A 72,089-nucleotide genomic window follows, 5' to 3' on the forward strand; every position below is an offset into this window, starting at 1 on the left:
GCCGCAGCATCTGAAAGCATTAAAACTATTTTATTCACTGGTATCGGGTTGGGTAAAAAGAGGTTTGTTAAACTATCTTGTATAAATAGACTTATTGTTAAATTGTTTGTTTTTTTTCCAATTCTTTAACGGCAACTAAATAAGGTTTTCTCGTAAAATTTTCGTTCAAAATTCCAATCATTAAATTATCTATATACCTGCCACATACATCTGTCGTTTCATCCACGATAATATACAAAAAATTACCCTCTAACTCCCGCTTAATTTTTGAAATACATTCCACGTAACATTTTTCCACACTATGTTTTCTCAATGTACTCTCGTCCGGTAAGGATTTATTAAGAGGAAACAGTAGCGATCAACAGGTAGCGAAAACGCGTTCCAAGATTGCGGCTGTAATTTTGAATATTTTTTGGAGATATTTGGTACGCGTATTCGTAATATAATAAAGAATGGCGGTACAGAGTCCAATTTGAAAAATATATTAATATGTGGAAATTACTCTGTAATTAAATACAATATTAAAAAAAACGAGCCTGTACCGCCATTAAGAAGAACAAAAAAATACACTTTCTTCAAATAAACTTTTTTATCCGATGCCTAGATTTTGTGTCATTTTGGAACTACTAAATTTTTTTATTTAATTAGTAGTTCCAAAATGACACAAAATCTAGGCATCGGATAAAAAAGTTTATTTGAAGAAAGTGTATTTTTTTGTTCTTCTTAATGGCGGTACAGGCTCGTTTTTTTAATATTGTATTTAATTACAGAGTAATTTCCACATATTAATATATTTTTCAAATTGGGCTCTGTACCGCCATTCTTTATTATATTACGAATACGTGTGCCAAATATCTCGAAAAAATATTCAAAATTACAGCCGCAATCTTGGAACGCGTTTTGGCTACCTGTTAATCGCTACTGTTTCCTCTTAAGATATTTTTCGAAAAAGCATTTAAAACTAGGGTTATTAACTTTATATAGAGGAATGTTGGATGCAATCATCATCTGGCATAAATCAAATTTAAATGCGTCTTCCTCCTTTTTTTTTGAACTGCTTAAACTATCCCGCAGGGATATTTGGGCTAACTTAGAGGAATTTAATTTTTCCCAATTTCGTTTATGAAGTGGGGTTCCACAATGCTGGTCAATAAAGTACTTTTTTCTACTTGAAATCTGAGAATTAAAAAAAAATAATTAGAATTCTAAAACCGCTTTAGAATTTAGTTATGTTGTGGGACGAGAAAAAAAGAGAAGAAATAAAACTTACCGATTTGCCGCATGGTTTACAAAATGCTCCATCTCCTTCTAGAGAAAGTTTCGAATAAGGGATCCATAGCCTTAATTTAGATGTCATCTTTTCACACAAATGTCTAAAACGTTTTAAAACGTGTTCTTTGCTTTTCGGTATACGAAACAAAACTAAACTATTATAGGATATAGCAATTTGTGACTAAACTCTGATACAGTAACCGACTATACAACTGATAATAAACTAATAAAGCTTAGGGATTTCCAAATAGTTAACCCTCAAGTCTCGATCAGGTACATTTTCCTAGAAATCTCTTATATAAACAAACCATTGATATTTTATTATTGAACCAAAATTTTATTATAGAATGGTTTAGTAATAGAATAATATCATGGGTAGTACCATGAAATTTTAAAAAAGGCACGAATAGGCGGAATTTACGAAAAAAGGCAAAAAGCGCAAAAAACAATTATAATAGGCAAAATAGGCAAAAAAGCCATTTTGCCTATAATCCGATCTTTACTTATCAGCTGCAAAAAAATATTTTTCTACGAGCGTGCAAAAATGTCTACTTACGCGCACGCGTTTTAGTTTAGAAACTTTTACTTTTCCGCACGCGTTTTACTTTTCCGCACTGCATTAAGATATTTTAATATGGCCTTAAAATAAATATAATACATGCAATAAACTAATATTTAGATATAATTTACTATTTTGTTTCAAACGTATCTTATTGGGTTCCTGTTTTAATGAAATTAACGCGACAATTCGATGAAATAAAATTATTTTGACATAATATTCGAAAGTCAAATCAGTAGAAACTAGCAGTGGTTTTGAATCGTCGTCATGGAAACCAAGATCGTCATCATGCTAACCAATTATGCTGAAAGTTTGGTTTTGACAACCTTGTCAAAGAATTAATTTGTGTATGTAGTTTCCTATTAATTAAAATAATTGATTAAAATTTGGTCATTTTTTAAAAACTCGAAGAAAAAATTAATATTGTTCCTAACTCTTGCAGAAGGTCTCTTTTCCGCACTCGACTGCTTGCCGGACTCCCGCTTCGCGTCGTTCGGCAAACTTCAGTCGCGTGCGGAAAAGTATGACTTTCTGCACTTGTTAGGAAAATAACTATTTTCTACGGCCGAGCGGCCGTGCTAAAAGAGCCACTTTTCCGCACGCATTTTGTTTCCTAAAGTTGCACTTTCCCACACACCGTGCGTGAAAGTAAATTTTCCCGCACGGCGTGCGGGAAAGTAAAATACGTTGTAATATGGCATTATAATATATTATAATACATGCAATATACTAATATTTAGACATTATTTACTAATTTATTTCAAATTTATCTTATTGTGTTCATGTTTTAATGAAATTAGCGCGATAATTAGATGAAATAAAATGATTTTGACATGATATTTAGAAGTCAGATCAGTAGACAATTACAATGGTTTTGAATCGTCATCATGGAAACCAATATCGTCGTCGTGGTAACCCATCGTATTGAAAGTTTGGTTTTGACAAGCTTGTCAAGGACTTAATATATGTATTTTCACTCCTAAACAAAAATTGATATAACTCTATTTTTGTGGCTTTTTTCCAATCGTACGGCGCGGCGCTAGAAAAAATATTGTTCCTAACTAGAGAACGGAATATATGCAAAGTGCATATAGAGGCATATGTTGCATATTTTCAGACAACAAACACAACATTGCATATTTAAGCTAAACACGATTTATTTTGCATATTTTAAAAACAAATTATATAAAAGTTTAAAATTTTCCTCTCTTAGTTGGAATTTTATAACTTCGATATGAACGAGCTCGTTATTTATCTATCTATCGCTCATCTGGACTTTCCCATTACTACCTGAATTTAACAGTTATGGGTGTTCCCAGAAAAATATTATTTTATTAGAGTAGCAAGTCGTAGGTACCTACCTGCTTTTAAGGGTATAACAATTATTTTGTCAGTTTCCGGCCAACATTTGTTTAAAGTAAATGTTGTATCATATTTAGTGTTTTTGAAGTGATTGGTATATATTAAATTTAAATATGTCTACCATTCAAAAAAGTGCTTGGATAAAGTGATTTCCCGAGTTGAAGCTAAGTAGAGACAAAGTATTTTGCAAGGCCTGTTCCAAAATCGTGTAAGTTACATTCATTTTCACATTTCATTCTTTAAATGAGGAACTGACAAACAAAAGCATCATGTTCCACAAAAGAAATTTTTCTGGAAAGAGTGTTTTCATTCGACAAATTCGCTTTTACTTCTATAAAGACGGACAGAGAGAAGCATCAAAATACAAAAATCCATCAAATTGTAGACAATTCCGCTTTTGTTCTTCAGCTTAAGTAACGTACTTTGTTCTTTAAGTAACGTACAAATTGCTAAAGAACTTATGTTCATAAAAGTTAATTTTAGTTTTTTACCAGATCTAATAAAATCATTAGAACAAAGGAATTTACAATTAAGTTATTCGGTTAATCTTGTTAACAATTTTTCTGCTCAATGTCAAAAAATTCCCGGAAATACAGGGATTACAATTAGAAATAAAATAAAAAATGTTTTAGAAAAAAATCAGGGCTTCGATTGTTTGAGGAAAGTTGTACGTATTTTTGAAGGCAACTTTTCTGAAGATCTTACGACATAATATATTGTTTTATTTTTGAGTATTTTTAATATGCATTTGCATATTTAGACAAATTTAGAAAAAATACTTCCATATTTGTAGTAAAAGTAATGCATATATATGCGCATATTTTGGTAATGTTGTGTTGCATATATTCCGCTCTCTATTCCTAACTCATGCGGAAAGTGTCTTCCCAGCACTCGACTGCTTGCCCTAACTCCGCTATCGCGTCGTTTGGGTCAGTGGCAGTCTCGTGCGTGAAAATATCACTTTCCGCACTAGTTAGGAAAATAAACATATTAGGAAACTGCTAAATAAATTGTAAAATAAATGTTTGGGAATAATTATTATCCTGATTGGACTGTTTAAATACGATTTTAACATAAGAAAACTATTTCGTTTTTTACATGTAAAAGTTTTCTATTCATTTTAAAAGCGTAGGCGCAAAATTTCGGGCATATGCTTTTTAAATTCATTATTTTTTTTCGAATCCTGAGAAAACTAAGAAGTATTTTTGAAAAACTTAAACGCAGAATCAGAGGTTACATTATTACCTAGAGCCGAAAATCTGTGAAAACTTCTATAATGTTTATTCTAATAAGTTACAGGGGCGAAAAAAAAAACAAAAAATTGAGTGTGATGTGTAATTTCAAATATGTAATTCAAAGAAAACTTTTTGTTTATTCTAAGGGAATTTCGGCCCTCGATAATATTGTAATTTTTCATACTGCGTTGCAATTTTTCAAAAATATTTATTCGGTTTTTCTGGATTTGAAAAAATGAATTCATTTACATCGACATCTGGTGTTTTGCATTAGCCTTATATTTAAGTAGTAAAAGTACTTTTAGAGACTACGTTTTTAAAACTTTGTATAAGAAAATATAAATAAAGATTCTTTGCATGACCTTTTTCAACTTTTTAACTTGTATAATCAGTTTCCAAAATGTTTACCAAATGAAAGGATAAGACAAATCATGGACAGAATAATTACCATATTTCTGGTGAAAATAGTGGAAATCCATCACTGCGTGGAAGAAACAGAAATGCAGAAAGAACGTACCGTCCCATTAACATCTTCACAGATAGCCAGGCAGTTCTTTAGGCACTCAATTTTGTAAAGGCCAATTATAAGCTAGCATTTAATTATGTGAGTTCTCTAAATAACCTATAAGATCATAGGAACGTTACGTTAGCCTGGGTACCACGGCAGAGAATCTTAAGAGCAATAAAAAAGAAAATAGCCAAACAAAGTTCATCAATACCATTTGGTGGACCGAAACTCTTCTGGAACATTTTAAAAGCCGTAACGAGAACTCATATAAGAAAGTGGGTAGTTCATAAATCTCTGGAGTGGTGGAGGAATTCAGCAGGACGAAGACAGGCGAAAGAGTTAAAAAAGAGCATTACAGAATATTCGCCAAAATTTACGGAAGACTTAATAAGCAAAGACAGGAAACTAGTTAAGACCATAGTAGGTCTACTACCGAGTAGTAACACAATATGTTGAAATTGTTGTTCTGTGCCATTTGTTTAGATTGCTCCTAGCTACATATCCAGCGTATTCTCATTTCAATTTTAATAATTTTTGTACCACATCGGTGACTTTGTTTATCTCTCTTATCCCTGTGTTTGTTTTCCTGTCCTTAATTGATATAGTGATATGACTATTAATTATCCTTAAGTGATATTTTAATCACCTAATACAACCAGTTGCTGATTTCAAATTTTCTGGAAGGGGTGAATCAGTAATATTAAAGAAGATCTTGTAGATCACATTTATAGAGGACATATACATAAAGGGTGTTGATATTAGTTTGACCCCCAAGATAAAAATATTGTGAGAAAGGTAATTATGCAAACGGTCACGGAATTGGGATAAAGGCAGGGAGAATGATGATAAAGTAATCGTATTGCTTTTAAAAGCCAAGCATTGGTCCCATCTAATTATTCAGTTACTGTGCTTTTAGTGACCCTACGTGACAGTTACAATATTAGTTTAATTCTAAAGTATAAAAGTATTTGTTATGTCATTAGGGAGCTTTCAAGTATTACGTAACGCGATTTTTGAAGATTTTTGACCCGCCTCTATTCTACCTAACGCACTCTAATGTGCGTCTAACTATTGCGTAACGCAATTTTTGAAGATTTTTGACCCCCCTCCCCTGCGTTACGTAATACTTGAACGATCCCTTATACTCTGGGCTAATTAACAAAATACAAGGAAAAGTTATTTACCAGCAATTTTATTGCTGGAATCGAATCTTATAATTGTATATCTTAATAATATAGGTATGAACTTAACAAAATGGCGCCTGAAAATCGTGTTTTTTTTTAATTTTTGCTGTATAACTTTAAATATTTTAACTTTACACCAAAAACACTCAAATAAAATTTCACCGCAATTAAATTCTGCATAAAGACGTGTTTTCCCGATTTACTTCTACGAAAATCTTATCTGAAAACTAAATCTTATCTACTTATCTAAAATTTTAGTTGAAAATTAAAGATTTTTTTGGAAAAACCGGCATTTTTCAGGGAAAATTTTCGTCGAAGTAAATCAGGAAAAACACGTCTCTATGCAGAATTTAATTACGGTTAATTTTTATTTGGGTGTTTTTGGCGTAAAGTTAAAATTTTTAAAGTTATACAGCAGAAATTGAAAAAAGCACGATTTTCGGGCTCCATTCTGTTTATCAAAATGTGGCACACTATCTGCGGACTTTGCATACCTATAATTATTATTAATATATACAATCATAAGATTCGATTCCAGCAATAAAATTGCTGGTAAATAACTTTTCCCAAAAATGGCCTGTTCTCCGATAATCTTCCCAGAATATTAGATATTTTTACTTAAATAATATTTCACTTAATTATGTTTAAAATTGATCTTTTATTCTCGTTCCTTTCACCAAAGTCAACATTTTTTTATTAGGATTATAGTGTTTTTGCTTATATTTCTGCTACATTTTATAGCTAATATATTTTTAAAATTTATATCCTTTCGTAGAAGCACGACGTAATTTTGTTTTAAATTTCCCACTAGGAATCTCGTATATGGATAAGCGCGGTTTTCTGAACCGTCTTGTTGTAGAGGTCAGGTAACCCTGTTGCCTTTAAAGATAAGCCAATGAAAAATAGCTCACATACCCTGCTTGCGAATGTTCTATAAACGAGCTGTATTAAAAGTTATAGATCCCATGTTGTCATATATCACATTTACACTTCTAAACTTTTTGTTGACGCGAGAAACGACGGCGACGACGGCTAAGTGGACGCCCCGGGGACGACACCATTTTTCTATTATGAAGGGGACATCCAACAGGGTTCGTTATCCTAATATATGGATATAAAAAACCTGCTGAATAACTGCAATAAATACTTATGCATCTTTTAGATTTACATTAAAAAATTTAGGGAGATATTTCTGAACTTTTAGTAGAAAAGTTAAGGTGACTATGGACAATGTATAAAAAATGTATTATTGAATTAATATCTCAAATATATATCAAAATACATACATCACTAGACAATATCATTTGTTTAAGATTTATACAGCAGAACTATACCACATCACCATTGCTACTTTTACATTTACTATTGTATGACATACTGACGAACTTGTCTGTCTATTATTTAAATATAAATTATAAATTAAAAATAAAAATAGGGGTACGCCGCCAATTATAACAAAAAATCTCACGTTGTCGTGCCAGTTAAGGCCAGTATACATGAAGCCAGTGAGATAACAAGTAAAGTGGGCAGGTTATTTGCCACAAATTACATGCCTTTTCTTTTGTAAATGTTTACCTGAGTCACATTTTACTTTCTTTGGCTTAAAATATGACTCAAGTACCTAAACGTTTACAACAGGCAAGTATTTTGTGGTACTGCCCACTTTACCTGCTTGCTTACTAGCTTTATGTATACCAGCCTTTCTGAATAACTAAGTTGTGAATAGTTATAACTAGGGAGCGTATTTATATGCGATCAATTTTGATGAAATATGCGCATATATATGCAGTAAACAATTACGAAATATGCGCAAGATATGCACAAAAATTCAAAAAATGCGCATGTCGAGAAACCACAAATTTTCTTTTCTATTCTATTCTAGGGGGTTCTTTTAAAGGAAGGGGGGACAATCTTATTTATTATCTGTCAAATAAAATCGTTATTTTTTATATATGTAATTTATCCATATTTTTTTTATAAAAACTGATACCAATAGTTACCTATTTAAAATAAAACAACAGTATTACTATTATATCTTCGATTATAATTCACTACAATGTGTTTTTCCAATTTTTTTACGAGGAAAAATTTTCTTTGGTCAGATAAAATATTTTTATAACTAGAAAAAACTCCTTTCAACATCAACAGAAATAATTGGGCGTATTTAAAATAACTTGTTAAAGCCGAAAATTCTGCACCAAAATCAATTTCAAAATTTCCATTAAAAATTTCGCATATTATGTCCTCCAAAGTTTTAAAGCCGTTTAAAGACGGGATCTGATCTAAAGCATGAATATTTCAATTTCCGTTAGAAAATCGTAAAACTATGGTTAAAGTAGTTGTAAATTCTCTTAACAATAGGAGATTTAAAAGAATCACCAGAACTATAGCTATCAAATTGGGATACAAGTTGTACTAAATATTATAAAAGTAAATAAAATTCGGATTTCCCGGTAAACCATTCTTCATCATTTTAACATCCTACAATCATTTTATAACGGTGTACTATAAGCACTATAGGTACTATGTGTAAAAATCGGGTATTTTCTAAGAAAAAACGAAAAGGCAGTGAATGAGCCGTCTCTCTTCAGGTAGTTCTCGAATTAATAGATAGGTGCGGGGAAATATTTTGTGTCGAATTAAAATTAAAATTAAAATTTTTTTTTGACTTAAATGTTTTTAAATAGGCACAAAATGTGCATGTTTCTTTAAAAAAATGCAAAATTTAGTAAAGTTCTCAAATATGCGAAATATGCATGCAATATGCATTTAGCATAACATCCGCTCCCTAGTTATAACACAAAAGGTGGTGGGTAAGACTTGGGTGCTAGTAGCAACAAAATAAGTAACTAAAAATACAGAGATAAGTCTGTCAGGGTAGTGTGCTCTTGGCATTACTCGTCAATATCTACATTTAAGCAGTATTTAAATAAGGCCTCTCAGATTCAATAAGAGATTATCTATCAATGCAGACATTTTGAATAATTCTTACCTTTCGCACGTAATACAGTAATACCTAATATTGTATCTTCTTCTTTTAACTACTGTATCTTCTTCATTATTTTATTAACTGATGATTTAAATAGAATAGTTGTTGTTGTGGAGAACCACTGCACAGATTCTTTAACCTTCCGATGACCAACCTTTTTTTGTTACACGGATGACCAAGGGGGGAAAAATGACCCCAGGTCAAAAATGTCAAAAATGACAAGTAAAAAAATGAAGTTTTTTTTTTTTATTTTTTTTTTATGGGATGGACTTTATGTCATTCAGCCAGTCACAACATGAGTATTAGTGTCATGTGTAGTGTGTATGTTGAGTAAGTGTCTTGTTACTTTGCAAAGTCGACGTCATTAGCGTAAAACTACTTGGAATTACACATAATATACGGTATTTTACTAAACATCAACTTCAAAATATATTTTTTATTCGTAAAATATAGGGAATTTTTTTTATTTCAAAATATGAGGATATCTAGAATGATATTAAAGTCAAATAAAAAAATAATGAGTTAAAAATTGAAAATACTTTTGAATTTATTAAAGAAAATATACGCTGGGGTCACAATTACGCTGGGGTCACAGGATGTTCTTCGTCTTCCCACACTTCGCTTTCCTCGGTTTGCCTTGCATAATAAGTTGTGATAATGAGCAGTTTGCCCTTTCATTACATATCCCAAGTACTCAAGATTTCGTCTTTTGATAGTTAGTATTATTTCCGTTTGATTTCCTATCCTTCTAGTTACTTCCATATTTGACATTTTTTGAAACCATGATATTCGTAAGATTCTTCTGTAACACCAAAATTCAAAGGCGAACAACTTATTCAAAAGGACTTGTTTCAATATCCGCGCTTCCAAGCCATAAAGAAGAGTAGATAAGTGTATGTACATCAGCAGATGCAAATATTCATTTAATATAGGGCAAGAACTGCGTCTAAGGATGCTTCTGTATTATATTTGCTCTACTTTACTTTATGTCCTAGAAGCGTGAACGCTAAAACAAGTGCATATACAAATCAGTTGGCCGCCTTTGAATTATGGTTTTAGAGAATGCCAAATGTAAAAGTAGCACGAAGTGACCAACAGAAGGTAAAGTGACCGTAAATGACAGTGGAATACAGGGAATTAGAGTGGAATATGTAAAATAGATGACTAGTAAATCAAACGAACAAAACTAATAAATCAAAAACATATAACTAAGAAAATTAAATCACTTAATCCAAGCAAAGATTTTCACGCCAGGAAATTGTATGGAATAGTATTCAGGGTGTTATGACATATTGAATGATGAATTTACTAAACTTTCCCGTGCAATACATAAATAGTACTGTAAACAATATTATATTAACTTGTACCTATTCAACCCAAATTATTCATCATAATCATCGTCAACCCGTTACCGTCCACTACTGGACATAGGTCTCCCTCAGTTCTGTACATATGTCAAAGTTTTGTTCGGCTTGAATCCAGTTACCACTAGAGCTTCACGATACGATACAATATCGATATTTTTGTATTGATATTGAGTATTGTATTGGTTATGCCAATGAAGTATCGTATCGAGTATTGATATCGGCAATACCTTCTTATAAAAATATCGTATTGATATTGATTTCGATACGAGATCGATACAATACTCGATAAAATATCGACATAAAAAGGATTATGAATCTGAGCTGTGTAGGCTCTTTATGCCTACTTTTGCATGCTTGGCAAATGGGCATTATTCTAAAAATATTACAGATCTTCCTTATAACTTATAGATTCTTATAAAAATTGAATATGGCTGAATGCTTCTTTGAAACGACTCATACTTACTAATTATGTATCTATTGTTTAAAAACCACTTTTAAAAAGATAGGGAAATCCTGGAGATTCGGAATAAGTCGCAATTCATTATTTTTGTTGAAAATTATTTTTGCGTCATCATCACTTACTTCCATAATATTGCCACAAATGCCACATGATATAAACAGTGTAATTATAACAGTCATTTAGTCACCCTCAAGAGCTTCAATTTCAAGCACTCAAGTGTAAAATATTATAACAGCTGATGCTTGGGTTGCAGATCACTTATCATAATGCCTATTCCACGAAATATAATTAAACAACTGTGGCGTTTTATTTTTTTTCTTGATATCGATATTTTCAATAATATCGAGGCAATCGTATCGACAATACAAGAGTATTGTATTGATTCCAGGTAATGAGTATCGTATCGACATTAATATTGCTAAGGTGTGTATTGTATCGGTATCGTATTGATTTTCGATACGATATCAATACAATATCGATATTTTTATCGAATATCGTGAAACTCTAGTTACCACGCATCCAGTGCAAGCTTCATATCGTCAGTCCATTGGTTGGTAAGAGTCATCTGTTTTTGTCGTCGAAATTAATATCTTTGACAGAAAAGGGTGAAAAATAGTTACACAAAATAAATTATCTGAAATCTCTTGAAAATTTTATGACAATTTCAAGTTTGGTACTCTTCATGAACTACAACTACATTCTGAAAAGTACAATAGTGATGTATCTTGAAGAAATACTAAGTTCGCTTAAAATTTGTTTAAGTAATGTTAACTTTAATCATCCAAACTAATATAGATTCTATATATTTTCATCAGAATATTAATTTATTAACTAATAAGAACTTGATAGAGCTAAGGAAAAAAAGGGCATATGCAAAATTAATTACTACCAGATCTAAAAAAGAGTCTTGGAAAAAATACGTTCAAAGTATTAACAGGAATACTAACATGTCATCCGCATGGAAAAAAGTAAAGAAAATAGCTGGCGTCAATACACAAAATGGAATAAAATACCTAGAACGAAATGGAAACCTAATTATTGAAAACAAAAAAATTGTAGAAGAATTAGCTGAAACATACAGACAAGAGTCTACAAATGAAAATTACAACAATATTTTTTTACGTTATCGGGAAGAAGAAGAAGCAAATCCAATAGAAGTTGTAGCTAGTAACGATGATATAAATACTCCAATTAATAAAACAGAACTGTTAGAAGCTGTCCAAATGTTAAAAAACACATCACCAGGCCCAGATGACATACCCGCAATATTCCTACAACAGTTACCTAACGAAGCTTTAGACTTCCTATTGAACCTTTTTAACATAATCTGGTGTAAACAAAAATTTCCCGACTTATGGAGACAAGCTATTGTCATCCCTATTCTAAAACCTAATAAGCCGGCAACAGCAGCAGAATCATATAGGCCAATATCACTTGCAAATTGCTAGAGAAAATAATAAATAATAGACTTATGTGGCATTTGGAACATCACATTTTACTCATACCGGAACAAGCTGGATTTCGTTACTTAAGATCCACTACAGATAATGTTTTACATTTAGAAAGTCAAATTAATGAAGCCTTCTGTAACAAACAGAAATGCATAGCTGTTTACTTTGATATCCACAAAGCATTTGATTTGGCATGGCGATACAGAATACTAAAAAAGCTACAGACTTGGGGAATTCAAGGAAACATGTTGGCATTTTTGAATAACTTTCTACATCAACGCAAATTCTCAGTACGAAGTAATGGAGAACATTCTACTATTACGTCTCAGGACAATGGAACACCACAAGGATCTGTAATTAGCCCTACACTTTTTTTAATTGCAATGAATGATGTTATAAAAAATCTCAAGAGACCTGCACAGGCTAGATTATATGCTGATGACATGATAATGTTCGTCAAAGGAAAAAATATTAATTCCATGGTCAAATTTTTACAAGAAGAACTAAACAAAATTGATAGTTGGTCTAATACGAGCGGATTCAATTTTTCAGCTGTCAGCTGAAGACACAATATATTATTTTTTCCAAAAAGCTTATTCACACTAACATACCTACCTTAAAATTCGGCACAAAGTTATTGAAACGATGTACAGAGATAAAATATTTAGGTTTAACATTCGACGAAACTTTAAGTTGGAAATCACATATTAAGCAATTGGCAATATCATGTCAAAATGGTATAAATCTTCTTAAATGTTTGGCCAGCAAACAATGGGGTGCTGACGGAGATACATTACTACTGTTGTATATAAGCCTAATCCGATCAAAATTGGACTACGGATGTATTGCATATTCTTCAGCGTCAAAGTCAAATTTAAAAATCTTAGATATTACACACAACAATGCATTACGCATAATATCTGGAGCTTACAGAACAACTCCTGTTGCAAGCCTCGAGTGGGAACTTGGAGAGCCATCATTACATGAACGACGAAAATTACTTAGTTTATCTTACGTTTCAAAATAATCATCATTACAACCTGACAACCCTTTTCTTATTCAGTCATCGTTATCTAATATCAACATAAGGACACATTTACCATTTCAATTAAGGATCAAAAACATTTTAAACTCTATTGAAATTTTTAACTTTCCCTCAACACATTCAGCAAATGTAAACACGGCACCTCCCTGGTTAATACCTTTGCCTACTTTAAATTTACAACTATTATCATACCATAAATCCGAAACCAATCCACAAATATTTATAAGCAATTATAATAGAATACTTTCTTCTTTCCCTGAATATATCCAAGTTTACACAGATGCATCTAAAACAACTTCTGGTGTAGGATCGTCATTTGTTATAGGAGACACAATAAAAAGCTTCAAATTGCCCACAGAATCCACTGTGATAACTGGAGAAATGTATGCAATATACAGAGCTCTAAACCATATACAAACAGTCAACTCAGAAAAATTCCTTATTATTACTGACTCAATTAATTCCCTCCATATATTATCAAAAATGTACACCTGCAACCCGATTGCTAAATTAATTAAAAACAAGATGCAGCAGCTGAAGAACAAAACATTAGTCTTTGTGTGGGTACCGTCACATATAGGCATTAAAGGAAACGAACTAGCTGATAAAAATTCTCGAGAAATAGCAAATTCTCCAAATATCAGACCGATAATGAAATCACTAGCAGAAGATCTCAAACCGTATTTCAAACAAAAGCTTATATGTAATTGGACTAAATTTTGGGAAGAAAAATCTTCAAAGTTGAAAGAAATAAAACCAAATTTTGGACGATGGAATAACAACACTCCTAGCCGTTTCTTTCAGGTAGTATTAACCAGGCTTCGATTAGGACACAGCAAACTTACACATGAATATCTAATGAAGAAGGAACCTCAACCAAAATGTACGAGTTGTGATGTGCCGTTAACAGTGAAACATGTATTAACAGAGTGTCCCAAATATAGTGCTGAAAGACTAACTTATAACATACCATCAGTTATAACGGAGATCTTTAGTGTCTGTACCAGTGAAAATATTGTGAAATTTTTAAGAGACTGTAACATATTGTACCACATATTATTATGTAACTCTTAGTCATTATTGTATACACTAAATCCATGCGCTAATAACCAATATGGTTGATGCGGCTTACTTTAAATAAAAAAAAAATATTAATTTATTATAGTACACTAGCGTATTTCAATTTACGAAACGAATACTTCAAATTATTTGAGTTAAATCTTCGGTTAAGGAAGATTGCCAATAAAAGTAAACGTAGGAATTGTAATATACATAATGATAGTAGCAATGTATAGACGTAATTGGTAAGGAATTTAATTACAATCATCATACGATCAGTTATGTTGCTGATTTGAATTATTTTTGAACTAAATATTTCAAGTAATGCGTAGGTTAATTATTATGTATTCTCCATTTATAGTGCTGTCACTGAATGTTTTCACCTCTGATTTCGTTGAACCTCCATCGATTTTCATGAAAATTTGTAAGTAGAGGATAGTTTAAGAAACAAAAATGTGAAATGGTGGCAACTTGCACTTTTACCCTGGGGTGACAATTATTTTATTAAAAATATTTCCATAAATCGATAGAGGGACTAATTGTAATAAAAATAAATCAATATTTTGAGTTATTAGAGATAAAAATTTTAATTTTTTGTGAAAAAAGGCAATGCCGGTAATAATATTTTGTAGGTGAAAAGTTAATAATTTTTCATATTTTAAGAACGATTTCCGAAGTGGAAATCAAAACGATAAATAGATATATTTTAACCTTCCGATGTCCAACCTTTTTTTGTTACACGGATGACCAAGGGGGGAAAAATGACCCCAGGTCAAAAATGTCAAAAATGACAAATAACAAAAAATTAAGTTTTTTAATGGCATGTACTTTGTCATTCAGCCAGTGACAACATGAGTATTAGTATCATGTCGTAGTGTGTATGTTGAGTAAGTGTCTTGTTACTTTGCAAAGTCAACGTCATTAGCCTAAAACTACTTGGAATTACACACAATAGACGGTATTTTACTAAACATCAACTTCAGAATATATTTTTTATTCGTAAAATATAGCGAATTCTTTTTATTTCTAAATGATATGAGGATATCTATAATGATATTACAGTCAAATAAAATAAAAAAATATAAAAAAAAAATTTAAGGAAACGCTTTTCTTTAGTTACGAGTGACTAAAATTAATAATATAAAAAAATCAACTAAAAAGCAAAAAATAAAAAGAAATTGAAAAATCTAACACATTCGTCAAAGAAAAGAGTGGCACGTGTTCATCGAATAAACGGTTTTCGCCCCACGCTTTTCTTTAACAAATGTGTTGGACTTTTTCAATTTTTTTTTATTTTTTTGCTTTTTAGTTGATTTTTTTATATTTTTAATTTTAGTCCTCGTAACTAAAGAAAAGCGTTTCCTAAATTTTTTTTTTTATTTTTTTATTTTTCACTTTTTAGTCTTACACTTTTCAAACATTAAAATATATCGTCACGTTTATTAAAATATGTATAAAACATATGATGTACTAACATGAAAAGTAGTCGGAATCGGCAAAAAATTTGAAACTTTATTGTTTATTTATGAAGCATAACGTAAACAATTAACGTAAAAAATGAAATTATGTATATGTAGTTCATATCATTAGCTGCAATCCGTAAAAGTTTTAAGTTTGTACATTGCAAAAAAACAAGAAAATTTGAGCATTTTCCATTAAAATCATATTTTTTTTTTATTTAAACAATTATTAAACATAAAAAAAAATTTTAATGACTATTCGTGTATTGTTCCCGCGAATGCATATGTCTGCAAATTTTCATTCATTTGCATTGGAGAAAAGGCAGTCAAATTAACGTCAGAAGATTTGACGCAAACTATTGAACTAAATAAAAGCGTTTAAAAATAATGAGTTAAAAATTAAAAATACTTTTGAATTTATTAAAGAAAGACGTACTCTGGGCTCAAAATTTCCCCCGCTTGGTCATCCGAAGGTTAAAGTAAATTTATGGCTTAATCCCAACAGATTTATTAAATAGTAATATGATGTTAATTCATATCTGATGTTTTTAAAAAAATTGAAAATTAAGTGACGTCAACTAAAATAATATGAATTTAAAAATATTTAATTTTGTAGGAAGTTTAAAAGGGAATTTTAAAGGTACAGTGGAACCCCGATAAGTCGGCCCCCGATAACCCGGAAGTCCGTCTAACCCGAACCGATTTTGTGTGGTACTGTGCATATACAGGGTGTCCAGAAACTCTACTAACAAACGAAGGCAGGAGATTTTTCAGATAATTTTAAGACAATTTAGCTCAATTCGCCTAGTCCGAAAATGCTTCCTAAAGGAGCTAGAGCTCTTTGAAGATGGCTTCTTGTAATTAGTTTTTCTTAAATACCTCCAGAACGCTTCAATTTAGAAAAACGAAAATCGGTACGTATATTTAACTTTCAGAGATAAATCGACTCCATCCATTGCCAATTTCTAGTACCGATCATAGGCGTCCGTTTTGGGTAGGGCAACGGTTATTTTATCACATAACTTTTTTGTCTTCAACTTTTAAGCATTTTTGACACTGGATTATTAAATTGTGAGATATTCTAGTACTAAAATGTACTCTTGGTTTAAGTCCGTAAGACGCATTTTATGAAAATTTTTCGTTTTTTAAATTTGAATAAAAATTGAAAAAAATTTTCAAAAAAAAACGGTGTATTTTATCAACTTAAAGCAAGAGTAACTTTTAGTATTAGAATACCTCATAACTTAATAATCTAGAGTCAAAAATGCTTAAAAATTAAGGACAAAAATATTATGCGATAAAATAACCGTTGACCTACCCAAAACGGACGCATATGACCCGTACTAGAAATTCGCAGTTAATGAAATCGATTCATCTTTGAAATATAAATAAACGTACCAGTTTTCAGATTTCTAAATAGTTTTTTTTTTAATTTTTTTTTTGAAATTCAAAAGAAAAATTTTTCAAATCGATTTTTCTAGAAAACGGTGTATCCTATCGACCTAAAACAAGAGTACCTTTTAGTTGTAGAATATCTCACAATTTAATAATCCAGAGTCAAAAATGCTCAAAAGATAAAAAAGTTATGCGATAAAATAATTGTTGCCCTACCCAAAACGGACGCCTATGATCGGTAATAGAATTTGGCAATGCATGGAGTCAATTTATCTCTGGAAGATAAATACGTCTACCAATTTTCGTTTTTCTCAATATAAGCGTTCTGGAGTTATTTAAGAAAAACTACTTACACGACGCCATCTTCAAAGAGCTCTAGCTCCTTTAGGAAGCATTTTCGGACTAGGTGAATTCGGTTAAAATATCTTAAAATTATCTGAATAATCTCCTGTCTTCGTTTGTCGGTAGAGTTTCTGGACACCCTGTATATAGGGTGAGGCAATTAGAAATATCTCGAGAACTAAAGGCAACAGAATCAAGAAAATTGGAATAAAGGGGTTTTAAAGGATGATCTATTAAATGAAAATATTTTCATCTCTTTGCAACTTCCGGTTATACCGGAAGTTGCTTATAACTTCGTTTTTTTTAATGGGACACCCTGTATATTTTTACATTTTTGGATTCTCTTCGATATCTTCTTTCTTAAAATATAAGGTTTTGTAATATTATACAGGGTATTTTAAAAGATAATTACGTTTTTTTATTAATTTCGTAGCAACATTCACACCCTGTAGAATTGTAGTAGTTTGACATCTAAAACTCTACTTACGTTCAAATGATTTTTAATATACTCTACTATTGTTTAGAATCATTAGTATAGCTAAATTTTTAATTTTAGTATACAGGGTTGGTCGAAACTCGGAATGAGTATTTTCTGAGTTTTCTTAAATAGAACACCCTGTATTTTTGTATTGTAGTGAAATGATATTTTATAGTACTTTTTATTTCTTAAGCACTCCCTATACCTAACTGCTTTAATTTGTGAGTTATTGGTGATTTAAGCTAAACATTAATTGCAACAAAAAATACGTAAAATTTTATTAGGTGGGCCGTGAAAATACTCAATCCCAAATAATTTTTCAGAAATAAATACATATTAATCCAGACTGGTCCTTAAAATTACCAATAATGGTTTAGCTATCGAAATACCTACTTAGTTAAGATTGTTGGTGCGATTAACAATTAAGCACAAATTAAAGCAGTTAGGTATAGGGAATGCTTAAGAAATAAAAAAGTACCATAAAATATCATTTCATTACAATACTAAAATACAGGGTGTTCCATTTAAGAAAACTCAGAAAATACTCATTCCGAGATTCGATCAACCCTATATACTAAAATTAAAAATTTAGCTATACTAATGATTCTTAACAATAGTAGAGTATATTAAAAATCATTTGAACGTAAGTAGAGTTTCAGATGTCAAACTACTACAATTCTACAGGGTGCGAATGTTGCTACGAAATTTATAAAAAAACGTAATTATCTTTTAAAATACCCTGTATAATATTACAAAACCTTATATTTTAAGAAAGAAGACATCGAAAGAATCCAAAAATGTAAAAATATACAAGGTGTCCCATTAAAAAAAAACGAAGTTATAAGCAACTTTGCAAAGAGATGAAAATATTTTCATTTAATAGATCATCCTTCAAACCCCCCTTATTCCAATTTTCATGATTCTGTTGCCTTTAGTTCTCGAGATATTTTTAATAGGCCAGTTATCTGCCTCACCCTGTATATTTATATTTCATGTTATTTCAATTATAACGGAGTTTATCTGTAAGTATACCGTGTTTTATTAATTTTTACCGTATTTTCCGGCTAACCCGGATTTTCGATAACCCGGATCGGCCGCGGTCCCGATTAATTTGAGTTATCGAGGTTCCACTGTATTTTGAAGTATCCTGTATGAAATTGCTATCCCCGCATGAATATAATTGAACATTATCTATACACTAACATTGAAGAAACCGTTTAGAAGATTAGCTGACTTTTTATTAATGCAAACCAAAAAAGGTATTTTGTGAGGTTGATCGGTTTTAACTGTAAAAGTTTTCCAAAAATACATTGGAACGTTAATTCTACAAATGAAAAACCATTTCCAATTAGTCAGTGACCTCGCGGTATTGCTATCGAGGCTTTCCCTAATATTATCGGATTTTCCGCAAACGTTAGCACTAAAAGGGGGCGCTAGATGAAATTTTTAAAAGTTGTGTTCGTGGCTTTGTGGTCCTTAATCGCCCAAATACCAAAGGCGGGACATTTTTTAAAGATTAATGATTCATTATTACAAAAAGAAACGTATGGAAGGAATGCAACTCCTTAAATCTAATACTTGCTTAACATGTATATATGGGAAATGATCATTATTTAGTACCAGAGAAGCTAAATAATTTGTAGAAGGAAACGATAAATGATTTACAAGATAAAATAGAAGATAAAATGAGCTTGAAGAAGCTGAAGTTAAACATTAAATAATGTTTTATAAATTGTGTAATAAATCACAAACGGAGTCTGAGGAACTAATATAATAAACATCAATGTGAAGTTCATAATAATATCGAAGACGAGAAGAAAACCGTTTCTGCTGAATATATCCGTCAGTTTCAAGTTTTGAATGGAACAAATGATGGAGTTTAAGTATCTAGGCATCACACTATCTAGCTACGAAAGGCTCGAAACAGAAGTGGAAGATCAAGTGAATAGAGCAAACAGAGCCGCAGGTTGCCTGAATGACACAATATGGATAAGTAAACATATCGGAAAAGAAATTAAAGGCAGAATTTACAAAACAGTCATCAGACCAATAATGAAATACGCGGCAGAAACACGACCCGACACATAGAGGACAAAAAGATTGCTCGAAACAGCCGAGATGAAAACCCTATTAAAAATCGATGGTAAGACTCTATGGGACAGAGCAAGAAGTACAGATATACGACCATTATTAATGAACTTCAATATGATACAGATTTTCATTAAGATACAGATTTTTAACCAATAGAATCGCGATATAACATTCGCGATAAAGGTGGTAGACGCGCAGTGACCAATGGTGAGTCAATTACATACGCTTTGACAGTTCTCAATATGTAAACAAACTGTCAAACTGACAAACTACTTAATTTGTTTGCGTTACAAAATTAATAAACTTGAATATGTTTTTTTTTGTTGTGAACGATCATAGAAAAAATAGTGTAAACAACTTGCATTTAATTATCATTATGAAGCTCGTACCACCATCATCAAATGCTCGTTGCATAATATACTATCATACTATTTTACTTGTCTATATAATATTATTAAATCTTAGGTACATAGCAACGTTTTGTAATAATAATAATGTAATGTAATTAAATGTACATTGACTAAGTAATAAATGATACTTTTAATTTTTTTCTGAATTTTCTTATTAACTCTAAAAATTGTTGTTATAAGTTACCGCTTTAAACAAGCCGCCATTATATAGTGAAGACGTTGGAATAAATTCATTTTTTTGTAAAGGTTGTAAAGGTTGGAATATATGCATTTTTTCGTAAATGGGCGACCATGGAAAAAAATCCTGAAACAAGCCGATTTTAATTTTTAAATTTTATTTTTTTGGCATATATTATATCATAAGTACTACAGACATCACCCGTGTGGGTGTGATGACGTAATCGATAATTTTTATATACAGAGTGGGCCAAATAAAAGGAGCCACCCCGATATTTGACAGTATTTATGGGATTTTAAGAAAATCAAAGAACAGGTCAATTTTTCATCTAAGGGGGACACATTTCTACGGTACAAACATCTGTCATTTGTCAACTCCCTCCCGTCCACTTCCCCCATCCCTTATTTTTAAATAGGGAATAGGGGTCGTGTGCTAGCTCATTTGAAAGGTTATTCAATTCTCTATTCAGTAATATCAACATTGACATAAAAATTTATAAAGGGTGTCCAAGAAAAATTATTTTAAATTAAATTAATTGACACAAAAAGAAGAAGGTATGTAATTTATTTAACTCAGAATACATTCTACTGCTGATAAAAAACAGAAAAAAATATTTATTTGATAAATAAACACTGTTTGTTGCTTAAATTCAATATTCAACCTACCAAGAGGCAGATGGGTGGAAGCTTGAACATTAAAATTAAGTAAAAACAGTGTCTATTTATCAAAAAACATTTTTTTCTGTTTTCTGTCAGCAGTAGAATGTGTTCTGAGTTAAATAAATTACATACATTCTTCTTTTTGTGTCAATTAATTTAATTCAAAATAATTTTTCTTGGACACCATGTATACATTTTTAAGTCGATGTTCATATTACTGAATAGAAATGAGCTAGCACAAGACCCCTATTCCCTATTTAAATATAAGGGGTGGGGGAAGTGGAAGGAAGGGAGTTGACAAATGACAGATGTTTGTATCGTAAAAATGTGTCCTCCTTAGATCAAAAATTGACCTGTTTTTTTTATTTTCTTAAAATCTAATAAATACTGCCAAATATCGGGGTGGCTCCCTTTATTTGGCCAACTCTTTATGTATTATAAATAGAGTTCTTATGATAGCTCATTTGAAAGGTTATTCAATTCTCTATTTAGTAATGTAAACATTAAACTATAATTATTTCTATACAGGGTGTCCAAAGATTTTTTTTAATTAAATTAAATGCTAGTGTTCTGATACTGTTTCATTTTGGCATTTTATACAATTTACTATTTTATCCCGAGAAAATTATTAAGTATATTTGAAAAACTTAAACGTAGAATGAAAGGTTGCATTATTACAGAGGGCCGAAAGGTCCTGGAACTTCTTTAATGTTTATTTTATTAAGTTACAGGGGTAAAAAAAAAACAGAAAATTTAGTGTGATTTTTAATTTCAAATATTTCATTCAGACACTTTTTCTTTATTCTAAGGGACTTTCAGCCCTCGGCAATAACGTAATCTTTCATTTTGCTTTAAATTGTTTAAAAAATATTAATTAGTTTTCTCAGCATTCGAAAAAAATAAATGCATTTAAATAGCGTTGGATCAATATTTTGCGCCTGCTACTTAAGTTTAATAAGTGTTAACTAAAAATATGATACATTGTTTTACTGGAAATCTAAAACTGTTAGTGAGAACTTTATGCAAATCCGCAGAACTCTCCTCTAGGATCTATTATTACCTAATGTTAGTTTTGAGTTAGCTGTCTGTAAGTCTGTATTATATTGTCTATCTTAAAATATTTAATCAATATTTTTATTAAAATATCAGTAGCAACGTTATCATACGCATTTTAAATATCTAAACTTATTGTATGCAAATAAATCTTAGTGAAAAATGTATTTTGAATATATTTTACTCATATCGTATTATGCATCTAAAATACCACATTCCTTTTTATAATCAAACTCAAGGTCTGTAGAAAAAAAACATTTTTATGCAAAATTAGGATTTTCAGTTAGTTTTGGTATTGGTATAATAATTACAAAATATAATTGATGAATTATTGCTATTTACATAATTAAAAAAATCCAGATTAGCCAGTCGATCAGATTAGCCAAGCGGACTGAGGCGCACGATTGACAAATCTATAGTGGATATGCGGTCGAGGCGATCGAGGTTCGTGCCCCAGCCCGGTGAATAGAAAAATAAAAAGGCTGACGTCGTAGTCTAAAATTCTAAAAAGAATCTACGACTTGGTCTGGAATCAGCTGGTGTCTGATCGGCCTATGGAGGAGCAGTACGGCAAGGGATAAGGGCTTGCGGCTCGGTGACACTCCTCCATAGATCCCTACCGGAAGGGCGTTGACGCCTAAAAAACGGTATATATATATATATATATATATATATATATATATATATATATATATATATAAAAAAATCCAAAATTACAATTTTTCTAATTTTTGGGACCTGTTTCACATTGGCTATATAATTTTTTCCAATTATGATATTAAATTATATTTGATATTCTAAATAGATATCTATTGGGGGAGGGGAAGACTTTTTTGTATTTATTTGATTTGGAGTTGGAGCACCACCTCCAGATAGCTATTTCGGCCTCTCAGGCGTTATCAATGGAACCATGCAGTCACAACTCTGAATCAAGGGAAATTAACGCGTGTGCAATAATTCCACTTTTGAGACGAAAATCAGCGACATCTCTCGTAAAACGAGGCAGACGAAAAATCTCAGATACAAAGTTTACAATTAAACAAAAAATACTGGATCCTTTGTAACAATTAAACAATTAAAATAATTGAAATACAAATAAAAATACGGTATGCGGCAAAATAAACAGTACTGAAATTCGTATGCCTCAAATTTGTGTGTCATGTGCCGAAACGTATTGAGTGGTTTCTGAACGTTGTTACAACGTTTGTCAATATCATGTTAATGTTAGATACTTCAGGATGGTTTTCAGTTTTGCAGAAAAAATTTTTATAATGGAGTACTATTTTCGGCCAAAGGGAAAAGGTCACGAAACTGGTCCAAGCTTAAAATCAACAGTGATTTCAGTAGGACAAGATAACCTGTCACACTGCCAGCGAGTCTCTTCGAATACTGCGCGTTCAATTTGGGAGTTGCCACTCACCAGAACTAACGCCACCAGATGCGTACATATGGGGAATGCTGAAGGGGTCACCGTCTGCCATTTTAGAATTGAGGACTGAAATTAAAGATTGTGGATTTTAAAAACCAACCAGAAACATAAAAAAGATAAACTCAGATTACATAAAAGACATAAATAATAACTTATAGTCATTAAGTTCTCTTAAATTTCCTAACTAGCGTGTTTATTGGGTTGAATTTGTCTTTCTATGGTTTCGGTTTCATGTGAGCTAATAAATTTTTATGTTCGGACAATTTTTTTTCTTTAATTTTGGACCTTTTTAGGGTGGCATTTCCTCATTATCGATCCCGGTAGATCTGCCACTGGCCAGAAGGCATCTTTAACATCTGTTTTATCGGGAACGTGCCTCGTCGTGAATAATGTTTGCAAGGCTACATCATGTATTATAGATATATAAATAATCATAAACATTTCAATATTCATTTCAATTCTGTTTATTTTGCCGCATACAGTAGAACAATTAAACAATTAAAGATATTTATTTCTCTCCGGTTTTCACAATAAAAATTATATTCATTTTTCTACAATCACTTAATACAGAAGACTTTTTTGCTTGTCAATGGCAACGAAAAGTTGACGTTTACGGAGTACCGTCACTTTATCGCTCTAGCGCGTAAAGTTTGATTTTACGCTCCTAGTCGGTAGCAACCGTACAACCATAAAATACAAACACATTGAACATTCAAACTGAAAGCACTATGACATTATAATGACAGATAAAAAAAGTTTCAATAAAGTTAATGATTTAAAAATAGTTTCATTTTATGTAGAGATTGTAGATAACATGTTGCATGTATTACAAGCGCAAAGCGACATTATTGCTTTCGAGCAACTAAGTTCTTACTCTCAAGCAATAATGTATCACTTTTCGCTCTTAATACATAAATAACTAAATATGGAAAGCATTGTGATATAACTATTATCACTTAATCAATGAACGTCAGAATGCATTATTGTTGCACAGGTTAATTAATACGATTGATTAGTTATTAAGATTAAGAGATTAAGATTTATGTGTAGTGAAAACAATGCCCACTTAATATTTTTTAAACGTATATAAAGACAAAACAGTAGTACACCTTATCAGTATTCTCTACTAAACCTTTACAAAATGAAACTCGTTATTTTTGTTACTATTCTCGCACTAATTGGTAAGAAGTTTTGACTAATTTGTAGACATATACCATTGCAGAAGAAAAAAGCACACGATATTGTGATTTTTTAGACGTATCAGTTGAACAACTTAAAGATAGTAAAGATATGGATCTTCTTACGCTCAAATCGTGTGCATTTTAATTATCTGTGCGTCATTGTAGCTTTTCAAGCTTTTTTAATAATCGTATTAAAAACTTTTGCTTTATTTTGTTCTTATTTGTGCTTTACTTATTTTACTTTATTCCTTATATTTGCTTCGAAAGGATGCTTTAATGTCGAATCTTGAATATATCGAATATCGACAACGTTACTAATCAGAGAGTTTTATTAAGGATCCCAAAAGAAAAAGAGCTGTTAACCACAATAAAAACTGCAAAAATCCAACGCCTCGGTCAAATCATGACACATAGCAATATGAACTGGTGTAACTAATTTTACCGGGAAAAGTATAAGGAAAACGTGAATACGGAAAGCGAAGGATATCATGGCTAAAAAATCTGCGTACATGGTTTAACACAAAAACGGCAAACATTTTCAGAGTAGCAGTGTGCAAAGTACAGACTGCCATGACAAAGAAGAAGATCTATATATATTGTGTATTAATATCGAACCTCTCTGGTCGCGAATTTTATTTTTCTCTTTATTTAACAACCTTCTCTTTTGTCTATTAATTTATTTTGGGACTAATGATCTTTTGTTTTTTATATTTAACTGTCTTAACTAATCTTTTATTTTCTGTGTATTATTTTTTACTTTTTTACCACACGACATTTTACTGTAGATTAGGCCGGGCCGAAAAATTTATTTTTTAATTTTTCTACACGGCTAGTTGTGAAAAGTTGTAACTAGTATTTATATAATCCTATACCAAATTTGGGCCGGTTTAAAAAATAATTAACCTGGCCCCCTGGCCCCTAAAATTTTTTTTTGGTCGAATTTTTTTTTAATTTTTGTACAAGGCTAGTTGCTAAAAGTTGGAACTAGTATTTATATAATCCTATACCTTTGGTCTGGTGTAAAGAGTAATTAACCGAGCCCCCCGGCCCTTTAAAAATTTTTATTTTATTAAAAAAATGTTTGGGCTATTAAAAAGCTTTTGTTGTCATATCTTATTGTTCCGCGAAAGAAAGATAATACAGTCGACAGAAAAAAATATTTAAGCTTTTAAATGCGGTTTTAGAAGATCTTAACTAAATTTTCAAATATAATAGATACCTACAGTGTTGGTCATCGACAAAAATAAAATTCGGAGAGGAGTTAAGGGAAAACAGACGTCAACTCCAGCATGAGAATAAAAATTTAAACAAGTCAATTGAACAGCTATACTTTGATGAAAAAAAGATCAAATCACGGTCTTCGGAAACGCGAGACGAATTATTATGAAAACTGAAGACCATATAAGTTTAATTGAAGGACCCGGTAGTTTATATTTTGGGTGCTTGGCTCTTAACCAGTCTCGTGTCATAGATATTGTCAAAGAAATATTAGACTACTTGCAAAGCCATAATGTAGATCTTAGTAAATTAAGTGTTATGGGATGTGATGATACAAATGTCAATAAGGACTGGAAGATGGAATCATTCGATTTATAGAAAGGCGAGTAAATAAACCATTACTGTGGGGTGTATAATATGTTTCCTTGCGATATTTGCTCCAAGAACTAGATGACCACACAAAAGGTCTCTATTCATATTCTGAGCCGATTAGATCCCTTCATCACAATTGCGAAAAAATGCATGTTATTAAATTTAAACCCATAGAGGCTGTCCTGCTTCTTGTAAATGAAAATGATCTAAGTTAAGATCAACAGTATTTGTTCAAACTATCTAAAGCAATAATTGGAGATGGAATATGTTCTTAAAGTTTGGCAGCGAGAAGTCCAGGGAAGATGGCACAAACACTTTAATTCACGACAGCTCTAGCTACAACTGATCATTGTGAAAGCATAAAGATTTTAGCTGAGTTTGTAACACAAAAGTATATTCTCGTATGAGGTTTGAGATAAAAACACAGCCAAGATTGGAATATGATGCACCTATGGAAATTATTGCAGGCCTAGAGAGATTTTCCGAATAATGTCTCATCAATTATCAATAAAGATATTCAAGACAATGTTTAATTTGCGAACCCGGAAATCATTCAAATTTGTACGTAAACAGATTAACGTCACCTATTAGAAATGTGGCTATCAGAAGAATTTTAAGAGGTAGGAAAGCTGGTATAAAAATTGCGTTTTTATAGTATTCCAAATCCCTAAATCAATTTCGATGCAGAAGATTACATAGATGTCATAGATTGGATGAATAGTACTGTAACAGATCCTCCTCAAATACAGCATTTGGCCGACTAGGAATTGTGGGACATGGTGAAACAAATTCCCAAGTTTGACATTTTCCCTTGCCATACTCAAGAGGTGGAGAGGCGTGTAAGGATAATTACTGATGCGTCAATAAAAGGGTGTGGTGAAGAATCTAGAGATGGTTACACCCAAGCTAAACTTGATGCCAGAAATAATTGGCCGATATTTGAAAGTAATTTGTCGGGACTATGCTTCAAGAAATGAGTAAGTAAAAATGTTGAGCAAAGGAGGTTGGCCGGGTGGAACTCTCCTTGCAGCTACCTCATCGTGGTCAGTTCTGGGTTAAATAAATATATAAGAAATAATGTTAATAATGTTGAATATGTGCATAATAGTTCAATGTAAAAAATTTCGTGCCAAATATTAATTCAAGCGAAGAACTTTATAGTTCACATCGCAAAAATAGTAAATAAATATGCATTGTTTACCACTCTTTTATATTTTTAGTCCTTGTAGCCGGTTAATTTTTTTTAAATCATAATGAAAATTATTGACGAGATAGTAGCACCTATATTAATATTTTAGGCACTAGCCCGCCCCAAAAATAAACAAAAATTATTTTTTTATGCCCCTGGGTGCCCGGTGAAAAATAATTTAATTCGGTCTATGTTTGGTACACAGTATTATAAGTATCATCCACAACTTTTTTTACTAGCCCGTTTAAAATTTCCCAAAAATTTTTTTTCCTTTTTCGGCCCGGCCTACTGTAGATATACATGACCATAACGGTAATTTTATAAATAGCGCGTTTACATTGCAGAAGCAATTTTATTAATTGCCAACGCTATAAAATAATAAGGTTTAATTATTCTAAAAAATTATATTATTAGAATATGTAGAATATAGTTGTTCTAAATATAATATATTTATTTTTTCTTAGGATTGGTTCAGCCAGTCTATATTCCAGAAGAGGACGAGTAAGTTAAAAATCAAGTTATTAGATTTGTTATATAAAATAGTGCATTCCTTGATATGGTACTTGATACATAATGTAGAACAAAATAGTCCTACAAAATTTTTTCTGAAGTTAACAGTTTCCAAAAAAGAATAGGTATATTGTTATCTATATAAGTGAACTTTTATTTTCATAAAATTAAATAATCTGCCATCGTCGTACAAGAACTCGTTTGTGACTTTGGAAATTTAAAATAATCGAACCCCTTGTTTATTTACTATTTGAGGTTTGATTTTAAGGTTGTTAACACCGGAAATATAGGTACCTACCTGCAAAATAATTATTTCTTGCTTTACTAATATGGCATTTTCTAATATCTGAATAATTAATTAAGGTGTCATTGGATTAGGACTCTAAGTTTTACATAAATTATAACTTTTACTTAAGTAACTATGGTTTTATTCCTAAAATTAATAATGCACGTAAGAATTTTTGATTTCCATCCTTTTGTTACAAAAAATTTCATTTTTTCGAGTTCTGGCTCAATAATCGTTAAAAATAAAAAACTCGACAGAGTTGTCTCGAGAAACTCAGTTTTTTCTCAAGAAACTACCTAATAAAATCTTTTTGAATTTTTTGTTTCACATGATCCAGTTTTGATGTTCATCGCCAAATCCATTTTTTAAGGTGTCTGTAAACATTTGCCACCGTTGGCTTATTTTTCAATATTTTTTATTTTTTTTTAATATTCTTTTAACTGTACTTATAGTCCTGTCGCCAGGGGGGGTACAACGGCCTCCTTAATTCAGATGGACTTACCCAAGTTTTTTTTTATGTATTTTGACCTGTAGAACACGAATTTTTTGGGTAACAGTTGATCCGGATGTCGATAAGATTGTTATAAACAAAGAACTTGAGGAATTACGTAGCAGCGATTTTTCGCAAAACAAAATACTTTATTGTATTTTTTGGGTGATTCTCAGCAAAAAATGGTCTTACAAGTTTTTTCGTAGGACGCGTATTTTTCGAGATAAACGCGGTTAAACTTTCAAAAAATCGAAAAAGTGCAATTTTTGAACCGGAATTACTTTTGACTCAAAAATAAAATAGCAATTCTGATTACTGCATTTGAAAGTTCAAGTCAAATTCTATCGGCTTTGATTGTTTGCATTGCTAAAAATAAGTTTTTATTTGTTAAATAAAGGTATAAACACATAGTGTTTCCCGGGTCCAATGCATGCGTTTTAATGGACGTAATGTACGTAGAAATTCTGTATGCGCGCCTATTCGTTCGATTTCAAATTAGAAATGCATTGAAAACATCATTCAATCACTATGTGTTGATAGCTTTGTTTAACAATAAAAAAATTAATTTCTAGCAATGAAAATAATCAAAACCGATAGAATTTTACTTGAACTTTCAAATGCGGTAAGCAGAATTGCTATTTTATTTTTCAATCAAAAGTTATTCGGGTTCAAAAATTGCAATTTTTTGATTTTTTGAAAGTTCAACCCCGTTTATGCCGAAAACTATGCATCCTACCAAAATACTTGTAAAATAATTTTTTGCTTAGAATGACCCAAAGAATACAAAAAAATGTTTTGTTTTGCGAAAAATCGCTGTTATGTGATTTCTCAAGTTCATTGTGTATAACCAACTTATCGACATCCGGATCGACTGCTACTCAAAAAATTCGTGTTCTACGGGTCAAAATACATAAAGAAAACTTGGGTAAGTCCATCTGAATTAAGGAGGCCGTTGTACCCCTACTGGCGACAGGACTATTAATAAGCTCATATAATTTTAATAGTTATTTATGATATAAGTGTTAAAAGTACACGTTTAAGGCACGCATGTGAAAGTTTGCAGAATGAGCGAAGCGTTTTCTCTTTTGAAATATGGACATTAAGCAGAGTTCTAAGGATATCATGGGTAGATAGAATCACGAATATAGAAGTTAAAGTCAAGTTAGTCAATTTATAATTAAGGAGAATAGTCAAAGAGAGGGAAATTGAAAACACAATAGAAGAAAGGAAATTGCAATATTTCGAACATAATGTGATAAGTGTCGAAAGATATAACATATTGAGGCTCATAGTTCAAAAAAAAAATAGATGGTATGAGAAACGTAGGAAAGAGACGCGTTTCCTGGTTGAAAAAAAATTCCTCCGAAAAGAGAATGGTTTGGTTGCAACTCAATGCAACTGTTCATAGCAGCTGTCTCGGAGGCCAAAATAGCCATATGATTGCCAATTTTCGTCGCGGAGATAGCACTTAAAGTAGAAGATAGAGTTACAAATTCTTCATAGGTGTATTAAATTAAACCATTTGAGTTTGATAAGATTATATTAGAATATAAAGAAGGCTACCTTTTTTTACTATGTAAATTAGATGATATTACCAATACAAAAAGTATACTTCTTAAATAGGTGCTGAACATCTTACGAGTCAAGTCATGTCCTGTTTGTTGATCTCTTATCTTTAATTTTCTGGCTAAATCACATCAGTTAGATTTCAAGTATATTTTATAGTTCAGAGAAATAAGGAAAAAAAATATCCTTTTGGTGACACAACTCCTCCAGGCCGAAACCAAATTTTTTGAGTAGTATGGACATTTATATTAATAACCTATATGTTTCCTGTAGTCGATTTTGATGATGTACATAGTTATAAACAAATGAAAATCAAAAAACGGTAAATTTTCGCTTTTTTCGTTATAACCAAAAAGTTAAGTATTTTAAACAAATTTGAGTGAGAAACTCATAAATCGTATAAAAAGCTTTAATATGGAGTTTACTGAATATGTCTATCCTCATTGGTTGCTTAGACAATTGCAAAATAAATTATGAATTTACAAATATTCATAACTTATGTAAAAATTAATTTAGAACGTTCTTGTTACACGGAATGCTGAGACATCTGGTGCTTAAATCATACCATAAATTTCAAAGCAATTGGTCAAATAGTTTAAAAGTATTTAATTTGTTTTTCCCAAATTATTTTTTTTGCAACGCTATAAGTCAAAAAATGATGAAGTTACATTAACACTTTGGATAGTAGATGAAAGAAAAAAATTTATACTATTAATTTAATTAAAAAAAAAATGAAAAAAAATAATTCTAAATACTGCAACATTATTTTGCAAAAACACGTGAAATAAAAAAGGGGGGGCTAACTTCGTCCCTAATTGTCCTAGGACAATTGTTTTTCTTTCCAAATGTGTATAAAAATTCAGTCTTACCAAATATGAAAAAATAATTTTTCTACGGGTAACGGTTAAAAAGTTAATATAATTGTTTATAAATAAGCAAAAAATCGACCTGTTTTTGCAAAATAATTTTACGCTGTTTAAAATTACTTTTTTCATTTTGTTTTAATTGAGTCAATAGTATAAATGTTCTTCTTTCATAAGCTCTCAGAAGTCTTAATGTAACCTCATAATTTTCTGACTTATAGTGTTGCAAAAAATGAATTTGGGATAAACAAATTAAATAACTTTTAAACTGTTTGACCAATTGCTTTGACATTTAAAATATAAGTTAAGCATCAGAAATCTCAGTAATTCGTGTAATGAGAAGGTTCTAAGTTAATTTTTACAAAAGTTGAGAATATTTATATAAACTCAAAATTTATGATTTATTTTGCAATTTTCTATGCAACCAATAAGGAGAGACATATTCAGCGAACGCCATATTCAAATTTTTTAGACGATTTATGAGTTTCTTACCCTCAAACTTGTTTTATCAGTACACAAAAATTCCGTCGAAGCTGCGGCAAAACTCCAGAGAATATTAAATCAAATAAATACATGGGTACAACATTGGAGATATAAATTGAATGAAGAAAAACCAAACCATATTGTTTTTACAAAAAAGTGAATCACCTACAGTAACAATAAATAATAAGGTCATTCCCTCAGTTACCTCTGTAAAATATCTGGGCATGCACTTGGACAGGGGATTAACCTGGAGAACCCATATATGTAACAAACGGAAAAAACTGGGCATAAAATTTAGTAAGCATTATTGGCTTCTAGGGCGTAAGTCTAAGCTCACGACAAGAAATAAATTGCTAGTCTACAACACAATATTCAAATCAGTCTGGGCATATGGTCTGCAGCTCTGGGGAACAGCATCCAAGTCGAATGTATCCATAATTGAGAGATTCCAGTCCAAGATGTTACGTTCAATAATTGATGCTCCGTGGTTTGTTACTAACAGGGATATTTACAATGATTTGGAAACGAAAACCGTCAGTGAAGTGATAGTGGAGTTAAGTGCAAAATACATCGTACGTCTTGAAAGCCACGCGAATGTGCTTGCAATTAATTTGTTAGACAACAGTCAGGAAACAAAACGGTTAAAGAGACAGACACCGTTAGATTTACCGCACAGACATTAATATTGTTACAGTAGCTTAATTAATATATGTAATATAGTAATTTAATATTATCTCTATAGAGATGTGTGGCGCTGGTCACAATCTCTTCATGTCATTATTTCTCAGATAAAATGTGCCTGTTATATGTTATAACAGATTGCCTAATAAACATTTAAAAAAAATTATTTATAACTATGTATATCATCAAAATCGACTGCAGGAAATATATAGGTTATTAATATAGATGTCCATACTACTCAAAAAAATTTGTTTCGGCCTGGAGGGGGATGTGTCATGAGATAAATCTTATTTCTCTGGACTATTATTATAATTGGTAACTATAAAAATAATATGGATCATAATTTAAAATAACAATAAACGAAATATAAACTAAATTTTCTGTTATAGATCAGTACAAGTTCCTGTAGAATTTCCTCTAGAATGCCAAGCTTGTGAAGCATTTGCAAAGTTAATTGGCGAGTTGGTTGAAAAAGAACTTCCAAAGGTAAAACAATTTACAGTTATTTTATTTATTTTTTATTAGTAAAGTTTTCTGAAAACTTATTGACTAATTACATATTTACTTGTTATTAGTTTTGAAATAGATATTTTTTAAATACCATTTGCGATATTTGAAATGGGAATATAACACATCTTTCTGAAATTTTGTCTGTAGCTTGTTTTTATCCTCTATGTTGCTTATTATTCTACGTTTAATATCCTCATCTTAATACCATCTGCTGAATAGTAGCAAAAATTGTTTATCATGTATGTACTTTATATAAAAGATTTTTTGATAGTGGCGTGGCAACTTAATTACTTAGCAATATTTAACTTAATAGATAAACCTTAAGCTCAATTTACACTTGTCCAGTTCATAGGCTGAAAATACTTGCGGCCAATAAACTGGCTTGTGGTTTTTCGTCTACATATTTTCAAGTTTACTTTTAGTAGTTAGAAAATAAAATGGATCCAAGTGCCGTAGTGTATGCTGTTGTCATTGTTTTGGCAGGTGAAATTGCCAATGGTTTTAATAGTTATGTTACACTGCAAGTAAATCAAGAACAAACTAGTTTGGATTAGAGATTGGATGAGGTGTAAAAATACTCTGGGTGGGTCCGAACGACTGTGGATAATTTCCGTTCTTATTGAAACTTTTCAAGGTTATCTTCCCAAAAGTTTGAAAAACTGTTAAAACTAGTAGTTGAATCAAAACCTACAAAGCCTAAAACATGGATGAGAAGTCCTATTTCTTCCCAAATAAAAGCAGAAGTAACTATAAAATGCACTTTTTTGTGCGTACTTCCAGTGAATATACCCAATTCTCACATATGCATGCCAAACGTGGACCTTGGCCAAAGCAAACATGGATAAAATAATAAAGACACAAAGAGCTATGGAGAGAGCAAATAAAACAAAAGTCAATGGCGAAGGAAAACACATAGCTAGGCTAAAATGGAGCTTCGCAGGTTATAACACCAGCAAAACGGACAATAGGTGGAATACCACGATAAAACAATGGAAACCGTGAAAGGAAAGACAACAAGAGGACGACCCCAGATGAGATGTGGAGACGACATTAAAAAGATAGGAGGAACGCACTGGAAATAGAAAGCACTAAAGAGAAGAGAATGGAGGGCACTGGGGGAAGCCTATGTCCAAAATTGGACGAATTTAATTTCAAAAGAAGAAATATACAATAGTGGGTTAGCGGAAAGTAAACTAGCCGGTCTATCAGCTTCTAGCAAGCACTTGCTGACAAGTAGCAAGTTCACTTTCCTATTGTTTACACATGGCAAGTTTAGTGGCTGCAAATGCTTTCAGCCAAATAAACTGCCCTTCTTCTTCCTAAAGTTCCCTCTCCTATCAGAGGTTGGATATCATAATGGCTATGGTCACTTTGTTGGCTGCTGCTCTGAATAGTTGTAATGAACTAGAGTTCAACCATTCTCTAAGATTCCTCAGCCAGGAGATGCGTCTTCTTCCTATGCTTCTTCTTCCTTGGATCCTTCCTTGCATAATAATTCTCAGCAACTCATAATTTTCTCCTCTGGTAATCTGACCCAAATACTTCAGTTTTCTAGTTTTTATGCTTTTCATAATTTCTATCTCCTTATTTAAACGTCGTAGCACTTCAAAATTGGTAATCCTTTGAACCCACTGAATTTTCAATATTTTTCTGTAACACCACATTTCGAACGCTTCTATTCTTCTTATGTGTTGTCTCTTCAATGCCCAAGCTTCCATTCCGTATAGCAATATAGAAAATATATAGCATCTTAGAGCCTTCAACCTGAGAGGCAACTGAAGGTCTTTGTTTGTAAGCAGTGTCTTCATTTAATTTCTTTGCTTTGGTCATTTTTGTCATCAACCCAGGTTCCCCGATATTTGTACGTCTTAACTTTTTCTATTTGGGTTTGCTCTATCATTAACCTTTCATTTCCATGTTCTGCTTTTGAGACAATCATAAATTTAGTTTTTTTTTCTTGTTTATTTTTAGTCCGTATCAAATGCAATAATCGTTAGTTCTATTTAGCAATTTTTGTGGCGATTCCAGGGTGTCTGCCATTATAAGGGTGTTACCAGCGAATCTTATGTTATTTACTATTCTTCCGTTTATAGAGATTCCATCACTTAGCTCCGCTATCGCTTCCTGAAATATGGCTTCACTGTACAGGTTAAACAGTAGCGCCTACAGAACACAACCCTGTCTTACTCCCCTCTTTATATCAATATTCTCGGATTCTTGTTCTTCTATCTTTATATTGGCCTTTTGATTCCAATACAGATTGATAATTATTCGTAAATCTCGTCTGTCTATATCTCTGTTTTTCAATAATTCTATTAGTTTTTCATGTCGGACCCTGTCGAACGCTTTTTTGAAGTCGATGAAACAGGAATTAATATCCAGGTTCATATCTAAGCATCTTTGATAGAGGACATTAAATGTAAACAATGCCTCTCTTGTTCCAAGTCCTTTGCAGAACCCAAATTGGGTATCATCCATATTATATTCTAGCTTTCTGTATAATCTTCCATGAATCACCTTTAGAAATATTTTGAGGGTATGGCTTATTAGCGGTATTGTCCTATAGTCCGAACAATCTTTGGCGTATATTGTTTTTGGTATTGTTACAAAGGTAGACACCAACCATATCTGATGGATTTTTCCGGTTTTATATACTTCGTTAAACAAATCCAGTAGTACCGGTAAAGTTTCATCGTCTAGATGTTTCAGTAATTCCGCAGGTATTTCGTCTGGACCTACAGTTTTTCCGTTTTTTGCGTTTCGTATTGCTTGTTCGATTTCCTCCATTATGATCTTTGGTCCCGTTTCGCTGTCGATTTCTTCCGGTTCTTGTCTATTTTCCTCAAATAGATATGTTATGTTTGTCTTCCACTTTTTTAATTTCTCTTTGACTTCTATAATAATTTTTCCATTTATGTCTTTAAGAAGGCATCTTTCTTTTTTCGCTGTGTGTTTGTGATTTCCTTTATTTTCTTGTGCATGTTAAAGCTATCATACTTTTTAGAATATTCTTCTATTTCACTACATTGATTTGCCAGCCAGGTGGATTTGGCCTCTTTTATTTTCTTTCCTATTAATCTCTGGATTTCCTTGTATTTTGCCTTACTCCTGCCTTTATGTTTCCTTCTTTCCTCCATTAGCTCTAGGATTTCTGAAGTTATCCATCTCTGTTTTTTTATTACTTTTGTGGGTAATACCTTCTTTCCTGCCTCTACTAACGTTTCTTGTATCACGTTTCATTTGTCACTTACATCTGTTTTTTTATCACGTCTTGTTTGATTTTCTTTAAGTTATCATTTATTTTTTTCTTAGCCTCTGACGTACAGGTCCTTCTTTTATATTTGAGACATCAAATCGTGGTATATTTGTTTGTTTTTGGATCTTTTTCAGTTTTAGCCTTATTACGCCTACTAATGGATTATGATCTGAATTTATGTCAGCTCCGGGGTATGTTCTCACAGACTTTATGGTGTTTTTATACCTGGATTTGATTAAAATGTAATCTATCTGGTTTCTTACAATGTGATCTTCCGAATCCGCCGGTGATATCCGGCGAAATAAACTTCCCAAGAAGTATAAATGAAGCTTTGGAGTGAAAGAAAATTATTCTTCATTTATTTAAATATATCTGACACATTTATTCATAAAATACCCGCATAGGGTTATATAATATGCAGGGGTTTTTCTACGTATCTGAGTATCTATATATTTTTCAAGTATCACATTCTTTATTAGTCACTTCCTATCTGGCTTCTGATTAAACGACAAACACCAGCTTTTGGTATAAGAAAACTGGTTCGAAGGGAAGACCTAAATATTGATTTTCTTTGCCATCTTATTTCCTCCTACATGTACCAATACGAGAATTGTTACAATTTACCATATCACTGTTTGAAATCTTATGTTAGTCTATTAGGCTATTGATTATGTTCAAAATAAGAGAGCTAAATCGAACTACCACGTTAAAGGGGTTTTATTATTTTATATGGTCAATGGATCTCTAAATATAAAAAAAACCGCTGAGTGCTTCCCTTTTAAATTGTGCGTTTTTGAGAAAAGGGTGAATTAGTCCCTAGGCACCAAGTGCATTAGGGTGAGTTATATGTCCCTTTGGTACAAAAAATATGGCTAAAAAAATTGTTTCAGGTTAAATTTAATATCGAAATATCATCTTTTAAATCAAATAGGTGTACTTTTTTCTACAAAAATATACTTAAAAAAGTCAAAAAAAGCACGAAAAAAGCGGTCATGTTTTTGCCCCATTACAGTTTTATACGGTGATATAGGTATAAGCATTGCTTCATAGAAAAAAAACTTGTATTTCTTTAAAATGCCGTTAGGTGGAAGTCTTTGTGATTTACAGTTTCCAAAATATGATTTCTCAAAATTAGCCACTCACAGCATTTTTGGGTCATTTTGCCTATCATTTCGCAAACATTGTTCTGTAACCTTTTTTTTCTACGCAGTTTTAGGTATACGCAATTTTGCATTTTTTATTAGGAAGAAAAATCAATTGCCTTTAAAAGGTTCTATTATAGAAGGTTCTATGATTATTCATAAGCATGATATGGTTTAATATCAGAGTTTTATATATACTTTTAACGATTCTGGATATGTTTTACGATTATTTTCAAATTTCTCATTATAACTTTTTTTCTTCTACATTTTGGTACATACATTGCTGAATACACATGAAAGCTTATTTTCGTTGCTTTAAAATGGTGTACTGTAAAAAATTCTAGGACTATTTTAAACAAGATATGTTTTTTCAAAGTGCACAGTTTTTTCAGGTTTTTTCATACACATTTAATATGTCCTACTAATTGGAACCTTATGGAAAACCTTTTATTATTAATTTTATGAAAAAACATTATCCTTCATAAAATGCTCTGCATAGCCTAAAAACTAAGATGCAATCATCACATATCAAATTTTATCAATAATATACGAGGTATGTTAAAAAATATGAATTTCGCTCAAGAGTAAAGTACCTTTATAATTCACAATATGGAAAAGTGTTATTAAGAGGAGTTATTTGGAATTAAGAATAATGTCGTAATGTACAATTATATTCTTCTAATTGAAAAAAAAAAAATAAAATTTTTCTCAAATTACGGATACCCATGGATATCCTACAGATCTTGTTTAAAAACAGATTAAAAATCTTTTACAATGCGTACACCATTTTCAAGTAAATAAAATAAGCTTTCTTTTTTATAATAGCTTAAGTATAAGTTGCTTAAAAATAGTCGTAGAACATTATACAACAGACCAATTTAATGGTAACTGACTTATATTTCTACTAAATGTCATTGTATGTATATACCTAACTAGAAATGCGTAGAAAAAAGTTACAGAACAATATTTGCGAAATAATGGAGGACATGATCCAAAAATGCTGTGAGCGACTAACTTTGAAAAATCATTTTTCGGATACCATAAATCTTAGAGATTTTCACCAAACGTCATTTGAAGAAAAACGATGGAAGTATTTTTTATGTGAAGCAATACCTATAACTATATCTCCGTCGAGAAAAGAAAGTTATGAAGCAAAGACAAAATTGCTTTCTTTTGTGTTTTTTTGCTTTATTTTTTAATATGTTTTTGTAAAAACAAATAAAAGGTGATATTTCGATAGTAAATTTAATTTTCGGACTTGTTTGTGAGACCTGTTTGTAAACACACGTTTTATAATTTACGGTCGATTTAAACAAATTACCGCTAAATAAAAGCCTTTTAATAGTTAAGTTTTACTAGTGCAGTGACATAAAATACCAAGAACAGCAACTGTGAGTAAATTTTTAATATTAACTGCATCCAGACGATTTTTGTTAGTAAAAACTCGCCTAGCGAAATAAAGAATTTTTAACAACAAAAGGCAGGGTCGGCCTGGGAAAAATGTTTTGGACAATAATTATATTTAACAAAATAACTTAGCAAATTTGAATATTTTAAATAAAATGTCATAACCAACATTTACAAATCAATCTTCATCTACCAACACTCACCCAGGTAATAATTTAAATAATATGAATACCTCCAACACATCTTATGCAAGCACTGTCTCAAAAAATATCTACAAGTATCCTAACAAAGACCAGGCACTTATCTTCGGCTCCATTCAGGGAGCAAAACTTCAAGATTATCTTCTCCAATTGGGACCTCTGGTAAAACCAATAAACATCATTTTCTGTAGCAGAATTTCACACAACAGAATATGTGTTTATCTAACCAATAAATCACTGGTTGATGGGTTTTTAACTAATCATGGTCAAATTGTTGTCAATAATGAAGTCATCAAAGCAAGACGTCTAATTTCACCAGCAGACAGACTAGTATTATCGAATGTAAGCCCAACGATCCCACACGAAACTCTTGTAACCTTACTGGAAAATATTGGATTAAAATTAGTTTCTCCAATAAACTTTCTTAGAATAGGTGCATCAAATCCAGAATACCAACACATACTCAGCTTCAGAAGACAGGTGTATATCGCTCCTTCCCCAGATATTACCATACCCGAAATCTTAGAAATAACACATGATAATCTATCATATCATATCTTTTTAGCCCTAGACAGTCAACGCTGCTTCACCTGCAAATTATTGGGTCATGTTGCATCCCAATGCCCTTCGGGCAATATTAACCCACATTCCCAACAATTATCACAACCCACACATAATATTCCAATCTCGTCAATATCTCAACCGGATGAAACATCTTCTAATGACTTAAATTCCCACTCAATAAATAATATTCTACCCGAAAGTTCCTCAGTAGTAGAAAATTGTGCAAAAGTCGCCAATACTGCTTTGATCACATCCAATCTGGTAACAAATCCAGATCATACTGCTCAATCTGAAAATATCCCAACCTCGGACAAAACTACTAAGTCAACAACTTCATCCGCAACAAAACGAACAGCTGAAGATATGACGTCAGCCACTCCAGAAGAACAAATGCCACCCAATATTTCTACCTTCTCTCTTCCCCAAACAGTCGTTCAGAAAAACAAAAAACCCAAATCTAATACATCAGATCAAGAAATAGAACTTACTGAATCTATTATAAACTATATCGACTCTCATTCTCCTCACTTCATAATCAACAGCCATCAGCTTAAACAGCTCCTAGAAAATACATACGGATCGAGGGATGTTCTTAGCATTGCGGAAGACTTCACAGAAGATATTCCAAAACTAATAGATATGTTAGAAGAACTTCATCCTCACGCAAACACTAAGAAACTAAAAACTCGTGTCACAAGGCTAAAAAAGAAATTACTAAAGCAATCCCAAGATTTAAGTGATACCCAATTTGATATCTCAAATACATCTCAAGATACCCAATAAATACATTCGAGTCATTACTCCAGTGGAACTTAAATGGGTACTATACCCGTTTAAATATGCTACAGCATATCATAGCCCTCCATTCTCTGGACATATTGTGTCTACAAGAAACTCACTTCCGAGACGAAAATGTCCACAAAATGAGGGGATACAATGAATTCGTTAAAAACCGAAATGTACAAGTTGCGAGTGGCGGCGTAGCCATTTACGTCTCAAAGAATCTACAAGCAACACAAATTAGAATAAATACAAACCTAGAAGCGATAGCCGTAAAAATTAAAGCACAACTAAATTACACCATCTGCAACATATACATTCCTCCTGACCATTATTTAATTCAGGATGAACTGGAGTCTCTAGTTAATCAACTTCCAACTCCTTTCATTCTTCTAGGAGATTTTAATGCCCACAATTACTCCTGGGGTTCTCAAAAAACAGACAGAAGGGGACGAATTCTATCAAACATATTCAACACCATGAACATAAGTTTGCTGAATGATGGCAGCAATACTAGGTTCAATATAGCTACTGGCAATTCTTCTTGCATCGATCTTTCATTATGTAGCCCAACTATTAGTCCTTACCTTGAATGGAGAGTTATGGATGACTTACTAGGCAGTGACCACTTTCCTATAAAATTAACGAATTCAATTATAAAAGACAAAATATCAAACGGAGATAGTATCCATCAGAAATGGAAAATAAAGAAAGCGGACTGGAGCTCTTTCTCAAAAACCATTGAGAATAACATATACAAAATTAATGAGTGGAAGGACGCAAATACCGCAGTAACTCAACTTAACGAAATAATCATAAAAGCCGCTGAATTTTCAATAGGAAAAACAAAACATATCAAGAAATTTAAACCTGTGCCTTGGTGGAATGACGAATGTGCCGAAGCAATATAAAACAGCAAATCTGCTCTAAATAGATGTAGGAGGGAGAAAACCGCAACAAGTATAATTGAATACAAAAAACATAGGGCAAAAGCAAGATTTATTACCAACAAAAGTAAAAAAGAGTCATGGAAGAAGTTCGTAGGAAGCATAAACAGAAACACTACAATATCATCGGCATGGAGGAAGATACAAGGTATTTATGGAAACAAAACTTACCATGTCATTAAAGCATTAGATTATGACGGCAAACGAATAAACCAAACAAAAGAAATAGGTGAAGCATTCGCAGACTATTATCATAAGCTTTCCATAAACAGAAATATAACTAATGGTAACATTGCCCTCCCTACGGAATTCAAAGAGCTGGAAAACCTTGATTCTCTAAACAAGCCGCTGACAAAAGAAGAAATGGAGGAATCTCTCTCATCACTAAAAGACAGTTCTTCTGGTCCCGATGACATCCCTCCAGTTTTTCTAAAAAATCTCCCAGAAACGGCGAAACAAATCCTGCTTAATATCTTTAATCACATGTGGAATAATAGTGACTTCCCCTTAATCTGGAAGAAAGCAACAATCATCCCCATACTTAAATCTAACAAATCTTCACTCTTGCCTGAATCTTACAGGCCAATCTCCCTAACCTGCTCCATGAGTAAATTGCTAGAAAAAATAATCAACAAGAGAGTAATATGGTTTTTGGAAACTCACAAATTATTAATTCCCGAACAATCCGGATTTCGACCATCTAGAAGCACACTTGATAACATTATTGACCTAGAAAATCATATTCACGAAGCATTTGCTACTAAAGATAAATGTCTAGCAATTTATTTTGACATTAATAAAGCCTTTGATTCTACATGCCATAAAATCATCCTAAATAAACTACATCACTGGGGATTGAAAGGCAATATAATAAATTTCATACGCAATTTTTTATCTCAAAGAGAATTCCAAGTCCGAATTTCTGGAACAATATCATCAACCAAGAAACAGTTAAACGGCACACCACAAGGATCAATTCTCAGCCCAACTTTATTTTTAATTGCTATGAATGATGTCTTAAAAGATTTAAAGAAACCAGTTGTAGCCAGACTTTACGCAGATGACATGATCGTGTTTATCAAGGGAAGATGTCTTAGCACCATGGCTCAAAGCCTTCAGCAATGCATAACATCCTTCGAACGTTGGTCTATAATGTCTGGGTACAATTTCTCCCCAAACAAAACAAATTGCATATTATTCTCAAAAAGAAACATACCAGAGCAGCATCGACCATCAATATTCCTATACAACCAGAAACTAAGTTATACTCCACACATAAATTTTCTGGGCATAATATTCGACGAACGTCTGTCGTGGAAAAATCATATTAAAACACTAACTCTTTCTTGTCAAAAGGGCTTAAATTTATTAAGATGCTTAGCAAACAAGTCTTGGGGATCTGATGGTCTAATGCTGCTAAAAATATACAGAAGCCTTATTCGATCAAAAATTGATTATGGATGTATTGCATACACATCTGCTCGCCCTTCAATATTAAAATGCTTAGATACTATACACAACACCGCAATAAGAATAATTCTAGGGGCTTACAGGACAACGCCTGTAGAAAGCCTATACTGCGAACTGGGCGAACCAGCTCTATCTTTCAGACGACAAATTCTTAGTTTATCCTATGCCTCCAGAATAGCATCAATACCATCAATTCCTGGTCACAAAAACACGTTCTGTAATCGTTTCAAATCAACTTTTCAACATAGCACCTCTCCACTACCCTTTTATGTTAGAATTCACCGGTATATATCAACGTTAAATCTCCAAAATTTCCCCAGAACGTGGTTAATGAATGAACACAGCATTCCTCCATGGATTATCAGAACCCCACATGTAAACACCCAATTGACGAAATATAATAAATACGATACCAATCCACGTCTTATATATCAAAATTATAAACAAATAGTCGCAAAATATAAAAATTATACCCACTTATTCACTGATTCGTCTAAGTCTTCCCAAGGTGTAGGAGCAGCAGTATACATAAACAATGAAACCAAATATTTATTTAAGCTTCCCAGCTCCTACAGCATCTTAAATGGTGAACTTTATGCCATATTACAAGCGTTGAAGCACATTTCCAATGCACAAACCAAACACTCCTTAATAATATCTGACTCACTCAATTCACTGAGACTCATACAACAAACTTTCACGAAAAATCCTATAGTCATATTAACCCTTAACTACAGACATCCGGTATTTTTTACCGGCGGGCATTCCCAAAATGTGGATTTCGTGGTAACCTCACAACTTACAAGTTCATGTGTCTCTGTACCTCTCGGGCAGTTTGTATAACAATGCTAGTCAAAGCGTGTATTGTGTATTGTCAATATTTTCTTTTCTGGTACACATCAAAAATCTTAACCGGTAAAAATTACCGGATGTCTGTGTTAAGGGAGTGTTTTTATATGAGTACTATATTTGTAAATCTGAAATGTTTACATTATTTTTTTGTGTTTTTGGGGAAAAAGTAAAGAAATGGACTGTGGAAGACATCCTGGACCTTCAATGAAGGTTAAATTTGAAGATAAAAATTTTGAGGCCACTTTGCAAAAATGGAATTGCCATTTAATTTTATTACAATTTTACCCCTTGCAGATTTTTTTTCGTGGATGTAAAAATTTTCGTGGATGCTATTTTATATTTCCTTTGTGATTCTATGTTACGTTTATTTGTTAAAAAAAAAGTTTAAATTTTTGTCCATAGCATTTATGGCCGTTTGTTTCAATAGACCAAAACTGTTACCAAAATTCTGGTTTAATAGATTATTCTTCAAAAATATTGTATTATATTATTAAAATCACTCATTTTACCATTTTTCCCATATCTAGGGACTCCATAAAAACACATAATGCAAAACGTTTTTGTTTTTTATTATTAACTTTATATTTTGACTCTATTTTATAATGACCGGTAAAAAATACCGGGAGTCTGTAGTTACGTGATAATATTGGAATGTCTGTAGTTAAGGGTTAATCAAAGAAATATTACACAGGCTGCATCAAACAGACTCAAAAATAGTTTTTCTATGGGTTCCCTCTCATTCTGGAATCGAGGGAAATGAAAACGCTGATCGTTGGGCTTACACAGCTGCGCAATTACCAACATTGGCAGAACAATCAATTCCAGCCGCAGATACAAAACAATTACTAAAATCAATGACTCTCAATTTGTGGAGGGAAAAATGGAAAACATCCACGAGCAAGTTAAGAGACGTTAAAGAAGATACTGGTCCATGGAATCCACATACAACCAACAGATCGAACCAAGTCATCGTATCTCGTCTTCGGTTAGGACACTGTAAACTTACTCATGAGCATCTCATTACCCATACCGAAGCACCAAAATGCAGAAAGTGTAATATACCAGTATCAGTAAAACATGTGCTAACAGAATGTGATGAATTTGCCGCTTACAAACAATCTATATCTGGTTATTCAAACAATATGAAAGACATTCTTAACCTGCAAACCGACTGTAAAGCTCTTTTTCAATTCCTTAATAAATGTAACCTAGCAAGTAAGATTTAATTGTACACAATTTCATACTTTTGTAAACTTATTAATTGTATTCTCGTTACCCCGCTGATGACCTTCGTGGTTAATGCGGTTATTTCTAAATAAAAAAAAAATTAATTTTCAACAATTTTTCTGAAGACGTGTTTTTACTAAAAGTGCTTAGAACTCACCTTAATGCATAGGGACTAATTCACCACTTTCTCAAAAACGCACACCTTTAAATGGTATCATTCTGTTGGTTTTTTACATTGAGACGTCCATTGACCATATGAAATAATAAAACCCCGTTAACGTTGTAGTTGCTTTCTAAAGTACATAATGAATAGTCTATATTATGTATGATGGTAACTTAAAATTAATATTCATTGAAATGAACTATTCGCTAATATCATAAATTTGTATTTTCAGGACTATGTAGAAAAAGAAGCAGAAAAATTATGTGAGAAGCTTGGTGGGTCTCTAAAAAAATTTTGTTTGGAGCACCTAGTGCCGGTGGTTGATAAAATTTACGATGAAATTGTTAAACATACCTCAGCAAAAGGAGTTTGTGAACTTTTAGGTTTTTGTTAATAATTTTTAAATAATAAAAAATAAGTTTCCTTCCTTTTTTTATATACACTTATTGTTTAGTACACTTTAGAAGACCAAAAATAAGCATATTTTCAAGATTTTTTTTCTCAGAACTTTTATTAAAAATGAACATTAAACTTTTTACATATTAATATCTAACTCTTAGAGAATACAAAAAATATAGTCTTTTTCATTTATGCACGTACACCAATATTGTAGTGGGCGCCAAATTCTAGGCCTCGAAAAAAAGTAGTTCCGATGACGAAGATTTAATCTCAGAATTGCGATATCTGAAACAAAAAGATCGTACGGAAATTGAAAAAGGAAGGTTTCTTACGTGATAATTTACCACCGCTAGTGAAAAATTCCGCAAAAAAAAGAGTTAAGGGAAATTTTAAAAAAATTTGTGAAAAAATCGCCCGTTTTTATTCAGTATTTCATGGTTAAAAAATATTTATTTTTCATTTTTTGGTCAAATTGTGGTAAACTGTCACGAAAGAAACCTTCCTTTTTCAAATACAGTACAATTTTTTTGTTTCAGTTATCCCAATCCTGAGATTAATTACTCTCCGCCATCTTTTTTTGAGGCCTCGACTTTTGAGCCCTCTGCAATATTAGTGTACGTGCGTAAATAAAAAAAGAAATTTTTTTGTACTCTCTAAAAGTTAGATATGTAATAAGTTTTATGTTCATTTTTAATAAAGGTTCTGAGAAAAAAATTCTTGAAAATAGCTATTAGCTATTAGCTAAAATAGCTAGGGAGGAAAGTGCTACTTTTCCTTTCCGAGAATGAAGTTTACTGCCCGACGCGTAGCGGAGGGCAGGAATCATTCAAGGGAAGAAAAGGCACTTTACTCCCATGTTATACATATGGTTTTTCCACCTTCCTCAAATAACAAGTCATTTTTTCATTTTTACTTAATTTATTTATTAGGACTAAAACTAACAAGTACGTACAATATAACTGTCAACTGTCAAATATAAGTCAAATTAATAATGTAAACATTATTAAATCAAAATAACAATTTACTGTTTTTTACCATTCTGCAAAATACAGAGTGTCTTATAAATAAACGTTAAAATGTATAGAAACTTACGTAATAGAAAATAGATATTGTACAGGGCGAAAAAGATTTTCCTCCCTAGGGAGGAAAAGTACAACTTTGCTCCCTACAATCAGGTCCGAAAAAGTATACTTTCGGTAGAGGTAGGTGGAAAAATTATTATTTTTGGTCGTCTAAAGTGTACTAGTACCTTTGAAACAATTAAAGGTCTGTTTCGCACTTTTGGAGGATTTAATATTGAAAAAGACTGAAATTAGATGAAACTGTCAACGAAATTGCTAATGGCGGAGCGAAATATATTTTCTAGACTATACATTTTCCAGCTATTAAAATGAAATAATTTTATTTTAAATACGCACAAAAATAATAAATACCTATTTAGGTACTTATCCGCCAAAAATGCAAGGTTGTGTTATTTTGTTCTGTCCCTTGGACATCCTCTATAAGAGATGTGGCGATGACTTCTGCAAACTCGTCACTACCCTGTGCTTTTATTATTGGGTTTAGCGGTCTAGTCCCTCCAATCCTTGATGTTACGCATCCAGGTAATTTGCCATCTGCCAGGACCTAAATTGCCAAATACATTCAGAATAATAAGAACCAAATGAAAGATCAATTACAGAGTGATGTATACAAACGGACACGTGCTGACTGTCCAAAAACTCCAAAAAATATCAGTCAAGCTGGCAGAATCTTTGACAAACGCATAGCACGATACAAAAGGCCTTTCAATAGTAGAAAAACAGATTCTAGGTAGGCACTTCTATATATATAACCGGTTCTATAGCGTTCTACGCCTTCCGGTACCCAATCGCCAAGCCTGTCGATCTAGCCAGTCTCTTTCTTGAAGATTTCTTTCTGGCATGGCTTTTGTAATTTCTTGTTTCCAGGAGGTCGGTCGCCTACCCCTTTTCCGTTTTCCTGGAGGTATCCATCTCATTGTAATTTTTGGTAATCTTTCATCTCCCATTCGTTGGACGTGCCCATACCAAGTAAGTTGTTTTCGTTGTACCTCGTCCACTATTGTTTTCTGCTTACCTACTTTTTCTCTGATCTGTTCATTTCGAACATGGTCCCATCTGGATATTCTGGCAGATCTTCTAAAAAAATCCATTTCAGTAGTAAGCAGCTTATTTTCGGATTTTTTTGTCATTTGCCACACTTCGGAGCCATACGTTAAAATTGGTTTCAGAATAGCGTCGTACATCCTCATTTTTGTATTTAAATTTATGTTATGTTGCCATAAGACAGGGTTTAGGGCTCTAGTAACCTTTCTAGCCTTCGTCACTCTATCATCTTCTATACTGGGTTCCGTTCTTCCACTATTTGTTAATTTAATCCCTAGATATATACACTCTGTACAACCCCTGATGTAGTCACTTCCGTCAAGATCTAGGTCCTCCTGTTTTCTTTGGTTACCGATGTGTAGATATCGTGTTTTCCTTATGTATACCTCTAATCCCCATTTCCTGTATTCTTCCATCAATTTTCTCGTCATATATTCTAAGCCTTCCTTATCTTGGGCAACTACCAGCTGGCCGTCTGCGTAGTTCAAAGTGTATACTGTTATGTCTCCGATTGGTATACCAATACCACTGCATTTTTGCTTCCAAATTCTGAGAGCACCGTTGGTATATATATTGAAAAGAATGGGAGATAAGCAGCACCCTTGTTTAAGGCCTTTTGTTACTTGGAAGCTAGATGACAGATGGTTACCTCTCTTAACCCTTGACATAGAATCTTTATAGAGGCATTGTATGGCTTTGATGACAGTTGCAGATATGTGTGTATTGTCCAAAACCTCCAACAATTTTTTCACGGGCACTGTGTCATATGCTTTCGTTAGGTCGACAAAAAGTATATGTGTGTCTTGTCCACGTTCTAGTCTTTTTTCCATAACCTGTGTTAGACAGAATATATTATCAATCGTAGACCGACTGGCCCTGAAACCACACTGTTCTTCGGATTCACAGGGTTGATATTCTTCGCAAATAATGGTTTTCAGTATTCTGCCATATAAACGGCTCATTGTGCTTGTTACAGTTATTCCCCTATAATTGTTGACATCAATTTTACTTCTCTTTTTGGGTGGGCACTTCACCTTCTACAATATCATTCTTTTAATGAACAGTATCAATTTCTTCATATCAAAAAAAAAAAGCTTTAAGCTAAGTATTTAAAAAAAAATCAATGGGAAAATCCCAATAGTTGGCTGTATACCATAGTTTAAAAAAACCTATCCAGAAGTAAAAACTTCAAATTGTATTTTGGTATAAAATCGTTTATTTAAAAACTATCTAAAAGTCATCCACATGGATTGCAAAACGTTTTCGTTCTGAACAGAACATCTTCAGTTTGAATGCAATGAAGATGTTGCAAAACCTGTTGCACCTTATGCAAAATTTAATTGCGGTGAATTTTTATTTGGGTGTTTTTGTTGTAAAGTTCAAATCTTCGGAGTTATAGAGCAATAATCGAAAAAAATACTATTTGTCGGCGCCATTTTGTTTATAAAAAAAGTAGCACACTATCTGCGGACTTTGCATACCTATATTATTAATATATAGAATCTTATTATAATTCGATTCCAGCAATAAAATTGCTGGTAAAAAACTTTTCCATGAATTTTGCTAATTAGCCCAGAATAATATATTAATATTATGTGACAGATTCCAGAAGCTCGAAACAAATGACAATCGATGAAAAGCCCTATATATTAAATGTACTGAGAATACTGAAAGCAAAATTTTCAGTTTTTTATTGTTAGATAAAATGAATGTCCATCAAGTAACGGTCAAATACAAACCCATTTATGCCCAACGGGTCGTTAACGACCCAAATAATAAAAATATGTTCCAAGCAAATATGTCGAATTTACCAGTCGCTGTTGGTTTACAAATTCATTCCTGACTATGCAAGTAAGCAATTTATTTAGTGCAAAATCGTTTATTTCGCTCGTAGTTTTCGCAGAGTGTACAACAAAATAGAACTTGAATAAGATTCGCAGCATGGCTTCATTCAGACATGTGTAAGTACATTTAAATAAATAATTTTTTTATTTAAATTTCTTTTATATAGTTAAATATAAGTTGTATTAATACATTATAATACATATTACTAGTCTGAAAATAATTTGATATAAATGTCATATTTTGATGGGTCGCTAACGACCCGTTGGGCACATGGCATTTCATAATGAGAAAATGTTTTTTCAGTAAAAAACCCTTATCTACTGCAGAAATTCTGGAGGAAATAGATTGAAAATAGTGAGACTATATCGGATAATAAATCTCTGATGTTTGGGATAAATGGCTTAAGTCAGAATTTCACAACAATCATGTTTTGATGCCTTCTGGACTAAAATAATCGACTATTTTTATTGGTACATACGGTTTAAGTCTACAAAATTGTTGTATAGACATGTTATCTAATGAGCATGGAACGGTGACAATCCAAAAAGCTAGCGGATATTCACCAAAAGAAAAACTAAAAATTCGAATAGATCAACCATTTGTAATTTCGCCATACAACAAATTTATGGGCGGAGTCGACTTGATGGACAACAACATTTCGAAGTACAGTATAAAAATGCGTGGAAAAAATGATACTTTCCAATATGGATGGATATGAGTGCTGGATGTTTATATAACTAATGCTTGGACACTAGCACGACAGTTTGGATATAAAAATGAAAACTTAGAATTTCGAAGATATATTATAGTTCATACATTATTATCTAACTATGGAAAGTCGTTCTATCCGTTCTACTGGACCTCAAAATATACCAATAATTCCTGCTCCATCCCCATCAACACAGCATCTAATCATTACTGGTGCTCAAAGAAGGATATTTCGTGTATGTTTAAATAAAACTACAAAAGCATGCGATAATGTGAAATTCCACTTCACGATAAATTCTTAGAGATTATCACACAAACTATTTTAAGCCTTAAGTAATATAATTATTAATCTATGCCTGCTTTATTGTTTTAAAAATAAAGTAAAATGAAATGTTATTGCATAAAAGTAATTATTTTTATTTTGTACCCCTATGTGCCCAACGGGTCGCTAACGACCCAGCATGATTTTCGAAAATCAGTTTTTGAAAAAAATTTTCAGTAACTTTTCATGCATTTTAGGATATTTTACTACATTCTTGAGGAAATCATTGATATATTTGACAAAAATAGTTGTCGGCATAAATGGGTTAATTATTATTTTACTTTTGTTCTGAGCCTAAGGTCTCATGTATTCAGCCTCTTACATATACTTAACTTCTCAACTTGTTCAAGTAATTTGTCATTTACATATATGTTTAAAAACAAAAATGTATACCATTTTTATTCATTCAGTTGCGGTGCGAAACCAAAACTGTCTTAATTTTTACTCAGATCAGAGAGTGCAGCCAGCACTCTTATCGACGATTTCACCTCTTGTTAGAGGTTCATCAGAGACTGCATAGGCTGCATTTCTCTGGCCCAGGTAAAAATCTTCGACATATCCATCTCCCACCGCAACTGACGAGATGGTAGTAGGTGCCTAGCGGCATCTGCTAAATAAAAGATTAAGTTTTTCAAACTAATAAAAATATTTGTAAATTAAATATTTTAAAAAGATTTTTAATTGAAAAACTTTATTGTCCCATTTCCTGGTGACAACCTCCAAGGCTTCTACAATATGCAAGCCAAATGGATGCTGCAGTGAAGACTAAAGGGAAGGAATTCTACACTATTCAATTCACAACCCCCGTCAGCAGCGTGGTAAAGTTCCAACGGAAAATGGACCTAGTTACTCTATAGAAGTAATACTAATATAAAAATAAAAATGTATACCATTTTTATTCATTCAGTTGCGGTGCGAAACCAAAACTGTCTTAATTTTTACTCAGATCAGAGAGTGCAGCCAGCACTCTTATCGACGATTTCACCTCTTGTTAGAGGTTCATCAGAGACTGCATAGGCTGCATTTCTCTGGCCCAGGTAAAAACCTTCGACATATCCATCTCCCACCGCAACTGACGAGATGGTAGTAGGTGCCTAGCGGCATCTGCTAAATAAAAGATTAAGTTTTTCAAACTAATAAAAATATTTGTAAATTAAATATTTTAAAAAGATTTTTAATTGAAAAACTTTATTGGCCCATTTCCTGGTGACAACCTCCAAGGCTTCTATAATATGCAAGCCAAATGGATGCTGCAGTGAAGACTAAAGGGAAGGAATTCTAGAGTGCTGGCTGCACTCTCTGATCTGAGTAAAAATTAAGACAGTTTTGGTTTCGCACCGCAACTGAATGAATAAAAATGGTATACATTTTTATTTTTATATTAGTATTACTTCTATAGAGTAACTAGGTCCATTTTCCGTTGGAACTTTACCACGCTGCAGACGGGGGTTGTGAATTGAATAGTGTAGAATTCCTTCCCTTTAGTCTTCACTGCAGCATCCATTTGGCTTGCATATTGTAGAAGCCTTGGAGGTTGTCACCAGGAAATAGGCCAATAAAGTTTTTCAATTAAAAATCTTTTTAAAATATTTAATTTACAAATATTTTTATTAGTTTGAAAAACTTAATCTTTTATTTAGCAGATGCCGCTAGCTCGTCAGTTGCGGTGGGAGATGGATATGTCGAAGATTTTTACCTGGGCCAGAGAAATGCAGCCTATGCAGTCTCTGATGAACCTCTAACAAGAGGTGAAATCGTCGATAAGAGTGCTGGCTGCACTCTCTGATCTGAGTAAAAATTAAGACAGTTTTGGTTTCGCACCGCAACTGAATGAATAAAAATGGTATACATTTTTATTTTTATATTAGTATTACTTCTATAGAGTAACTAGGTCCATTTTCCGTTGGAACTTTACCACGCTGCAGACGGGGGTTGTGAATTGAATAGTGTAGAATTCCTTCCCTTTAGTCTTCACTGCAGCATCCATTTGGCTTGCATATTGTAGAAGCCTTGGAGGTTGTCACCAGGAAATGGGCCAATAAAGTTTTTCAATTAAAAATCTTTTTAAAATATTTAATTTACAAATATTTTTATTAGTTTGAAAAACTTAATCTCTTATATATGTTTAAGTTTAGTTTGTGAGTGACACCTTTGATATAAGAAAGACAAGCTTTCGTATGATGAATGCTTGAGCCCTGGGATTGAGATTTATCTGGAAGTTGGTGTCTGTGGATGTTTCTATTGTTGTGGTTTTTGCGGAACAATTTTTGATGAGGGCTTCTTTTAAGGAAGGGAGATAAGCGGATCAACTTGAACTATCGGAAAGTCTTATCGATCCAAGACAAGGCCACTAATGGTTTAATTAAATTGTGACGGTGGGTCATGCGAGTTTAGGATCAATAGTTCTTATCTTCATTGTTAACTGAATACTACGATGTATATCCTTTACTTAAATTTAAAAACTTTCTAAAGCGTCCCTCCTGTAGAGCAGAGTGATGAGTTTATCGTCAACATAAAATATCGTAGTCAACATGTAAGTTTGAGGCTTGATGTGGATAGTGCTTTAGAGCTAAGAGTAAGGTCGGCTAGGTGCTACGTTTTCTCCACTCTGTTTTACGGAATGGAAGCTTGGACCTTGAATGCGACATCAATGAAAAAACTGGAATCATTCGAGATGTGGGTATACAGGGTGTTCCATTAATAATTGTCCATATAATATCTGGAGAAACCTTAGCACAAAATACGAAGATTTAACCTAAAACATTTAAATAAAATGTGGTTCCTTACTAAGTTACAGGGTGTTTTATCTAAAAATTTAAAAAGTATTTTTGCTCAGCATTTTAAAACTATTCGACGTATCCTTTTCTTACTTGGCAGGAAGTATAGGTACTATACAAACTACTAAATTATGTTAAACAGATGTTTCTATCTATTACAAGAGGCGCACGACGGGGGAAAGGGGATGGTTGACCTTTCCAAATTCTACGCCACTGGCGGAATTGCTATTTTAGTTAAATTTTTGGATTCTCCGATACTTTCTTTAAAAATAATATACTGTTCATTCATAACGATAAAGGCATTATTTTTCGAGATCTTTGAAGTTAAAAATTAAAGAACACGGTCATTTTGATTAATGTGTTGTGTCTAGCGATGTGAAATTACGTGTAATTTCAGAAATTGTAAGTTACACGTGTAAAATTACCCAAAAATTACAAACCAGATGTAATTTATGTAACTTATGTAATTTATGTTCATTGTATTAAAAAATCAATTGTTTGCATTCATATTGAATATAATAAACACAAAGTAACTACATACTTATGAAATAAAGAAAAGTGGATAAGAAATACATACAAATAATAAAGAAATGAAAACATAGGTTCTTTAGTTTTGTTTTAAGCGGCTTTTATAAATCACAACTTCCTTTTTCGCAGACAACTGGAGACCTTCTTGTTATAAAACGTCGAAGTTTCAATTGTTTGCTCTTCCAATGAGCCTTGTGTAATTTTTTTTATCTCCGGCAAATCCAGAACTGCATCCTGAAATTAAATAGGAAAGTGTAAACATAGAGAGTAAAAATAATGGGTTTATAATATAATATATACAGATCTAACTACCTTGTTTTCGGCATCTGAAGTATCCTTCTCGACTTCCGTTTTTTTTTGGGGTTGTTCTGTGCCTTTACCCTGAAATTGATAATTTTGGAATATAAACAATAAATATGTATGTGTTTACACTAATTTACCGATTTCATTAAGACGTTTTCTAAAATGTTCACTTTGCTTTGTCTCAAAATGCGTGCTGGTCTCTGTTCCCTAGTTTCCATTCTTTGATCAATTTCATCATCGGTCATTGCAAAGTCAGCAAAATTAAAATCATCGTCGGAATTTCCATTTCCTGTTGTATTTGAATGCCATGATGATATTGTCTGAAAACATAAGATTTATAATTTTTTATTCGAAAACGGTGGAATGCATTGGAAAATCGGAAAAGAAGCAAACTGCATATATCACATGCACATATCACATATCTAAAAAATGCCTAAATTTAAAATTACCTCGTCTAATTCTTCCTCTTCGGAAATATGGTTTTCAATTACTTCTATCTCCTTCTGTAAGTTTCTACCTTCTATCGAAACGTTGTTCTGTACAGTCTCTTCTATAGGATATTGACTTTGTATGTGATGTTGTCGTGAACGTTTCAGCAATTTTGAATTATATTGTATATAATTTAAATTTGCTGCCCTTTGAGTTGTTAGGCGATTTCTTCTCTTCGTATGAATGCTGCTCTGGGAGCTAAAGCTTCTCTCTGTTGCCGCAGAAGTGCACGGCATTGTCAATATCCTGACTGCAACTTTGGAGAGGCATGAATGTCCACAAAATCCTTTCCACCATGTAACCAAAGAGACATTATCGAGTATGTTCCATAAAAATGTTTCGCCAAAAAAGTCTGTTTTAGCTAAATAGTTTCCTAAATCCTCAGTAATCTTTGACACTCCTTCATCACCAATCTCTATCGTGGTCGTGGTTGACATAGTAGTAATGTATTTCATCGCTTCAATCCTTTCGGCTGATGATAAATTTGCACCAACAGACCGAGGGTTTAGTAAGTCTGCGGCAAAATGGATCGGTTGAAGGGCGTATTCCTTCCTTGATATAAATTTATCCATCGCTTCTGTTTTTTCGCAATCCGTTAGTTTCACGCATTCTAAATGAGTAGATATGTTACTACCGATTTTCGCGAAAGTTTCACAAACCAAATGAATTGACGAAGAATCTCCTTCAAGACGTGTTATTGCTTCAGTAATTGGCTTAAGCAATTCAACAAGAGCGCTAGAATTTATCCAGAATCCTTCATCAAGTAAATTTGCTTTTGCGCTGCGTATTCTATCTTGAATTGTTTTATCTGGAGATATTGCTAGACGTTGTAGGACGGACTTGCATTTAGTCAGATCTTGAAGACATTTTACATGTGAACCCCATCTTGTTTTTACAGGTAGGCTAAGAGACACTCCACACTTCATCTCATTTCTTATTTCTGTGAATTGAGCTCTCAGTACTTGACACTGGTTAATAGTTTTAACGATATGTATAATATGTGACAAATGTGTCTCTATTGAAGATAATTTCAAAATATCGCTGCACAATAAATGTAATGTGTGCGCTAAACAGCCGTATGATACAAGATGGGGATACATCTCTTCACATTGTCTCACAGCCTTCCTCATATTCTTTGCGTTATCAGTCACAATAGCGAAAAATTTTTTAGGTCCATACTCCTCCAGAACTTCAACCATTAATTTTGTTATATATTCTGCGGTATGCTTCTCTGCTTTTGTTAGTACTGATTTGACAAATAACGGTTCGGGTGTTGTAACAATGAAATTAATTACACTTTCATTTCGCAAGTTGGACCAACCATCGCATTGCAATGATAAATTGTCAGCTTGCTTAATTTTATCATTAACTTGAACTTCAACTCGCTCGTACTCTTCGGTCAGGAGACGATTTGATAACATATATCTCGATGGTAAGGTGTATGAAGGTCTAATTTTTTTAAAAAACAATTTCCAATCTTCATTCTCGGTAATTGAATGTGGTGCTGAACTGGTGTAAATAGCTCTAGCAAGCAAAATATTCAATTCGTTATTTTGTTCGTGTGTCATTCGATCACAAAATGATTGTATTCTGTTGATTTTTGTGCAAACAGGTGTTTCCACATGAATGTTATCAGAAGCAGATGTTGATGCTGTGGAAACCGTTGATGATGTACAAGCAGCATCAGTGTTATCGTTATCCAATTTTGCCGATGTGATCTTTTTCATGGATGTTTCAAATGGAAATTTAGAGTGATTCCCCTTTGACTTTGGAGTTAAAATATTGAATTTAAGTTTTATCATATGCGGCACATAAGTGCATTGTTGAAGATGAGATTTCATTCTTGTAGCATTTTTTGCATGTACACTCTTGCAAAATTTACACCTCACATTTATGGTCTTTTGATTAGAAGAACCCGCAGGTAACACTTCAAAATAAAGCCAGATATCTGTCTTACGTTTCACCATGTTTTATGACCTAAAAAAAATATTCAGGTAGACTTAAACATTAAGAAGGGAAAAAACATTATTTTTCAAAGTATTTGATGGGCACGAGGGCATAAAAAATTGTTAGGCATCCTTAAATAGAAGAAAGATTAAAATTGAATCTGTGTAACAATTTAATGAAATTCGAATAAGCAGAATACTGGATCGGACAACTACATTATTTTGCCCTCAACGTTATCAAAATTTTTTATTTAGTAAGTTATGTCAGTGTAATTCAATTACACATGCTACATGCACAAGTACCCCGTTGCTCCTATCATTCTTATAGTTATTGTACAGTAAACTAATCTAAAAAATCGAATAAAACTTGGTAAACCGAATTCAGAATTAAGTACTGTAGCCACATATAAAATGACGCGCGTTAGATTTAACGTACAGTCGATATGCGATAGGCCCGCCCCTGTGTTTCCCAATCTAAGGTTGCTATGGACATCACCGGCACGTGTTTTGCTGTTTGTAGAAATAATATATTTCTTACCTTATAGTTTCTGTGCTTCCTTATAAATAAATGTAAAGTAACCAACGCTGCGTGAATGAATAGAGAAAGAACAGTCGAAAACTAACTTATACATACACATTACACATACAATAACAGAAATGTAAACATAACCTGCCTGACTCAGACTAAGGAACGACTAACGAGCGACGAGCGTAATAGCACCCACTGGTTCGCGCGCGCCGGCACCGGCGCACCGCACTTACGACAATTGCGCGCGCATAAGTTGCCATAATATATGTAATTTTACCAGTAATTACATAAATTACGGTAATTTATGTAAATTTATCATAAGTTACGTTAAATTTCATAAATTACGTAAATTCCAAAAATTACATAAATTACATTAAGTTACGGGTATCATGTAATATTACCGTAAGTTACGTGTAATTTATGTAACGTAAGTTATGTAATTTTACAACTCACATCACTAGTTGTGTCGCTTCATTTTTAATTTCAAATATATCGAAAACTAATCATTTTATAGTTACGAATGAAGAGTATTTCATTTTTATAAAAAGTATTGAAAAATAAAAAAAAATACAATAAAATAGCAATTTCGTCAGTGGCGTAGAATTTGGGAAGGTTCAACCAGCCACTATCCCCTGCTAGAAACGTTTATTTATCTTAATTTAGTAGGGTGTACAGTACCTACACTTTCTGCCAAGTATGATAAGGATACGCCAAATATTTTTAAAGTACTATGTACAAATAATTTTTAAATTTTAATCATATGAATCATACCATAAATTAATCAAAATAACTGTGCCGTTTCATATTTGACTTCAAATATCTCGAAGACTAATGACTTTATCGTTACCATTGAAATGTATATTATTTACTTACGTAGAAAGTGTTGGAGAATCTAAAAATGGCACTAAAATAGTAATTCCTCCAGTGGCGTAGAATTTAAGAGGGGCCAACCATTTACTATCCCCTGCCGTACGCCTCTGGTAGTAGCTAGAAACGTTTGTTTATCACAATTTAGTAGGGCGTATAGTAGTCGCACTTTCTGCCAAGTATGAAAAGGATACGTCATATAGTTTTAAAATGCTGGGCAAAAATAATTTTTAAATTTTTAGATAAAACTCAGTAAGGAACTGTAACTCAGTAAGGAACCACATTTTATTTAAGTGTTTTAGGTTAAATCTCCCTATTCTGTACTAAGGTTTCTCCAGTTACTATATGGACAATTATTAATGAAACACCCTGTATAGAAGAATTCTGAAAATATCATGGACAGAACACGTCACAAACAAAGAGGATCTGAGAAAGATGAATAAAGAAATGGAAGTCTTAAATACAATCAAAACCAGAAAATTGGAATATCTCGCACATATTACGTGGAGAGAGATACAACCTGCCCCACCTCATTATGCAAGCAAAGATTCAAGGAAAAAGAAACATAATATGGAGACGCAGAATATCGTGGCTGAGAGAATGGTACGGATGTACATCAAACGAAATTTTCAGAGCAGCCGTCTCCACAGAACGAATAGCTACGATGATTGCCGTCCTCCGTCGCGGAGATGGCACTTGAAGAAGAAGAAGAAGTGGATAGTGCTCGAGTCTTTAACTTCCATAAAGATATTGGCAATTACTTAAGAGAGACGGAGTCCATTGAAGTACCATTTAATGTCTCTTGAACTTATTTGGGAAGGTTAAATAAGTGTTACACATGCAATGCTTTATGAGAGATAAGTAGTGTTCCAGGATGCTGTACTTAGTTTACAACACGTTTAGGTTTTGGTATGAACCTATAAATGTGACATGTTCCTATAAGTGTGAAACTTAATTGTTATTATCTTTGAGGATGAGATGCAGTATTGTTTAAGAGGTTCGATAAACTAAAAAGAATTTTTGATGAATGGTGAAGCATTTTCGGCGAGAGGTTGTAGAGTTTCAGCTAATTATTTTTCCAATGGTTGTGTAGGTGAGTTATATGATCGGTAAGCAGTTTTAAGTATGCACGAGAGCGAGATATGATAATATCTTTTATTTTTTCTACTATTCACTCGCATTGACCTTCACTATAATAATCTTTTATTTAATCTATACATATTTTGATAAGGTATTTGATATTCTAAATAGATTTAAGGATTTAAGGAATATGTCTAAGGATTTAAATAACTCAAAAAGTTCACTTAAAATCAATTTAAATATTGCCAACATCTAATCTCTTGTAACCAATTCAGTGACGCACCCAGGGGGCGTTTTGGGGGTTAAAACCCCTCCCAGGGCATATAAAAAAAATATAAAAAATAGTAGGAGAATGTAACTTGTCTTTCACAAACAATACAAACAATTTTCGGACAATACAGACAAACAATCCCAGACAAAAAATCCCCACAAATTATCCCTGGACAAAAAATCCCTAGAAAAAAAATCCCCTGACAAATAATCCCCGGATAAAGCATCCTTACAAAAAATCCCGGACAAATAATCCCCACAAATTTTTTTGGACAAAATATGCCCACAAATAATCCCTTACAAAAAATCCCCAAGAAATATTTGGTGCCGAATAGTTCTCTAAAAATTTTCCCGTGAATGCAATCGACTCAAATGTTTTTCAGCCTCAGTGCATGAGAGCTATAGCAATCGCCATGAAACCGTTTTTCGACACGAAAATAATGATTAGCAGTTAAGGTTAGGTAAGCATGAATTGTAATTTCGATTACCAAATTTCGAGTTTTAATTCCATGCCGAAAACTTCAAATTTAATACCATGACAAGCGAGTGTGAGTTTTTTCAAAAATCGTGGAAGATATGGGGAATGAGCTAAGGCTGTGAGATCCATGTTGTAATTATTCGCTTAAATCTGTTACTCACTCTGCTTTGAATAACTATTTTCAAAACATTGCCTATTCGTGATGAGAAGTGTTGGCCTTGAAAACGATAATCTTGATTGTAATGCAAAAACCTGTTCCTTTTAGGAAGAGCAAAATAGAGCCAAAATATAACGTCAAAAATATATAGTCATTATCATCATCAATGGCGTTATAACTCTTCGAGTGTCTTTGTGAGTGGTTTACTCTTGCCTTTTATGTTGGTCGGTCCTGTGCCATTATTTTCCATTTTCTCACTCTCATTTTCTCCAGATTTACTCTGACTGCATCTTTCCACCTTTTTCTAGTCCGTCCTACAAACTTTCTCCCAGCTGGCCTCTCCCCGAGCAGCTCTGTCTGGTTGGATTTTTGGATAAATTTTTCGCATGGCATATTCTAAGGCCAGGTTAAACAACAATGGGGACAACGGATCTCCCTGTCTCAGTCCAGAATTTACGCAGAAAGCATTTTATATTTCCCACCTCTTCTAACTTGTGCAAAGAAATTACTTATACACATTTGCGTTACCGCAGTTAGTTCTTTGGGTACGCCTAGCTAGACCAGTTTATTCCATGGTGTAGGATGATTAATTGAGTCATAAGCCTGTTTGAAACCTATAAAGATCTGATGCACGTCTTGATTAAACTCCCAATCCTTTCAAGCATTTGTCTATCAACAATCGATCTTGCGGGCCTGAAACACACTGATATTCACCAACTATTTCTTCGGCGTATGGTAGTAATCTTTTTAATAATACATAACGAAAAATATTTATGTAGTCATTAGATTCAATTCACTGTAAGCAACATTTCAGAAACCTGCTTCAAAAGCTTTCAAAAGCTATGTCAAAAACCTGTGTTCTACGTTTTCATAACAAAGCTAAGCATCCTTAATAGAGCAAAAAATTTTCATGGCTGCACACAGATAATAGGCAATGTTTTGAACATAGTTATTCAAGGTAGAGTGAGCAAAAGATTTAAGCGAATAATTACAACATGATTCCCACAGCCTTAGCTCATTCCCCATATCTTCCACGATTTTTGAAAAAACTCACACTCATTTGTCATGTAAAATTTGAAGTTTTTGGCATGCATTTGGAATTCGAAATTACAATAATTCATGCTTAATCCTAATTACTAATCATTATTGTCGTGCCGAAAAGTGGTTTCATGGCCATTGATATAACTCTTATGCACTGTGGCTGAAAAACATTTGAGTCAATTGCGTTCACGGGAAAACTTTTAGAGAATTATTTGGTAGCAAATAATTCATGGGGGCTTTTTGTGGGGATATTTTGTCGAAAAAAAAAAATTGTGGGGATTATTTGTCCGGGATTTTCTGTCGGGATTTTTTTCCCGGGGATTATTTGTCCGGGGATATTTGTGTGGGGATTTTTTGTCCAGGGATAATTTATGGGGATTTTTGGTCCGGGATTATTTGTCCGAACCCCGCCCAAGCCAACCCCCCTAGAGGAAAATTCTGGGTGCGCCACTGTAATCAATGGTATATCTCTTAATTAGTAAACGTCAGAATTCATATTTATTGCACAGGTCAATTAATATTGTAATATATTTTTATGATTACAATATTAAGATTTTCGTTTAGCCACAACAATGCACACTTGATAGTTTTAAAACGTATATAAAGACAAAAACTTATTATACCTTATCAGTATTTTCTACTCTAAACCGTTACAAAATGAAACTCGTTATTTTTGTTACTTTATTCGCACTAATTGGTAAGCAACTTTATTTAATTTTTATAGGCACATACAGGGTGATTCGTTAAAAATGTCGAATCTCTGGGTTGTAGATTCTAGACCTCAAAATATTAAAATTTGACCATAATTATTTAAATAAAATGTGGCTTGTTACTGAGTTACAGGCTGTTTTATTTAAAAATTTAATAAATATTTGTATCCAGTACTTTAAAACTACTTGACATATCCTTATCATACTTGGCAGAAAGTGTAGGTACCATCATTCACCCTACTAAATTATTATAAACAAATGTTTCTGGCTACTATCAGAGGCGTACGGCAGGGGACATTGAATGATTTACCCTTTCCAAATTCTACGCCACTTGTGGAATTGCTATTTTAGCACAATACTTCGATTCTCCAATACTTTCTATGTAAATTACATACTCTTTATTCGTAACGATAAACTCATTAGTTTTTGAGATATTTGAAGTTGAAAATGAAATGACACAGTTTATTTTGATTATGGTATTGTGCTCTTTCATTTTTAACTTCGAATATCTTGAAAACTAATGGCTTTATATCGTTACGAATAAGTAGTATATTATTTATATAGAAAGTATTGAAGAATCGAAATGTTGTGCTAAAATAGCAATTTCGCCAGTCGTGTAGAATTTGGGAAGGGTAAACCATTCACTGTCCCCTATCGTAGGCTTCTGGTAGTAACCAGAAAAGTTTATTTAACATAATTTAGTAGGATGTACACTACCTGCACATTTCGCCAAGTATAATAAATAATAAGGATTATGTCAAATACTTTTAAAGTGCTGGATACAAGTAATTAATATTTATCCCAAAATCATTTAATGAAAACGTGGCTTCTTATTGAGTTACAGTATAATTTACAAATTATTTGTATCCAGTACTATAAAAGTATTTCAAATATCCTTATCATGTTTGCCAAAAAGGGTAGGTATTTTATACCCTAATAAATTATGTTAAAAAACCTTTCTGGCTACTACCAGAGGCATACCACAGGAGAGAGTGACTGGTTTATCTCTACCAAATTCTACGTCACTGGCGGAATTTCTATTTTGGCGCAATATTTAGATTCTCCAGTACTTTCTTTGTAAATAATATACTCTTCATTCATAAAGATAAAATCATTAGTTTTAGAGATATTTGACGGTAAAATTCAAAAAGAGCACAATACATTAATCAAAATAGCTGTGTCGTTTCATTTTCAACTTCAAATATCTTCAAAACTAATGACTTTATCGTTACGAATAAAAAGTATATTATTTACATAGAAAGTATTGAAAAATTGAAATATTGTGGCGTAGCATTTAAGAAGGGTAAACCATACACTGTCCCCTGTCGCACGCCTCTGGTAGCAGCCAGATACATTTGTATATCATAATTTAGTAGGGTGTACGGCACCTAAACTTTTTACCAAGTATGATAAGGATAGTCCAATAGTTTTATAGTACTGGTTAAAAATAATTTTTAAATTTTTAAATAAAACACCCTGTAACTCAGTAACGAGCCACATTTTATTTAAATGACTTGGGTTAAATGCTAATATTTTGATGTCTAGAATCTACAACTCAGAGATTGGACATTCTTAATTAATCACCCTGTATATGATTCCAACATAAAAAGCACACGTTATAGTATGGTATAACTAGACCCAAATCCAGACATTCAAAGTGAAAGTTATCCTCCTAGACCAAATTGTTCTATATGGTCCACATAATGTTCAGAAAAAAATCACACCATTTTGAGCGTCGGGTTTGGGGGGGGGGGGAGAGGGGGGAGAAATTCGTAGTTTTTTACGTTTTTCGTCAATATTTCTAAAACTATGCAGTTTAGCATGAACAAACTTCTATACAAAAATATTCTACATTAAATTTGAAATAAAAAAGGACCTATGAATAATCCTTCTAAAATGAACGGTTCCAAAGTTAGGGAGATGGTATATTATAATTGGTTCAAAAAAAGGCCTAACCCAGACATCCAAAGTAGAAGTTCTCCTCCAGCACAAAATTATTGTTCTATATGGTCCACCTATGGTTCAGTAAAAAGTTACACCAATTTGAGCGTCCGGTTTGGGGGGGGGGAGATGGGGGAGAAGTCGGTAAATTAGCATTGTTTTACGTTTTTCGTCAATATTTCTAAAACTATGCTTTAGCCTAAATTATGTTCTATACGCAAATTTTCTACATAAAAAATTTAAAACAAAAAAGGTCCAATACATAATTGTTATAAAATCAAAGGTTCCAGAGTTACGGACAGTGAAATGTGGAGGTTTTCGATACTTTTTATATTTTTTGGGCAATTTATAATATTATTACTGATGAAAGAAATTATTTTGTAAATAAAATTTGCTATTTCAGTGGCCGATGATATGTTAGGGCAGTGATAAGCACTTGAAGAAACGTCAACCTCACCACCTAAAATCATCATCAATTTTGCAAATAATATAAAAAGTATCGAAAACAACCAATTTTTACTCTCCGTACCTCTGGAACCGTTGATTTTGTAACAATTATGTATAGGACCTTTTTTGTTTTAAATTTTATGTAGAATATTTTTGTATAGAACATTGTTTACGCTAAAGCACAGTTTTAAAAAATATTGACGAAAAACGTAAAAAATCCGTAAACTAAATCCGTAAAAACGTAAACTAATTTTCCGACTTTTCCCCCATCTCCCCCCCAAACCGGACGCTCAAAATGATGCAACTTTTAACTGAACAATATGTGGACCATAGAGAACAATTTGGAGTTGGAGGAAAACTTTTACTTTGGATGTCTGGGTTAGGCGTTTTTTTTTTGGACCAATTACACTATACTACCTCCGTAACTTTGGAATCATTAATTTTAGAAGGATTATTCATAGGACCTTTTTTATTTCAAATTTAATGTATAACATTTTTGTATAGAGGGTTGTTCATGCTAAACCGCATAGTTTTAGAAATATTGACAAAAAACTTAGAAAACTACGAATTTACCGATTTCTCCCCCCTCGCCCCCCAAACCCGACGCTCAAAATGGTGTGACTTTTTTCTGAACATTATGTGGACCATATAAAACAATTTGGTGTTGGAGGATAACTTCCACTTTGCATGTCTTGGTTATGCCTTTATTTGGATCAATTTTATCATACATACTATTATTTTGATTCTTTTGATATACCTATCGCTCGATTATATTATATTTATGTTAAATGATGTATATTTACACTAGATAGTCTAGGCACCAAATAGAGGTCACCGTGTCCTTTTCAATTCTGATGGACAAACTCAACGGTTTATTAAGAATTTTTGGCTGCTGATTACGAATTTTAAGGGTTTATTTCGATCCGAGTGGTCAAAAAATTGTTATAAACAATTTAATTGTTTCTATATTGTTTATTAAGGCTCTGGTTTATAAACTAAAAGAGATAAAAAATAATGTTTCAAATAAAATTTGTTCGTTAATAAAAAACGAAAAAAAAAAACGTTTACTAAACTTAAATCCAATAATTATAACTCAAGATATTGTAAAATTAGTGCACAACGCAAATTGCAAATTACAAAATAAATATTTTTCGAAGCTTCATCGATCGTAACTCGGCTTCCACGGATGCAAATGAACCTTAGAAGGTTTCATTGTAAAGCTCCGTTAATAGGCTTTCAAACTAGATTTGAGTTTGCTAGATTACTTGATCTTCGTTTGTTTTAAAGTTATACCCATTTGAAGTAATAATTTTCCTAAAAAATTGTACATTAATTTGTTTATGAGGGTTTCAAGCTAATTTAAGCTATAAACATTTATACTTTAATTAACAACAATGATAGAAGAACTCAAAAGGAACATTGCTAGCTTACGAAAATGTTTGTAAGTTTATTTTTGGCCAAGATATCGATATTTTAATAGTGTGCTCTGAGGCGCAAGATCGGCTTACCGCGTAAAGGTTCACGCGCTAACTTCTCGATGCAAATTATAATTTCTATGCATATATACGTTATCTTCATTTTTCATTTTTGAAGATCCTGATTAAATTTTATCCTATATTTCTTATAATTAAATCATCATACTGTAACCTCGTATCACCTTTCATTCTATTTACTTTGTCTTCTATTTTTTGTACTAAATGAGAAAAAAAAACATATATATATATATAATAAGCGAGTCTTCTACAGCTGTCGCCGCTTCTCGCATCCTAATTTCCAGCGATTTCTGTCGAAGCAATCTTCAGTTTTTAAAAGTCTCTGGCGGTCATTGCATCTTCGACATCTTCTCTCCAGGATCGTCTTGGTCTACCTCGTTTTCTTCTTGTGGGTGGAGTCCATTTTTCTATTTTTTCGGCCATCTATTTTCAGGCATTCTCTGAAGGTGTCCATACCAGTTAAGTCTTTTGGCTTCGATTGTGTCTATTATATCTAGATCGATTTCCATTTGTCTCCTAATATCTTCGTTTCTCACCCTATCAAGTCTAGTGAGTCGGCAACATTAAAAACATTAAAAACTAATATTTCAGAAATAGAACTAAAAAGTAAGTTGATATTATTTATTAATACTATTTTTACAAACTTTTTGTTTAATGAATCTAAATCGAGATATATAGGGAATCTCAGCGATTTTACATCTGCATAAGTTCTTAGAGCAATTTTTACAGTTACATGGTGGTACTAAGTCCGTTATTGTACGCAGTAAAACTAAAACTTTCTGGGGCTTCAGAGTCTAATTATCTATATGATATAGATATATAATCTATATTATATAGATATCCAGTAGATAGTGGATAGTATCCTTATAAAGTGGATCTAGTTCTTTTGCAGCATCATCAAGGCACGTCAATTATTGTGTGTATGCCGCCACAACAAAAATGCTCGTCTTATATGCAACCTCGATCCATTTTTATATAGATATCACATATCGGCTCATTTGAATGCGTAGAAGCCGAGTTAAGATCGATAAAGCGTCGAAGAATACTTGACTGTGATTCGATGTTACGCCTCATAGCGCGCCATTAAAATATCGATATCTTGACCAAAAATAAACTTACGAACATTTTCTTAAGCTCAGATTATTTCCTTTGAGTTCTTCTATCATTATTGTTAATTCAAGCATAAATGTTTATAGCTAAAATTTCCTTGAAATGCTTATAAACAAATTAATGTACAATTTTTTTAAGAAAATTATAACACGCGTATAATTTTAAAACAAATAAAGGTAAAGTAATTTAATAAACTTTTTTTGGAAGCCAATTAATTAAGCTTTAAAATGACACCTTACAAGGCTCATTTGAATGCACAGAAGCCGAGTTATGATCGATAAAGCTTCGAAAAATACTTATTTTGCAATTTGAAATTTGCATTGTGCACTAATTTTACAATATCTTGAGTTCTAATTATTGGATTTAAGTTTATTTTTTTAAGTTTTTTTCTTCGTTTTTTATTGACGAACAAATTTTATTTGAAACATTATTTTTTATCTCTTTTAGTTTATGATCCAGGGCCTTATAAACAACTTATAAACAATTAAATTTTTTTAGTTTACAAACAATTAAATTGTTTATAACAATTTTTTGACAACTCAGATCGAAATCCACCCTCGAAATTCGTAATCAGCAGCCAAAAATCCATAAGAAACCGTTGAGTTTGTCCATCAGAATTGAAAAGGACACGGTGACCCCTCTGGCGCCTAGACTAAGAATCGTGTAGGTATAATTTAATTCCCCTTAACACCAATTCGTTCCTGTCTTATTTTCGACGATAATTATTCATGATACTTATTTACATTCTTATGCTTGTTTGGTAAAAACTTTTTACTGATAGTATTAAACGTCAAATTTCTGAGCTGTTTGATATTCATAATATGTATTTTTTAATTTTCGGACATTAATTGTGAGTTTTATTTTATTTTTCTGTTTTTTAACCGTCTTCGCATTCGTCTGTTGGTTTATTCTGGAGCAATTATTTCAATAGCCAACAACTTAAAATAGTTAGGTTTCTATTATTCTAAGAATGTATGTTATAAACATAAAATAAGCAGGTATACATTTAAATGTATGGTTTATTTTTTAGGATTGGTTCAACTAGTCCATATTTCGGAAGAAGACAAGTAAGTTGAAAGATCTAGTTCATAATATGTGTTATAGTTTATTTCTATTTGGAGTTAACCATAATTATTTTAATATGAATTACTATTTTGGCGTTTTAACTTCCACCTTGGGTGACGTTATTAAAATAAAAATTAAATAAATTTACTTGCCAATAAAAAAATTCATATTGACATTTCAGACACATATTAAATTTAACATTTTACAGAAGTTGAATTTAAAATGATTTTAATCTTTTTGAGTTGTATTTTTGGTACGATTTAGGGAGATAGCTCCTGGCAATTAATTTATTTGATTGCATGAAATCTATTTTAACTTACTAATCCCTATAGAAAAATGAGAATTTATCTTTAAAAAGACAATAACGACCGTAACAATAACCTTCCGTGACTAACATTGGGTCTGTGAGACGGACCACTTAGAGTTTTTACGATTATATCCAAATTGTTCGTTATGTGTATCTTCGCCGCCATCAGTAGCTGCCTGATTCAGGTGTCTGTTTTTAGAGTTGAATTTTGAGTCTTTAGTGTCAAGTGATTATAGGAAATTTTATATAAAATTTTTTCTCAGAGACCGATGTTGTACGTGACATATTTGATGAAAAAAATATTTCTATTAACAAAACAACATGAGAACAAGTGCTGATAATTTAGTAATCCAATTGCCATTAGTAAAAGGTGAAGCTAGGTACAAAAAACGGCAGTGGAAAAATTAAGCTTGTTTTTCAAAAATGAGATGTTGTATAATTGTTTTTATTTTCATTGGTATTTTGCTAATGTTTAAGAGGCTTAATAAATTAAAAATAGGTATCAATCTTGTTCAATTACACTCCATCAGGGAGTAAACACAACCCTACACTTGAAAGTGTGTCAATGGAAACATATTTTGTTTATGTCGGTCTCTGAGACGGATGTTAGCTTTAATGTTCAGAAAACCTATGTTAGTTGCGGAAGGTTAACAATAAAATTCTCTGATTATTAATCCGATTGTAAATCATGGGAAAAGACCATCCTGGCATGGTATTTGCTCGTACCTACATTTAGTTTATTCTCAATATTAATGTAAATACCAATATCTTTTATTATTGTTGATGTAATGTTGATGCAACTTCATCATGTTGATGCAATTTGTGACGCAATTAGATTCACTTAACGTAATAAGAGCAGCATCTTTAGTTTCTACGTTTACCTACCATATTATTATGTGCCTATCGGAAATATACATTCATATTCCGATTACATTATATTATATCCAAATAGTCTAGTAAAATAAAATTACACTACATGTAAATCAAAACGTAAATTCGTACAGGTTGAAACAAATTTTATATCAAAGTTTAGGTGGGTAAAAAAGATATTTTCAAGAAAATATCCAAATCATACAAGGGGATCATTCTTTAAATAATTAAAAAGTGGTCATTTTTGCAAAAAAAATTACTGTTTTAACTGCTGCGTTCATTCAATTAATAATAAAAGTATATAGGATTGTTTTCTGCAAATCTGAAGGGTAAAACTTTCACATAAAGCTTACTAGATTAAATTTGACCCCCTATTTATTAAAATAATTATACATAAAACTTTAAAAACAAATTTGCAGAAAAATATTTTTAGCGTTTTAAATAAGCAATATAAAATATCATATTTTACAGGAGATGTTGCGCTATATTATAATCATTAATAAAAAAAATTTGGTCCAAAAATATTTAATATTTTTTGAGATATTGAATTTATTTATTAAATGCTACTCTATTTTAAATTACAAAAACGCGGTTGTTGCTAAAGAAATATTCACCTGTATTAAATATTATTATTTTTATTTTTATATATTCTTCAATAAATCTATTGATAAATTCAAATTTCAATTAAACTTTCCCCTAAAATGTCATTTGAAAATTATTCAAATTTGTTTATATATTTTTTTTAATTACACCGCGGGACTTAAATATTTTGAAATGCCGTTTCGATAGTTGGGTTCCTGGGAATTTTTAACTAATTAACAAATTTTTTTGTCTTTTTTTCCTCTTCTTTTTTTTTCTTGGATTTCTATTAATACTTTTAGGGTAAAGTTTCACTAAGAATGCCGAATCTCTAAGTTGTAGATTCTAGAACTAAAAATATTAAGATTGGTCTAAAATCACTTAAATAAAATGTGGCTACTTACTGAGTTACAGGGTGTTTTATTTAAAAATTTAAAAATTATTTTTACCAAGTACTTTCAAACTATTTGACGTATCCTTATCATACTTGACAGAAAGTGTGGGTACTATACAGTCAACTAAATTTTCATAAATAAAAGTTTCTAGCTGCTACCAGAGGCGTACGACAGGGGATAGTTAATGGTTGACCCTTCCCAAATTCTACGCCACTGAGGGAATTACTATTTTAGCGAAATTTTTCGATTCTCCAATACTTTCTATGTAAATAATATACTCCTTACTGGTAACAATTAAGTCATTAGTTTTCGAGATATTGGACGTTATAAATGAAACAGCATAGTTATTTTGATTCATTCATTCATTCATTTTAAACTTCCAATATCTCTCAAACTGTTGACTTTATCGATACCAATAAAGTTAATTACATACAAAGTATTGGAGAATCGAAAAATTTCGCTAAAATAGTAATTCACTCAGTGGCGTAGAATTTGTAAATAGTCAATCATTCACTATCCCCAGTCGTACGCCTCTGGCACTAGCTAGAAACGTTTATTAATCACAATTTAGTAGGGTGTATAATAGCCACACTTTCTGCCAAGTATGACAAGGATACGTCGAATAGTTTTAAAGTGCTTGGTAACAATAATTTTTAAATTTTTAAATAAAACACCCTGTAACACAGTAAGTAGCCATATTTTAATTAAGAGATTTTAGTTAAATCTTAATATTTTTTGGTCTAAAATCTACAACTCAGATATTCGACATTCTTAATAAAATTTAACCCTAAAAAGGCCCGTAGTAATATAGTTCCAAGAAAAAAAAGAAGAAGAAAAAACGACAAAAAAAATTTTGTTAATTAGTAAAAAATTCCCAGGAACCCAATTATCGAAACGGCGGTTCAAAATACTTAATCCCCGCGACCTTATTAAAAAAACAAATTATAAACAAACTTGAATAATTTTCAAATGCCATTTTAGGGGGGAGTTTAATTGAAATTTTAATTTATCAATACATTTGTCGAAAATATACATAAACATAAAAATAATAAGATCTTAAGCAGGTGAATATTTCTTTGGAAACAACCGGGTTTTTGCAATTGAAAATATAGTAACATTTAATAAACAAATTCAATATCTCAAAAAATATTTTAAATATTTTTCGACCAATTTTTTTTACTTAATACTGGTAACATAGCGCAACTTAGTCTGTAAAACAAGATATTTTATAGTGCTTATTTAGAACGCTAAAAATAATTTATTGCAAATTTGTTTTTAAAGATTTATATACAATTATTTAAATAAATAGGGGGTCCAATTTAATTTAGTAAGTCTTCTGTGAAATATTTACTCTTCAACTTTGCAGAAAAAATCCCATAGACCTTCATTAATAAGTGAATTACCTCAGCAGTTAAAAAAGTATTTTTTTTGCAAAAATGACCACTTTTTAATTATTTAAATAATGATCCCCTTGTATGATTTGGATACTTTCTTAAAAATATCTTTTGTACCCACCTAAACTTTGATATAAAATTTGTTTTAACCTGTACGAATTTACATTTTGACTTTTTTTTATTTTATTGTGCTAAATTTCCCACGCGTAATATTTACATATTTTAGATCTCTCAAATTCTCTATTCTTGATATAATATTGATGTTCAGTTATTCTAACATTAAAGTGTCTTGATCTTTTACCGAAATAAAAATGTGTTCATTGAGTTAAGATTCCATTTTTAATGATGATTTGGTTGTAACTTTACATATTTAATGTTATTTAATAATTTTTTTCACACATAAAATTCGTTTGGGAAATAATAATATGTGTCTCGAAGTCTTTTATAAACATATTCGCTAATAATGTAGATAAAAAAGCCTGTTGCTAAACCAATATTTTGTTTATAGATTCAATATTTAGTTGAAAATATATTTTTTATAGATCACTACAAGTTCCTGTAGAATCTGGT

At 32.1% G+C, this 72,089-nt stretch overlaps 2 protein-coding genes across 2 annotated transcripts in view; both read left to right on the top strand.

Moving 5' to 3' along the window:
* Nucleotides 1-25,038: 25,038 nt before the first annotated feature.
* LOC126885231 (prosaposin-like) lies at nt 25,039-45,775 on the top strand. Its single transcript, XM_050651696.1, has 4 exons — nt 25,039-25,167; nt 28,411-28,447; nt 33,215-33,311; nt 45,576-45,775. Exons 1-4 carry the CDS (start codon nt 25,128-25,130, stop codon nt 45,735-45,737), a joined length of 336 nt encoding a protein of 111 aa, XP_050507653.1. The 5' UTR covers nt 25,039-25,127; the 3' UTR covers nt 45,738-45,775.
* Nucleotides 45,776-61,756: 15,981 nt separating this feature from the next.
* LOC126885232 (prosaposin-like) overlaps nt 61,757-72,089 on the top strand; it is a 14,702-nt gene continuing 4,369 nt past the window's right edge. Inside the window, exons 1-3 of the mRNA XM_050651697.1 lie at nt 61,757-61,905; nt 67,940-67,976; nt 72,062-72,089. The exon at nt 72,062-72,089 is cut by the window's right edge and continues 69 nt beyond it. Coding sequence (XP_050507654.1) covers nt 61,866-61,905; nt 67,940-67,976; nt 72,062-72,089 — 105 coding nt within the window. The 5' untranslated portion in view covers nt 61,757-61,865. The remainder of the gene's footprint in view (nt 61,906-67,939; nt 67,977-72,061) is intronic.

This window comes from Diabrotica virgifera, chromosome 5, assembly GCF_917563875.1.
Source record: "Diabrotica virgifera virgifera chromosome 5, PGI_DIABVI_V3a".
Classification (NCBI taxonomy): domain Eukaryota; kingdom Metazoa; phylum Arthropoda; class Insecta; order Coleoptera; family Chrysomelidae; genus Diabrotica; species Diabrotica virgifera.

Excerpts from the sequence above, each read along its gene's own strand:
- LOC126885231 (XM_050651696.1), top strand. The coding sequence starts at position 25,128 with ATGAAACTCGTTATTTTTGTTACTATTCTCGCACTAATTG. Across the intron at positions 25,168-28,410 it reads TACTATTCTCGCACTAATTG|GATTGGTTCAGCCAGTCTAT; the intron begins GTAAGAAGTTTT and ends ATTTTTTCTTAG. Across the intron at positions 33,312-45,575 it reads TTGAAAAAGAACTTCCAAAG|GACTATGTAGAAAAAGAAGC; the intron begins GTAAAACAATTT and ends TTGTATTTTCAG.